General features: G+C 39.0%; 2 protein-coding genes across 3 annotated transcripts; both read left to right on the forward strand.

Annotated features, from left to right (window-relative positions):
• The first annotated feature begins 2,681 nt into the window (after positions 1–2,681).
• Positions 2,682–24,999, forward strand: LOC121517205 (zinc finger protein PLAGL2-like). 2 transcript variants are annotated; one of them, XM_041798789.1, is made up of 3 exons: positions 2,682–2,862; positions 11,526–12,184; positions 14,389–24,999. In XM_041798789.1, exons 2-3 carry the CDS (start codon positions 11,973–11,975, stop codon positions 15,470–15,472), a joined length of 1,296 nt encoding a protein of 431 aa, XP_041654723.1. In that variant the 5' UTR covers positions 2,682–2,862; positions 11,526–11,972; the 3' UTR covers positions 15,473–24,999. The 2 variants fall into 2 exon arrangements, with proteins under 2 accessions (XP_041654723.1, XP_041654722.1); XM_041798788.1 differs by having other exon boundaries at positions 2,682–2,858.
• A 3,432-nt stretch (positions 25,000–28,431) lies between these two features.
• mfn2 (mitofusin 2) lies at positions 28,432–58,354 on the forward strand. Its single transcript, XM_041799028.1, has 18 exons — positions 28,432–28,783; positions 31,631–31,812; positions 34,523–34,658; positions 34,877–35,039; positions 35,133–35,257; positions 38,050–38,158; positions 39,122–39,229; positions 40,072–40,225; positions 41,628–41,695; positions 42,309–42,430; positions 42,517–42,643; positions 42,784–42,888; positions 50,563–50,665; positions 52,391–52,611; positions 53,691–53,846; positions 54,463–54,659; positions 54,828–54,962; positions 55,985–58,354. The coding sequence occupies exons 2-18, from the start codon at positions 31,635–31,637 to the stop codon at positions 56,052–56,054; spliced, it is 2,277 nt and encodes a 758-aa protein (XP_041654962.1). The 5' UTR covers positions 28,432–28,783; positions 31,631–31,634; the 3' UTR covers positions 56,055–58,354.
• The last annotated feature ends 13,735 nt before the right edge of the window (positions 58,355–72,089 follow it).

Consider the following 72,089-nt stretch of genomic DNA (forward strand, 5'->3'; position numbering starts at 1 on the left):
TGCTCAGACTCAGTTCTGTGATTGCAGCCAAAGATGCATCTACTAAACACTGAGCTGAAGGGGTGGATATTTACGCTGTCACTTATTTTACATTACATTTATTTATTTATTTTTTGTGTCTCTAATGTTATACAATTATTTTCAGTTTTGCGGCCCACTGATTGAAAATAAAAATGCTTTACCTCAAATACACTTTTACATTACCTTATGTAAACTATCTTAAATGGTCTTTTCTATCTCGTGTAAATCTGCCCACATCCTTGAATATTTTATACTTCTGATCATGTCTAGTCAGCATTCTTACACCCTTTGCACATCTTGCAACCAAACTATCAATGCACACAGATTTATATACTAGAAAAATATCCAAGAAGAGCTTGAAAATGATTAAATCTTTTTTTTTTAAACACTTTTTTCAATTTTATTTATTTTCTTATTTTCAATTTTATTCCTGTACACTAGGAGCAAAGCTAACCAAAATTCCTTGTCCCTTGAGCATACTTTGCCTATAAAGCTGATTCAGATTTTTTTCATGCTTGTTTGAAAACAAAGTTGTATTTGAAATTGAAAGTTGATAACCCTCCTGCATGCACATATGAGGACATTATATCCTGGACAACATAGTTGTAAGTTCTACTATTAGAATTTTTGAAGAAAATATGTACTGTCTGTTAAAGTTGAAGTTATTCACTTGAAGTACTGGGAGAATTTGCTATCAAGTTTTAAGGAATTTGCGTTGATAATGTTGGGAATATATCTGGTAAAGTTTACAGAATATTCATTGAAAGTTTGGGAGACATTTGCATATTTTTTAGAGCTTCTTTGGAAGTGTTTTTGTGTTGAAATTGTTGAATATTTGCATGAAAAGTTTGGATTTTTTTCAGTGTTGGAGGATTGTTTTTGAATTCTCATTCATTTTGTGTTAATTTAGGAAATGTATTTGTATTTTTGGAAACATTTTTTGAACTTATTTGGGGAGACTTTCCTTCATAATATTAAGGCATGCTCATGGAAACTTGGGACATTTTTTTTTTATGTGATTTGGGAATTTTATGTGATTTGGGATGCAAGTTATCCTTTGAAATTTCAGGAAATTTGTTGGCATATTTGGGGGAATTTTCCACCATTTTTCATGGAATATTGGGGATTTTTTTTGTACATTTTGGGGAATTTGCTTTGACAATTTCTCAGGAATGTAAATAGAGGGGGGGGGGGGGTCATAGAGATCATTCAAGTTTATACAGAGTAAAACGTTGCGTACGTGGACCGTTCATAGTGGAAGTTTGTCTCACAGCAAGAAAGAAAATGACTTTTTTTCCCCCTCTTTTTAGTAAATGTCAAACTTTACCTATACAAAAAATGGATGATAGTTACATCCATTCGTACTTAGAACCTCATTTTGAGAGACAGGCATGTACGTATTTTTACTGTTGCATTGATTTTAGTGTTCCCTAATGCAAAACATAATTTTGTAGGATTGCGATACAGTGAAAGGCCTTTTAAATTTAGTTTCATTTTTTTTATAAGTAAAGCAAGTTAAGCTGACATGTTGTCATTAGATCTCCCACCCAATCCTGCATTAAACTTTATTAGAGACTTTACAGGTTAGTGCTAAAAACATATTAAAGTTAAAATGAGGAACACAGGCTGTCATCACATTCAAAGCCTTATTGCCTAAATCTTATTTTTTCTTAAAAGAAAAAAAAACTAAGTCCAATCACTTTATCCTGCTGTGTGAATGCAGAGAAAGTTATAATTTTAAATGTATAATATATAATTTATATAATTTATTATAATTTTCTTTTTAGGTCACTCTTATTGTAAACAAAAGAAGGGAAAAACACTTCATGAAACACAAAAATATTTTTTGCAAAATGCAAAACACATAATGCATAACATTAAACACTTTGTGAAACAGACAAAAAAAATTATTGGAACAAATTCCTGACATGATACATTTTGTGGAACACAAAAATATTTAACATGAAAAAAACTGTAAAACAGAAAACATTTAAAAATACAGACTTTTCATGAAAAACAACATTCCATATAACACAAGTTTTTTTTTTTGTCTAAAACAAACGAGATAAAAACATTTTCCGAAATGCAAAAAATATAATGAAAGAGAAATGCATTTTGCGTTACACAAAACAGTTCATGAAACACACACAAAAAATGTTAAACTAAAAAACACTTTTTGAGAGACATTTCATAAAATGCAAAGAAAAAAAATCAAACACAGAAACATTTTGTCAAATGCAAAGTATTCAATGAATGACAAAAACATTTTTAATCACAAAAATGTTTAATCAGGCAGAAAAAAATATTCATCAAGAAAAACAATTTGTAAAACAAATATATTTTTTTCTATTCTTTTTCTATATTCGTTGAAATTTCCTTTTGTTTAATGAAATATTTTTTTGCATTCCCTGAAATATTTTTGCAGTTGTCTCTCTGGGCCACCGTACATCTCCTCTGATGAAAGGCATGGCATGTTGTCTTATTGTGAAGCAGTGTTTCTGTACAAAAAGTGCTATGAAATACATTTTATTCGGTTTAATAAGATCAGTCAAATGAATCTCTTGATTGCAACAATAACAGGTGCAAATACCAGACTGGTATGATCGAAATAGATGAATAAACACAGAAATATGTGTCTGTTTGTTTGTGTCGCTCCGGTTCCTGCTGGAGTTCCTCTGAGCTCGAGCTGTGACGTCACTCTCCCAGAATGCATGGCTTCCAGCGCGGCGCCCAGCAGTCCAGGCCCGGACTGTGAGAAACATCTTTAAAACTAGTTTAAAATGTCGATGTGGAGGCGGAATGGAGGCCGGACGGAGAGAAGGACGGGGACACAGTCGGTAAGTGAGTTACCGTTGAGTTTGTGACCGTCGGTCCGAGCTGCCGCGGAACCCCGCTCGGTGAAAATATGGAGGAGTGAGTTAGTTAGCTCCCCGCAAGACAAACTCCGATACAACTTAGTGAAGCGCTCATCTTTTGTTATTTAACCAGCATGCTGGCGCGGCTAACTCACTAACTACATCAGCATCTGTGCTAACACGAGCTGCGGGTTTCACTCGATATCAAACCAGCTTTTTACAAACGCTAACATCCGAGAATTCAACTTTACGTCGCCTCCGCCGCCGATTTTTGTAACGCAGCCTGGCTAGCAGTCAAACTTAGCCCCGTGTGGTAATGACCCCGTCCGGCAGTCTGCACCACTTTACACATCGTTTCATCGCCGCATAGTCCCTCATTTCATTTGCACTTTCCCCCCATCGCTTTTGGATCTAATATGAGGAACATTTTCACTTTTAGCTGAAGTTTTTCGGCAGGCTTTCAGCAGGGAAAGTGTGGGGATGGAAGCTTCATGGCAGCTCCATGTTGAGGACCCACAAGATGGCACTACCAGCACCCATCACTTCTCCCCTCATGTAAACTCATCATTTAGTCCTTTATCTCCACTTCCACTGCTCTCTCTGCTTTTTTAATGAAACAGCGAACATATTGCTCTGGAAAATGTGAGTAATCTCCATGTTAACGTTAAAACACTGAAAATAAAACAGAAAAAACAGCATTTTAAGTAGGCTGCATGTGATTGTGACTGAACTGTGCGAAGATTTTAAAACATTTCAGTAAATTTTTATGTACGACAGTATTGTTTTCATTGATGTAGGTTTTTTTGCATTAAAATAATGCTTATTCTGACTTCACATGGTCGATCAATGTCTAATGAATTGATAAAAAAAAAATAGCAGGCCGGTTGAACAGTCAGAAATGTTTATTACAAGCCTTAATGACAGTAACATGCTTATTGATAAAAATCAATGCTTTTAACCTATTTGATTCCATAGTTACGAAAATACTGGTTCCAAACACCCAGTGTAGGGCAACTTTTTTGTTTTAAGTTGTCAAAAATAGCAGGAAAACTTAGGAAAAACGTCTAAATTGGATAAATACATTAACAATGTTTGCAAACGTGTTGTTCTGTCCTTTTTTTTTATACCTAACAGATGTATTTGGACATTTTAGACATTCTGGTTAAAAATATTATTCAAGATCATTACGTCTGTGTACTTCATGTTACCACTGATTATCGAAATAATGGAGATTTGATCATTTTGAGAGGCATTATATTCAGTAGGGTAGAATATTTTGACAGTATTAGTAAATGGAATTGTTTTTAATCTTTTTGTTTGTTTGTTTTTTTACAGTATACAGAGTGTTTAGGAATTTGCCTGCAACTTTAAAACTTTTACAAGCCTCAAATTGCTGGTAGTGGACATCTACCACTTATGTTTTTGTTACCATAGCATCAAACAGGGTTCAGGTGATTTTTAATGGTAATATCCGCCTTTATAGTTTGAAAGTATACCCAATATTGTGTATCATCATTTCGCAAAAAAACGAAACAGACCCGATTTTATTTATTTATTGTAGGGGACTGTGCACATTAATGAAAATAGACATGCAAATGTCCAGATTGTAGCCATGGGCTTATTTCCATCCGTTGTCCCTGGCAGGTAGATAGTATACGTATTAAAGTGTACATAAAGCATGTATATAAAGACAATAAAGATATACATAAAATTATGAAATGAGATTTGTGTCATAAAGATTAAAAAAAACTTTTTCAGTATCAAATGAAAATTAGCATTTGAGAACAAAAAAATGTGATCCAAGCAAAAAAATGTTCTACAAATCTGAAATAGCAACCAAACTATTAGTCTTTGAATTTTGAACATCTGTCTTTTTGTTTACAGTTCCTGTTTTTTTCTCTCTCAGTGATCAGACTTTTGCTCTCGCTTCTCGTTTTTTTGCGTTTGCTCTGTTTGTTTGTGTTTTTTGATTTTTTTATAGTGCCTAAGTGCTAGAGTTAAGCACATGTGAAAAGTGAAAATTGTCCTTTTCATGTTTTTTTAAATTACTGATGTGATTTTGGTCCATATTGCTCTGCCTTTATGCTAAAGATTCACAGGATGACACTACAAACTCCTAGGGCTGCACATTTTTTTGTCAGAATGATTATTAAACTCATTTTTTGAACATTGAAGGCATGAAAAAGTAAAGTATCAGTATTGACAGATATGACAGTTTCTGCTAACATTTATAACTAATATATAATGGCTATGAATGTAAGCCAACAGACCTACGCCAGCTGAAGTCTTATTCTTTGTTCCCTCTCATTACTTGAATTTAAAACTCTGTTTTCAGGACTGAAATTTTAGATCTAACTACATTGGTCAGCACAGTTGACTTGTGGAGGCCAATAGTAAGGATTTAACTGAGTTTAGGGACTTACACTTTCTGTACAGCATAAGTATTTTGTATTTGCATCAAATGTATCGGCCAAAAAAAATCAAATAGTGGCACAGTGAATATTGGCGAAATCCAATATTTAGCATAAGGGATGCACATTATTAGATTTTTGCCAATATGTGATTTACAGATATTTTCAAACTCATTTCTAGCTGACAAAGATACCGATAAATGCACACCTTTTTGAATTGGTAAAACACTGCAGGTGTCTGCAGTGCAATAAAGGAATGAGTTTAGTAGAGCTGAGAGAAATTAGCAGGGAAGTAAACAGCCTGGCCGCCGTTTTATGTCCCTGTTTAACATTTTAGGGGGGCATTGTTAAACATGTTAAGGCCTCACAGTGGGCCCTGTTGAGTAGAGCAGCGCAGTTAATAAAGTTTCTATTTAAGTTACATTTTTAGGTTCTCATCTTCACTAAAAGGGAAAACTGAGATTAAATGTTTACTGTGCCGCTCCACTAGGGATGCACGATATTATCGGTCTGGTATCGGCAGATATTAGCTTAAAAAGGCAAATATCGACATCGGCAGATATAATTTTTTGCCAATATTTACATCCGATATTTTGCCTGTGTATTTCAGCATAGATCGACTGTAAATTTTGTCCATATATACTAATAAATTAGTTGAGTTTTAGTCTGAACCAGTAGACCTATGTCAGGTGAGGTCTTTTTCTTTATTTATCCTCATTCTTTAAACTTGACAGTGTTTTTAAGGACTAAAAATTGTTTCTCTGTTCATCCTTGAACCTTAAAATGTCCAAAAGAACTGACATTTTTTGTCGGAAAATGGTATTTAAATATTGGCAGCGATATCAGCTAAAATGAATCTGTAAGTATGGGCATATCGGATATCGGCAGAAATCCAGTATTGTGCATCCCTAGTTCTAATCATGGGTTTTGCCATTCATGATAAGTTTGTTAGTCTTTGTTGTGACATTTTGGGCCCAAAAGTACAACCCTAACCCTTTCATATCTGCTGATACCAGTGTTTAACTTTTTAAGCTTTAAGCCAATATCTGCCAGTGCCAATATCATGCTGATAATTTTGTGCATCCTTGTTTTGCATCTCTAGCCTTACAGTCTTTTAGCTGTATGGCTATAAACGGTATATACAGGAATAGGACATTTTTTATATAAAGAAATAACGTATCATATTCACAATAGCAGAATTATACACTCTGGTATTATTTTACAAAAATGAAACCATATTGTAACTTGTTTTTGCAGTTTGGTGTGGGTGTTTTTTGATACTATGAATAAAAAAAAATCAGATATTCTACCTTTTAAAAACACATAGACTTAGTGTGTTAGAGATCAGAACATTTTAACAACTCTAACTATTGTACTGCAAAGTTTTGCTGCTTTATACTTTGCTGATTTTGCACAATTTAAAAAACTTTCAACAATTAAAATCAAACTGTGGCACCAAATGAATGTTCAAACAAATCCCAAGTAAAGTAAGGATTGAACTATAATCCAGTGAAATGATCCTAAATGATAATGATGAAGGTTTTATTGTTGTTGAGAGTGAAATTTGCAGTTCTGGAGGATGGTCCTGTTCACACTGTTAATTATTGATGCAAGTGCTGGTCTCACTCCTGGCAGGTTTAAATACTTGATGTTCACTCTTGAGTGGTTTAAAATAGAAAACATATTTAATTTATGGGCCTAGTTTATGTTTTTGTCTGTCAAATTTGTTTAGTTTCTGCACTCTGAAACCACAAGTGCTCCAAGATGTACTTAAAATATCAGATGAACTGGAGCAGCTTTAGGTAAGTTGGCTGTAGAAAGTCCATTCCCTAAATTAAAATTTATTGTTACTATAATTCTTAATACCTTGATTTGTAAACGCCTGTCTTGTGCAAAGCTAAAGTAGCTTTTGATGTAATAATGAAGTACCAGGTGTATATCACTTCCTCTGTGTTTTAAAGGTCTAAAATTATAGCACTGAGGGATATGATTCATTACTCTGAACACACTCAGTGCAGTTTATTTTGACTATCCTTCAGACACTCTTCTGCTTCTCAAAATACTCACTGGAGGGTCAAAAATAATAGTTAAAAATAGACCAAACAAAAACAGTATGTTGTTTCCTAAAGCCCTTTATTTAAAGAAAGGAATATTTTCATGCCCACAGGGGTAACTTATGTTTTGTAGATCCACCTGTTGTAGATTTCTGTGAATGTATTTTTTATGAGAAAGTAATTTAATGTTTATGTAGTGCAGTAGTGTAAAGTTTTTAATGTAGAAACAACTTTTAAAATGGTCTGGTGTAGGGATGCACATGATTAGGAAACCAATTAGTTAAATATAATCCCATTGTAGCTGGTACCGGCATAGCTAGTTGGTAAATTACTTCTTGATCATTTTACAAATCAGTTTATGCCCACAATATAGGCCAAATGCCCCATCTAGACTGTATCACAGAGGCCCCCACTAAATGCTCGGTCGTTTTTCTTTATGACTACTGCCATGCTGCATGAATGCTCTTAAATCCAATGTAAACAACAGTGAGGTGATAGCATTGATAGCATGTCATAAGGACAGCACAGTTTGGCACTGTCTGGTCCAGAAAATGGGGATAAAGTTATCCAGGGGCTGTGTCAGGTTTTATTCACATATAACTGAAGCACTGAGGGATGATTTTCAGCTAAACTACAGGTGTCAAACTCAAGGCCTGAGGGCCAAATTCGGCCCAGGGTGCAGCTTTACCCAGCTCACAAGATTATATCTGAACTAGTATTGGCTTGCTGCTATGAGGTCTGCAGATTTCCTCCAGTGTAAAAATGTAAATTTAACCTTAAAGATTAAAAAAAAAAATCCTTGTTATAAAAATCTGAAAAAGTAGAGAGTAGAAATAGTCAGGAATGAGGGAAAGAAATTAATTTGTGTTTTCATTTCATATTTTCATTTTGCATCCCAAGATTATGACTGAAACTTAGCATTTTGACTTTTTATTTCATATTTTGACCTTTTAGATTCACAATTTTTCATTTTAAATCAAATCTTGACCTTTTAAACTCCTAACTTTGACTTTTATTTCCATGTTTTCACTTTTTAAACTCTTGATCGAGGGTTTTATCCCATGTTTTGACCTTTTAGAGACACTGTTTTGAATTTTAGTTTCTAGTTTGACTTTTCAAACTCTTGATTTTGTGTTTAATCTCATATCTTGACCTTTAAACTCATGATTGCAACTCTCTAGTATATTTGCCTTTTAAAACCTTATTTTGACTTTTAGTTGACTTTAAACTCATTTATTTATTTAGCATTTATTTGACCTGGACACACAGTAACATTGATGCTGTGATATTGAATAATTTTGACTTTTTTTTTTTTTTTTTTTTTTAAGAAATCTTAAAATCATTTATCATCACTGTTTAATTTCCCCCCAGATTCCTTACCTGTGAAAACACGGCTGACAGCTTTCAGTGAAATCTTGACCCTGTTAGACCCTCAGGTTAATCCTGAATTCAGATTTCAGCCCTTGCTGTGATTGAGTTTGACACCCCTGGGCTAAACAGTGTGGACAGTAAGGTGCAAAAATGGTCAAAGGAGCTGCTAACACTAACTTTGCACCGTTACAGTGTAAAGTTGGCTTACATAGTGTGCATACTGGATTTTAGACCAGCCGCCTTGGTACAGTTATACCCTGCATTTGAAATGATCCCCATAGGAACATTCCTAGCCAAGGGTAGGGTTGACCAGAATTGAGTTTTAAGCACTGATACTGTTAACTAGTTTATGAGACTGATAACCAATATGGAAGTATCAAAATTTACTTTGTGATAGTTTAATTCTGCTTGTATGTGTTTAATACACCAAACACAAATCTTATAGAATGAATTTGATATGAACATGATCCAAATATAAACCAAAGGGTTTCTTATGAAACATTTCATCCAGTCGTTTATGTTTAACTACAGGCTGGAGCCAAAAGAAGGACAGATCTGCTCTGTGTCGCAGTGCATGGTTAATTTGGTAAACAAATCAAGTGCTGGGGTTTGACTGAGTAGATTTAAAACAACAAGGTTCAGAAGGGCCCTGTATGTTTTTCTTTTCTTTCACTCTCATTGGCAGAAAAGACCAACTGACTTTGTAATACAGGAAATACAGGTTTATCTTAAAGATCTAAGAGCAGCGTGATAAACAGAGATCTGAGTGTGGATGCAGCAGAATGTCTGTAGATGACAGGGCTGTACAATTAATCCATATTTAGATTCAATCACAATTTGTTGTGCTTCAGTTTTCAGAAGGAGCAGTATTTCTCTGACCTGAAATGTGTGTCAACATACCAGTTTAAAACTTTTGTTTGCAGGAGAGATGCAATACAAACACGTCATGCAATCATTGAAGAGTCTTTTTTTTTTTAAAGTTAACAAAAAAGGACTTTCCTTGTTTTTATTTTTATTTTTCCTAAGTTAAAACAAAAATGACAGAAAATGATCACTCCCTTTTAATACAGTTTATATCAAATTTGCAGTGCGAGTCAAAATAATCAGATATCAGATAATCAGATTTTCAAAAATTTTCAGCCCTAGTTTAATCTATCTTACATTATGAAGGTTATAGCATATAATTATTTATTGCTTTTGTATGTTGAAAAGTACAAAAAATGAGAAATTAAAAAAAATAATGGCATATTTAATCTCAATTAGATTAATTTCCTAAGAAGATGATATCAGAATAATCCAGCAATGACTGAAAAATAGCCTAAACTGATTTTTTTTCTGCAGTAAGGAGGAAAATTTAATGTATTTCTTTTCTATTGTAAAAAGGTAAATTTCATTTAAATGGTAATTGCTCAGCCTCTGTGTGCTGAGGATTCTTTGCAGTAGTTGCACACAGATTAGCACAAAATAATTCATGAAAAGATAAGATTTCTTTGATCACAAATAAAAGCCAGTGTTCATGAGATTGTCTACAGTTTTTGCAGTTTCAAACTCTGCTAAAGTTTGAAGCATGGAGACCCCATCTGCAGCTGTAGCACTCTGCTACTGACGCAGAGACCTCCATCCTGTCAGCTGCCAGCATGGTGGCTGACGCAATTTTACTAATCTACAATGTTTAAGTCAGTGATCAAGCCCTCACGTTATAAGAGGAATATTTGGGGATGGGCTTTTTATGCCTATTGACAGAGGAGGACAGTGGACAGAATTGGAAACAGGGATGAGAGAGCCGGGGAGAGACATGCAGGAAAGTGCCACAGGCTGGATTCAAACCTGGGCCAACTGCGTACATGGGGCGTGCCTTAAATCACTAGGCCACCTGCATTCCTAGTGGAATGATTTTAATACACTTGATAACCTTCTTAATGGGCCATGTGTGCAAAATAGAAAAAGTCTGTGCATCTGTCTGAGTGAGCTACACAGGGTCATCCTCCTTAAAGCTGTCCGTCAAAATGGACAGCTTTCAAATTTTCTGTCACCTTTTGAAAGATACCATCAGTGATGGAGAATTTTCAGTTAACGTGACCTTTGCATCAAGGGCTTTTATTTTGAAAGCAGAGGCAAGGAAGTGTGTTAATGACAAGCCATTGACGGCAGTGAGCGGAATACTTTTGCTGCCTGTTAACACAAGCTGTAGTGTTATGCTACATTTCAAAAACAGAAATGGATATTATCAGAACGCCACTATCTCTGCTTGTTAAACAAACGCTGTAGGTGACTAAATTGAGAAGAAAAGCCAAGAAAATAAAATATCCCTGTACGACATGATGCTCCCAGTGCCTTGCCGAGCTTCCGTGTTGATATCTTGAGAGGGACAGAATAAAAGAAAAAATGCAATGTGGTAAAAACGGCATGTTTCCTTGTATCGTTCATGGCCTGTAAGGCCTCTGCAATAGGAAATGAGTTTATTTCATTGATGATGTTTGCTGTTAGGACAGGCTTTAACAGCCTCAACAAAAATATGAAAACTTCTGAAGCCTGTTGAAGGTGGAGATGATTTATTGATAACAAATACAGACAAAAGACTTCTTATGACATCTGCACTGCAAAACATCAGATGTTTGTCATTTAAACTCATTGAAGTTGCTTCTAAAGCATATAAAGTTCAATGTTGTTGGTAGTAAAAACGTAAATGAATACTTGTTTTACTCTTTGTTGTCTTTGTTAGCTGAAGTCCATTAATGTGTCTCATTGTGCCGTCCCCCTTCAGTCAAAGTATCATTTTCAGATAGTGACACTGTTTTTCTTGTTGTTTGCAGGTCTGTGAAGATGTTGATCTGCCTCTGTGATTCAGCTGCTGTGTCTGTGGCGTTCAGGGCTGCTGAATACTAAAATAGACTGCGGGCCAACACAAGAGCTCTTCTCAGGGAACACACAGACCCAGTCACTGCTTCCAAAGCTCCTCATCACCGCAGCCCTTTTGGGGTTGCTATGGCAGCTGCTGTCACAGAGACCAAGTGCTGGACACAGGCTTGCCCCAGTAAGGCAGGACAGACCACTAGTCATTGCAGCAAGAGACCATCAAACAGTCAACAAACAGCACTTAGCATTAATTCTAGCACTCTAAGTTAACAAAACGAGCAGAGGTCTGCAGGCTGATGGTCGGCGCTCTGGAGAATCCTCATGAGTCTTGTCTGTGTCTGCTCCGGCTCTTGGCCAGAGTCCCCGTGCAGCAGCAGAGCCAGTACTGTTCCTTCTGTTAGACCATGTTCCACCAGCAGGACCATCTGAAGAGCCAGCTGCAGGAGAGCCACCCAGCCAGCAGGCAGCTCTTCCACTGCCAGGAGTGTGGGAAGCAGTACAACACCCAGCTGGGCTATAGACGCCACCTGGTGGCCGCCCACAGCGCCTCAGCAAACCTGCCCTGCCCAGAGGGGGCGCCCTCACTGCTGGAGCACCTTGGCAGCCATATTGACAGGTAGGGATGAAACAGTTCAGACTTGTTTATGGTTCCTAAAATACCATCGTCACTACCTCTAAAATCATGCACATCTGTTAATTTGGGTAACGGATGTTGGGGGAAAAAAAGTCATCCACCAGAGGGCGCTGTCTCTCACAGCGCCCTCTGGTGGATGACATCTGGAAGTAAAGGTAAACATTTTGGGAGCAGGAGGCATCACTGTTTCTCTTCTTTGCTCACCATCTGTCTGGAGCAGACTTTAACATTCACGTCTTTGGGACGCTTTAGGAAAATGAGCCTGATTAGGCTGCTGTGTTGTAGCTATGCTGTAGTCTGTAGTCTATTTATTGTGGTATCAAAAAAACAACAACAACAATTGAAGACTGGAAAAAAGGGACATCTGCATTTATTAAACAACAGTTCCACTTTAAATATAACAGTGTATGCAAAAAAGTGCCATAGACGTGCATTAGGCTTAAAATATGTTCTTATACTTTGGCTCCAGCTTGTTTACCTTTTAAAACCTTTGTTGTCCTCCACTAAACAGAGCGGTAGGTCTTTGCAGATATATTTATTGATACACTTAATGATCAGTTCAGCCCTCACGCTGTTGTGGGGTTGTGAACGCTTCCTAAGTTTCTTTTGGCCTCGACGGATTCTGCTCTTCACAACTTCACAAATCTTTTCGAGGTGACGATTAGCCAAGTGTCTACTCATGTTACTCATATTCTCCATCAAGTGTGTCACTACAGTCTGACAGTGCCTGCAGATTGTTTTTGTTTGTCCGTCACCTTTTCTCCTTTCTCATTTCTTGATACTGGGAAACCAAAATGCCTCCACACATCAGATTTAAAAGTTGCAACAATCCCTGAACGTTTGTAACTCTGTTCTCACTCGCCACGCGTAGCAACCTGCCATCTTCATGCTGTTAGATCAAGCAAGCGAGTGGAATTCAGAAGATGAAGTGGGAACTTTAACTCTGCTCCACTTAAAAAAAAAACAAAACAGAAACTTTGTGCCCTGAAGACCTATTGTTTGAAACCCTCACATGCCTATGGCAGTATTGAGACACTTCTCTCACCATGATACCTCTTAAAAAGTTAAATATCAGTTTTGGCAGATATTAAAATTTCTGCCTGAATCGATTCAATTCTGATTCTGAAGGCCCTGATTTGATTCAAGTCTGGATTTGATTTGATTGTATTTGTTATCTTAGTAACAAAACCTATGTTACTTCTACAGTTAAGAGATTCTCAGAGAACTTCAGTTGGAAATGTACAAAGAATGTTCCAACTTGGAACATTATTAAAAATATCAGGGTTTGCCTAAAAAAAATTGACCCTAAACTAGTAGTATTTACATGACTATTTTACCTTCATGTGGCTCATCCTGGATATGCTTTTTTTTGGTCCAGTTTACCTCTGTCTTTGTAGTGTTTAAAAAACATATATTAAAAGATCAATCTTTTGATTATATTACTCGATATCTTAAAGGAGTGTTGGTCTTGACCAGAAGAACTGCCTGAATTGACGTCTTTTTCTTTATTCATCATCACCCCTTACACAAAATTGTTCATTTGTTCCTCCTTAAACTGAAGATAGTGTGTTTTTGAAAAGTGCATGATCACCAAAAGACATTAATTTTTAATCCATTTACCCATGGTTGCATAGAAATCTCTGCAATTTCCAAATGAATTATCTAATTACTTGGAAAATCCAGCTTTGTTAGCCTATGGGGAGAAATAAGTTGAAAACTTGTGAAAATGACTGAATTTTACATTCCTTCACACATTTGTGACCCACTGGAAACAGCCCTGCACCCCTCTTCTGGGTCCTGACCCACCAGTTGGGAACTGCTGCTCTAGAGAGAGACTATTGGCTTTAAATGTTGATACATCTTGTCAGATCTACTTCCTGACATCCAAAAAGATCATTTGTCATTTCTTAGAGTGGCAATCTCCTCTTCAGCAGCAGTAAGATAAAAACCTACTTCTTCCTGTACGCTTTTGATAATGTGTTTCTAATGTTCTCTGAAACTCTTCTCTGTATCACGGTTTTTTTTGTATTTACTTTCTCTAGTAACCTTTCTCTTCCTGCTCACAGCAGCTTTTGTTTTAGAATATTTTAGCCCATTTCAACCATACTGCTATGACACTGATTGCTCTGATAAATTTGATCACATCATGATCTGAAGTTCTTGTATGTTTACGTCTCTGTTGACAGGCCTCCACCGTCAGAGGGAAATACTAATGCTGCTGTACCAGTGAGAGAGAGGAAGTATTCATGTGAGCGATGCGACCGCCGCTTTTATACCCGTAAGGATGTTCGGCGCCACGCTGTTGTGCACACAGGCCGCCGTGACTTCCTGTGCCCACGCTGCGCTCAACGCTTTGGCCGCAGAGACCACCTGACCCGCCACCTGAAGAAGAGCCATGCTCAGGAGGCCGGAGTGATGCCACCCTGTGCACCCAGCACTCCTGTGGCTACACCCACTCCCGCCGCGCAGTGCCCGGTGAAGGAGGAGCCCAGCCCCGTGACCTCTGACATGGGATCTGTCCCCAAGGAGCCCATGGAGAATTACTCCAGGGACATGTACAACTCCTACCCCATCACCAATCCTGTCCCCGGGTTGAGCCACCCTCATGGCCTCATGCAGGGCTCCTTGTCCTCCAGCATGGGCGTGAGTCGCCACATGTCCCCGCAACCATCTCACCCCCACCACCACCACCTGCAGCCCCCTGTGGCCCCGCAGCAGCAGCCCTACAGCAACATGACCAGGTACCAGCACGGATCTACCTCATATCCTCGCGCCGACGTGGACAGCTTCCTGCTGGACCTGCAGAGCGCCCCCCCGCCTCACCTGAGTGTGGCCAACTCCTCTACCTCTACGTCTGCCTCTCCTCAGAGAGAGGTGCTGGGTGAAGGGGTGGGTGCTGGCGGCGACCCCCACCTGCTGTCCAGGAGCCCAGCGATCTCCTCCACCGAGCTGTCCTGCACCACTAACATGGACCTCGGGCCTCTCCTGGGCTTTCTGCCTTTCAGCCTGCCGCCCTACAGCCCTCACATGGGGATGGGAGGGCTAGTGATGAGCTATCCCCCGGCCACCACCGCCGCTTCCTCCCCATCCCCCTCTTCTGGGCTGTCCTCTCAGGCTCCAGGGCCTTTTTCCTTCTTCCAGCCTCCCCAGGCTCATGTACCGCAGGGCCCCGGAGCCCACAACCATAGCCAGCTACCTCAGGCATACAGCAGTTCTGCTATGAGCACTTCCAGCTCCCTACCTCACTACTACCAGGCCTTTCAGCAGTAAGCAGCTCTGTCCCCATTAGGCCCGAGATATACTTGCTGTTTATGTGCCTGGCTGCGTCATGAGCATAACTGGGAATATATTTGAGCCTGTGCATCATATGTTACATGAAGAAACCTCTACAGGGCACATGAGAGTGCTCAGGCTGTATACAAGAACCTGGTGTGTTTGATGTAAACTATAGAGATGGTAACACCCCAGGAAGTTACTAACATTTTAATTTTAAGATCAGAATTACCTGAATAGAAACAGCATTAATCAACAGTAAGATCAGAGCAGCTCACACCATCACACCTCCTGTCTTTCTAATATTTTCATGTCTGCATAGACATTACAGATCATGTTTTATGGTTAATTGAATAACTGTGTTAACTGGTGACATTTAGCCAAATGCATCCATTGTGCAGCAGCTTTTGAAAGCAGAAGATATATTTTCAAATATTCATCAGATCTGTATTTAAAGAGTCACTAAACCCTATAGCAGTGACCATCAACTGGCAGTCCAGGAGCCATAACAAGCCCCCCAAAGCTCCTCATCTGACCCCTTTAAGATAATTAAATTCAACCAAATGGAAGGAGTAAAGAAAATTTGTTTTTTAGGGTATCTTTGGTCTCTAAATTCCCACTCCTCTTAAATAAAGCCCAAAACAATCAGGATTAAAACAGTTTTTTTTTTAATTAAAAATTCCTTTGTCAGCCATTATTGGTAAATAAGATGCATGATAAATACATACTAATCAGTCCAGTCCTGATTGAATCTGCAGTTTTCTTTGTCACCTTTCCACTTCAGGCTCTTGGAAAGTGCTATTTTTCCTGCCTGAGAATCAAAACAGAAGACCTGCTTCCTGCACGCGTTTTTCACCAGGATCAGGATGCATCATACTGGCATCAAACCCTCAGATGGGCAACATACCAGCCCAGAATTATTTTTCTAAAATATCTCAATTACACCTTTTTATATGGGCAATAAGGACTGATCTAATTGTGAATGCCTAAAGGGGAGTCCGGCCTCCAAAATGACAAAGAAAAAGCCGGTCCATTTACAGATGTAGCTGATTACCCCTGCCTTGGAGTTTAGTCTGAGGTGCATCTACCATGGACTTTCAAATAATGCCTTCAGAACATCATGGACAGGGCTCTCACTTCCTGCTGTCCATCGTCAGCCACATTATCATTCGGTCCATGCTGCTGTCTAAATTTATTAGCCATGTCATAACCATTCAAGGAAGGTTTTCGAAGAGCTACTTTAGTGTGAGATGATGATTTGTGCTCCTGTGGAAGACACAACTTGCATATTATCAGCCTTGTTTTAAGATGAACATGGTTTATTCATAATCTCATGTAAGAGCGCTACATTACCCACAATCCTAGGTAAACGCAGTGACGTCTTTGATTGGTCAAGCTGCCTTTGTCTGCAAAACGTCTGTGTTTTGCAGCTGCAAGTGTATTTGACTGTTGTTTTTCAACAAAAGACAGTTTAAACAGTCGTTTATGATGATGTAGAAGACATAACCAAGTATATTATAGACATAGTTTATTTGCAATCTCATGCAACAGCTTTACATTACACACAATCCTAGGGGAACACAGTGACGTCTCTGATTGGTGGAGCCTGCCTTGATATCTGAAGTTAGGCTGCTGGCTCCTTCCAGTGAGGTTAACAGTTGTTGGAAAGGGCTGGTAACTGTTGAGCTCGGTGTTGATGAAATTTGGCACCATGCACATCAAAAAGCACCAGAGCAGCTGGTTGAATATGTACTTAAAAATCTGTAGCAGTACACTTTTTCACCTCATACAGGGCAGTAGCTGCATATTTTCAACTCAAAATGTAGAATTGAAATACTCAGATGCCAAGACTTGGACTCGAACTGATATACTGTATACTCAATATTCATAAACATGAAAACGAGAAAAAGTAGTCTGACGGTGTAGTTAGTCATTAATGAAACTAAACAAACACAAATACAGCCATGGATGCATTTTGCTGAAAGTCACCAGTATACAGACGTCTAAAATGGGAATGATCTGCCCTGACAGACATGTTTGTGCCTTCGCAGTGGCAATCATTCATCATAAACATTTGGATTCAGACTATCAGGTCTTCATAACTTCCTGCTATGGCCCCTTTGTCTCTACCTTTCTCCTGCTTTTGTGCATACTGCATGGTGTGTCATTGAGGACATGCACCGTTGCTACACCAGACTGAAGCAGGGGGTGGTTTACAGCCATCATGCGTACGCGCACATGTACTTTACAGCAAGTATATCTTCGGCCTTTAAAATTGCCTTCAAGTAAGCTCACGAGTTTTTCAAGAAAAAGGGTAAAACATGAAAACGGCATTTTTATTTTTAAGTGTGTAACTTTAGCCTGTCAGTGCTAATGATGCTAATCTTAGTTTTTATTTTGTTGAACACAACAAATCACCTCATCAGTATTACCTCATTATTTAAAAAAGGAAGCTTGAACCTTTAAGGAATTGTAGATAGTCTCACTACAACCAAAATAGAGTAGTACCTCTTGTTGTTAGGTCTGTTACTTACAGTGAACGCACTTAAAAATATTTCAAGGGTGCTGCACAACACTGAGAGTCATCCACTTTTAGGACATCATTGAAATTCCACAGTGTTAGGGATTTTTATCCAGTTATGTATCATATTTTTTTTACAATTTCAACTTCTATTTTCTTATTTGTGATTTTTGGACCATAAACAGCCTTGCAGAGTGAAAATAAGGTGTCAGATGTACTCCGTTGCGAAAAAGACTGAAAGTGCAACCTCAATATGAGGTGTGATTTTAAATATGCAGTAACCCGGCAGAGCACCAGCTGATGTGTGGACATGCATCAGAAGATGAAAATATAAAACTTTCTCATCAGTTTTCCTCCACAGTTGTGTAAATTTAACTCTCTTCTGAAGAATTCAGAACAGGCCCTGTAAGAATCTGGACTTTTTTGAGTCTTTAATGCGGTCTATGAGTCATAGCGAGAAAAAAAATCATCAAATCTTAAAGATACTGTAAAGGATACTGTAACCCCTCATGCTTATTGTCATGAACTGCTAAAGCATTTAAGATAGATCAGAATCTGAAATTCTGATTTCCCTCTCTGGAAAAAGCAGCTCTGGTAGCCAGAAATCCATAAATCCCCAAGGATTTTTAGTTGGTGACAAACTGTAATGCAACTTTTATCCCTTTTTGCTGTATTAGGTAGCATTACTAGATTAAAAGGCACTTATGTTTCATTTTTAACATGGCAGGGAATGCCAAATCACACAAAGCTTTCACAGCATAGTTGCTGCTCCACTGCTCTCTGTTTACAGGCCACAACATTTGAACAAGTCACATAAATTAGTCATTATAGTTCTGTTTTTGAGACAGAACCATGCAGCGATGGGAGAACCAAACTGGAAATCCTGAGTAGGTTTTGAATAGGAACTCCTATTGAATTGACTACAGCAATGCCTCTCACATCCTCTGTTGGTCTTGTGCTTTTAAGTTTGACCAGAGAGTAGTACAGCAGCTGTTTTTATCATGATCCTTTATGGTAAAAGGTAAAATCAAAACCTGTAAAATCTACAGATTCTGGCACGCTGTGCTAACCAGTTCACTGGTCTCTGGGTTGCCACCTGTCCCTCTAAAATCACACGCTCAGAAGGAGTACTATAAAAATTATGAACTCAACTCTCTAGGGATTTAAGGGGTGGAAAAAAGTTTGTATTTTAGGTTTGGAAGTAAAAATCTAAATGAAAGACGAGCAATTTTTTTGACTACCTAAGTGGCTGAATGTTCCAGCAATGACTAACGCTTTGGCTCCAATCTCAGCTCCCCTCTTTTGTCCCTAAACTTCAATTTTGTGCACGGATGCACAGAGTTCTGGGTTTGAGGACAAGTAGACATCCAGTCCTTCAAATGGCCCTTCTAAACAGAGCATTTTCAGATGCAGACTCCTGACACGGTGTGGGAAAATAATGTCCTGATTGCTTGTTGACCTGAAGCATTGCTGGTGCAATGAAAAAAAAAAAAGTCAAAATCTTTGTAAATAACCATGCAGATTGCAGAAGCTGTGAATAAATTAAAAACCTACTAAAATGATTTCTGCAGATGCAATTTGGATTGCTCCTCAAGCATCTTAGAAAGAGTGTACAGTTTTAATGAAATTTATTATGAAATCTAAAAAATGGATTGTAACCAGTGATGCTGCACATGAACGGCTCTGATTTAAACAGGATCAGGATAAGATATGGTTAAAATGTTTGCTGCTCAGATTTTGAATATTTTTCAACACATGTATTTTTTATAGGCTTTTTAAAAACTAGATAGTATTGCTGCACGAATTGTGTGTGCATTTATACTGAACAATATTGCAGTACATAAATGATGCAATACATAAATGGTATCATGAATCTCCATGCTTGATTTTCAAGTAAGATGCATAGAATTATGATAGTTTAGAAGTGTGTTTTTCTCAACTAAAAATATAAAACTATTTAGTAGCATTAAAAAATATGAAAGTTTGTACAGTACTTCTTTCAAAATAACTTTAAATCTTCCAAAATATCATTTTTTAATTTAAAATAAAGGTTCTTCAAAGTGAAATGGTTGAACTCTTGTAAACTTAAAGGCCTTTCTGCAGGGATTTTGTAAACCTTTCAATAACTACAGAAAATAACTTCAGCCTTTTATGCAGTTGCGCAGATTACCTTTAGATTAATTGTGCAGCACTAATCATAGCACCATTGCATGAAGTAACTTCAAATGTTCAGCCATAGGATTAACCAAAGCTGCCACAAGCAAAAGACAGAGAGCACTGCTTTAATTGCACAGATATGTTGGCAACATTATGGTACTGAAACATTGCCAGTGTATCAGAGTAGTTTGCAGGAGTTTGTCTGCACCTTTTGGCATAAAAAAAGCATAAATTTCAGAGTGCCTTGGACTTCTGTTTTATTTTGCTGTGGCGTCAAACATATTGATATGACATGACTTTAACTAGTATCATGATAAATTTTTAAACCAGGTATTGCCAATGGGTGAAAATGGTTTGCACATGCATTTCTTAAGACTAATGCATTGGAGGATAAGATGTTCAGCAAAGAATTCAAAGAAAACTCCTGCACATGCTCCAACTTGCAAGAAAAAAAAAGTGCAACATTTTGGTACTAGGCTGCACCACGGTTAGCTCTGTTTCCTCAAAAAAATCTTGGTGAAGGCTTTTCTTTGCAGGTTCTGTTCTCCCCATGCATGCGTGGGTTTTCTCTGGCTTCCTCCCACAGCTCGTTAGGTTAATTGGTCATAGGTGTGAGTGTGAGCGTGCCTGGTTGTTTGTCTCTGTCAGCCTTGTGATTGACTGGCAACCAATCCAGGGTGTACCCCGCCTCTCGTCGAATGACAGCTGGGATAGGCTTCAGCCCGCCGCAACCCCAGATGGGATAAGCGGTGTAGAAAACAGATGGATGATTGGATTTTGGTACTTGTACCGTAAAGGTCCAGTCACGTTGCAAATAAATGACTTTTGCTGCAAGCTGGACGGCGTGCAGGAGTTTCCTCTGGATTATTTGTTGAAAATCTGGTATTGTGACAACAACCCTGAAGTTAACCATCCAGCCCAATGCCATCCAAGACTAGGGCTACCGTAATGATGGGTTGAGGATTTTTTTAGTTTTGTATGAAAAAAATAATATAGTTTAGGCCTGTGGCTATTTTATTATTGGTTGCTCAAATTCCCTGCATCTTGTGCAGTAATCTGTAGACCTCTTTCATAGTAACTTGAACTACCCAGACTACCTTCAGACAGCTTCTGCATCTGTTAAGACTTCTTCTGCATGAAAGTAGATGGAAAAATCCCCAAAACTCCTCTCTCGTCTCTCTATATTTTTTTTTTCAACAGAAGGTGGCAACCCTAGATGCATGATGTGACCAGAATTTAAACTTTGGTAAAATCAAGTCTAAATTACTCCCTTACCTGTTCAAACTGGACCACTGGATCTAGCTGTGACCTACTTGCTGTGATTTTCTGACTTTTTTACTAAATAGAAAGCAGTGTAAATTCTCCTTCGGCCTTCCAGAGCACTTCTACCCTTTTTCTTTTCTTTTAACTAAATGCCGCTGTTGGTATTGACACCCATTCCTTTAAGGCTCTGGTGTTGTTGGATCCCAAGAGTTTCTGATGTAATTAGGACTTTAAAAAAAAGTGTCCCCCCCTACCCAGCCCCCCAGCCTTCCCTCTCATCCTGGCCTCCTCTGTACAAAGCCAGAGACGGGAAGAAATCGAGGAACTGTTGATCAATGTTCCTTCAACAGAGTCACTCTGCAGCACGCCACGAGAATTGGATCTTTCTCAGCTGCCTTCCCATAACGGACGCTCCACTTGAGAAATTTGTCAAAAGTTGTGGAGAACGAGGACGCCTCCAGCTGGATGATGCGAGTGATTGATTCGATATTGGAAAGAAGATATTTGGAAAAAGAGCGGGATCAGCGCTCTGTCTTCTGCCTTAATTCCATGAACTGTTTGTTGAAGGACGTCTCTCACTAGCATAGGAACCAGCCTCCAAGTGTTGCACCAATGTCTTAAAATGCTACTGTTGTGCCTCTCTAAGAGTGTCTAACTCTCGACTGGGTTTAAGCACTTATAACATTTTCTAAAAAAGGATGAATTTGATCTGTACCTCAAACACGCAGAACTGTGGGTTTCTGTTTTTTTGTTTTTGCTTTTAGTTATTTTGGCTCTTAACTTGTGCCATTAGATTGAAACTATAAAAGGTAGATTTTATGAATCTAAACTCTTTATCTAGCGGCAGACATTGACATTATAATTCAGTCAAACTTTCTACCTCTACCTTGTCATATATCTTTCTGCAAAAAAAATCATTAAAAGATAGTTTTAACCTGTAACAATATGGCAGTTTCACCACTTTTGAACATGGGGATGTGTTCAAAATTTGACCTTTGAAGGGCCGGGTACACACGAGTCCTTGTGGTGTATTCCAGAGTCAAACATTGTTCTCTATACTTGCCTTTAATGATATTTCTACTTATTTACTACCTCAGAGAAGAGACAGGTGACTGTCCATCTAACTGCAGAGAAAAAAATGTCTGTGTAGAGTTTTATTTTTGTCAGAGGAAGCACATGTACTTTGTAGCTCCATAGTTTTTTTTACTGAGATTAGCTCACAGCAGAATGATGTGTCTAGCGCAACAAGTACCAGTTCATACTGCATTTGTTCTGTTATAATACCGTGTCTCTGCCTCTTCAGTCTGGAATGCTAACTGTTTATGAATATGGGCCTCACTGAGGAGGAATTCCCCAGCTGCATGCTGGAATGTGAAGACAACACTTTACTATCAGGGATATTCACCTGGAAGCAGCGTCTTTGAGCTTGCATTTCTGGAATAATGCTTCTAATCTGACTGACGGTGTCTGTCAACATCAATGCCAATATCTGACCATGTCAGCCACTCCACTGGGAGAGGATTGGCTGCTTTTCTTTTAGTGTTCGGTTGATGAAGAGCAGGTGGATATCAGCTCTAGAAATTCTGAGAGATGTGTGATTATTTCTTTACATTTTTAAAAAGTTTTTTGGGATTTTTATGCTTCCTATTGTTGAACAGTGGTACTCAGCATGAGTCAGAAGTGAGTCACAGAGCTGATTCTCATCAAAAGCCTATGATGCACAGAACCCCTAAGTAGACATGCCTTTCATTTGACTCATTTTTTCTGTTATCCCAAGTGAATTTTGGTTGTTTTCTCAAGATCTTGCCTTGTTTCTCTCTGATTATTGGCATTACAAAGCTGTTTTTCTTGCCATAGCAAATTAATTCCTTAAGATCTCTTGAACACGACCAAAATTTACAAGGGGAGCACGATATTACCCTCAAATATGAAAATTTCTGCCCATATTTACAGCTCATATTTCCATCATACATAACAGCAGTATAAATTGGGGCTGAAAGAATTTGGGAAAATCTAAACGCGATATATCGGTTAGCACCAAACATAGAACAACCACCTGCTGTCTACTTCTCTCAATTTGGCTTGACTCAGCCTCTCTATGCAGAAGAGACACTTCTTTTTTTCACCAAAATAATGTGTGTGTATATCGGAATCTGCAAAATTAAGTTTGGAAATATTGGCATATCGGATATCTGCAAAAATCCATTATCATGGATCCCATAATTTACGGTTCATGGGAAAATTGGGTCAAAGTGTGCATGAAGATCTTATTGGCAGGCTTACTGCCAGGATCGGCTTGAACCTGTGAACAGTGAGGATTGTAGCCTCAATATCTTGGTGCCTACGCTACCAACTTAGCCAAACCGATGCTTTTTACACCCCTGTTTTGACCCTTTCTTTCAGTCAGTGATATTTTATTCCATCAAAAGTCCAACCTGCAACATTTTGTGTCCAAATAATCAAAATGGTTGACTTTTTTCAGAAATTTGGGTTTCTATTTCTCATTAAAGAGGTGACGGTGGGTCCTGAGGCTAGACCTGCTAGTGGATGGAGTGGGAATCTGGGGCTAGAGTGGGAATTGGGATGCAGAAAATTGCAGAGCTGCTGGCTGTGCAGACTAACAGCGCTGCACAGTTTCTCGCAATTTTTTAAACTGTTGTAGCTTTTAAGAAAATCCTCATCTCCCCACTTCTGCAGACATAATTAGCCCATTTCACAGTGCATTTTTGCAGCTGCATCATGACGAAGCTCTGGCGTTAGTACAGCTTAAGACATATTTATTGAATGATTAAAAAGGGTGTCCCAGACCGTTAATTGTGTGCTCCCCTGTTGGCTCTGCTGATTCCCGCTTGTCCCCTGATTACACCTCTTTGACACAGACATTAAAGGTGAGACGCCACAGTGGTGTAAATATCACATCTTGAAGTGGCACTGTGAATAATCCTTGTATGATAACCAGCTGCAAGAGTTCAGTCGCAGTATATCTATGTACATATCTATCTAGAAAATCAGTGCAAGGATAAGATTGTTGGATTTCAAACCATCTGCCTTCCATTTAAGTGAAAAGTGATCTATGAAGTGTTGATCAGTCGTGACTGGGTGAGCTTTGGTTTTATGTATTTGGGTTGTGAGATTTGGTTCAGGAAACTTTGATATTTTTTCTGTTAACGTTTCAGGAAAAGCTCCATCTCTGCCCTGTAGAGCAAGAACCGAGGTCACTGTATGGATTTAGATAGCATCTAAAGAGGAAAATTATCAATCAAAATTTAGGGAGTATGCACCACTACACCAGCATATCAACTGTGAAGGGTGTTGAGCTGCTGTCCTTGGTAAAGTGACATTAACACACCAGTAGAAGCTTTCCAGACTGAACGTAGAGGCACAGAAGATATCAGGATTCATTTGACTAAATGATCTTTCAGTACTGTGTTGCCTGCATTTAGGTCGGCTAAGAGAACCACTACAATGCAGGTTTCGCCACCTTTTAATTTAGATAAGTTTTGCATTAGGTGTTTGTATTATCACTTAATAGATTAGAAGACAGTTGAAAGAAAAGGAGTTGTCATTTTCTGATTGTCTGAACATAAAGTAATACAAAATAAAGAAATCTTTAGATTTACGCCGTGTTTGTGTCTTACTTGAATGACAATCCTTCGTTTGTCAGTGTTAACTGGGTCAGACCTATAAAGAAAGTGAAAAGTTCAATTCAAACTTAAGAGATGTTTAGTATGTTCCTTAACTGATTTTGGGGCTCCAGGCAAAGACTAACACGGGACCCTTCCCCATTTAGCTAAAAGCATTCATAGAATGTGAACAAATTTTTTCAAAGCATCTCTTTTAAGGCAGTAAAGATAGAAAATTACAGCACATGACACAATCTGAAATATTCATACTCAATGGTATTTTGTCAGCTCTCAGAAGAGTATCATAACTCCTTATGTTTGACGTGTTTTAATGCTAGGTGTCGATGCAATAGCCGTTCATCTGCCACAAGTCATAAATTATTTATTGCATGGCATGTTACCTGGCAGTAATCTACAAATTCATTGTGTCAGTACGCCTATTAGGACATCCCCTTTTATAATTTTAGACTCTTGAGGGGCTTTGACCTTGTTGTTGGGGGTCAATGGTCCTTCCTAGGGACCTTTATGGGATGATCAAAATCTTTTTAGATGCTTTTATAATTCAGTCCTTCCTCTTGATCAATTTCAGACTTACACTCATGGATGATACTATTGGCACCCCTGTAATTTTTCCAGAAAATACCCCATTTCTCCCAGAAATTGTTGTAATTACAAATGTTTTTGGTATACGTGTGTTCATTTCCTTTAAGTGCATTGGAACAACACAAAAAATCTGAAGAAAAAAGGCAAAATTGACACAATTTTACACAAAACAAAAAATGGGCTGGACAAAATTTTTGGCACCCTCAACTTAATATTTGGTTGCATGCCCTTGGAAAAAAATAACTGAAACCAATCACTTCCTATAACCATCAACAAGCTTCTTACACCTCTCAACTGGAATTTTGGACCACTCTTCTTTTGCAAACTGCTCCAGGTCTCTCAGATTTGAAGGGTTCCTTCTTGCAACAGCAGTTTTGAGATCTCTCCATAGGTGTTCAATGGGATTTAGAACTGGACTCATTGCTGGCCTCTTCAGAACTCTCCAGCTTTGTCTTCAACCATTTCTTGGTGTTTTTTGAGGTATGTTTGGGGTCGTTGTCCTGCTGGAACACCCATGACCTCTGACACAGACCCAGCTTTCTGACACTAGGCCCTACATTGTGGCCTAAAATTTTTTGATAGTCTCCAGATTTCATGATTCCTTGCACACAGTCAAGGCACCCAGTGCCAGAGGCAGCAAAACAACCCCAAAACATCCTTGAAGCTCCACCATGTTTGACTGTAGGTACTGTGTTCTTTTCTTTGTAGGCCTCATTCTGTTTTCTGTAAACAGTAGAATGACGTGCTTTTCCAAAAAGCTCTACCTTAGTCTCATCTGTCCACAAAATGTTCTCCCAGAAGGATTGAGGCTTACTCAGGTACATTTTTGCAAATGCCAGTCTGGCTTTTTTATGTCTCTTTGTCAGCAGTGGGGTTCTCCTCAGTCTCCTGCCATAGCGCTTCATCTCATTCAGATGACCACGTATGGTCCGAGCTGACACTTTTGCACCCTGAGTCTGCAGGACAGCCTGAATTTGTGTGGAAGTTCACTGAGGATATTTATCCACCATTCCAACTATCCTGTGTTGCATTTTTCTGTCAGTTTTTCTCTTCCATCCACATCCAGGGAGAGTAGCCACAGCTCCATGGGTTATAAACTTCTTGATTATATTACACACAGTGGACAAAGGAATTTCAAGATCTCTGGAGATGGTCTTGAAACCTTGAGATTGTTCATATTTTTTCACAATTTTGCTTCTGAAGTTCTCAGACAATTCTGGGCTCCTCTTTCTCTTCTCCATGCTTGGTATGACACACACAGGCACACAACACAAAGGTTTAGTCAACTTTTAGACATTCTAACTGGCTTCAGGTGTGATTTCTAGATAGCCAGCACCGGTTACTGCCACAGGTGAGTTTAAATGGACATCACATGCTTGAAATAAAATGATTTACCCACAGTTTTAAAAGGGTGACAATCATTTTTGTCCAACCCATTTTTTGAGTTTTGTGTAAAATTATGTCAATTTTGTTTTTTCTTTGGATTTGTTGTTGTTCCAATGCACATAAAAGAAATAAACATGTATACCAAAAGCATTTGTAATTGCAACAATTTCTGGGAGAAATGGTGTATTTTCTGGAAAAATTCCACAGGTGCCAATACTTTTGTCCAAAACGGTATATTTCATATTTGATTAACCGGCACCTATAGTGACCATAACTTGAGGCCCCTTTGAGCATGACACCCCCAGCAAGCCCAATTTGGACCTGACTTTTTTGATAACTAGACTTAAATTTTAATTTTTTAAATAAATTAATGATCAATAGAAATATTTTCTTCCTTTAACTCTAACAGTGCCTAGTTTTACTGAAGGCTCACTCTTCCTCCCTTGTCACAAACTGCACAATATCCCTATGTGCTAGCAAAGAATGGTACTTTTTGGCAGGTTTTCTCCCTGTTTATATAAAAACATGTATTTCAAGATAATATTTATATAGTGATTAGCAAATAAACTGCTTGCTGCGCTGGGCAATGCATCTCGTAGCTTTTGCAGTGAGAGAAGTTGTTCTGAAGTAGACAGAAAAAGAGGAAAAATTAAGAAAAAAAATTAGAAAAAAATATAAAAAATATATAAATATATATATACAAATTTAGGGTAAAACATTGTTATGCTGCCATGTCTGATAGGATGTCTTTGAAACTAAGTGAGCCAGTTTATACAAAATACATTTTCAAACATTAAACATAGCAAGATTTAGATGCATGGCCTATTTTTGGAGACATTAAGGACAAAAAAATAGTTTACATTTGATATTTGAGTGCATTTATGCCATGACTCTAGTCGAGGAGGCACTGCGCATGACTGGACCACAGGGTTGGACGTTTGTTTGTGACTTTCAAAGTTATACATATCAGCGCCAGTAGGTGGCGGCATCGACTTCTTTATTTTAAAGCAAAAAATACAACATTGAAGCAGATGTGCTGGTAAACAGGCACACTTAAAAATCATTAAACAGTAAATAAATAGTAAACCATGGCTGCAGTATATTTTCATGAGTGGAAATGATGCAACAATAGTTTATGGATCCAACATAGTTATTACACAGTCTGAACGAAATAGTGGTAAGTTTTAACCAAATCCTAGACGTCGCCTTTAACTGACTTTATAAAACATTTATTAAAATTCATACTATGACAACTAAATAGTTTCTTTCAATAATAGTAAAGCAGAAATTGCGTTTTGCCGCTAAATACGACCGCATCTTAAGAACTCCAACTCCCTATCTCCAGCCTAAATATGACGTAACGAGCCTGTCACGTAATTTCGGCGTGAGTGAAGCAGCGTTGCCAGACTTTTACTTTGAAAGGTCGTCACTGTTGCGCGCGGCGTCCCTTGGAATCACAGCGTTAGCGATTATTTCACAGAAACGACAGCTAGGACTACTTATACCTATCGCTGTTTTGGGTTACATAGGAGATACTTAATCTATTGGGAGCTGAACAGGAACACCAAGCTTCATGTAACGCCTGCTATCGCTTGAAACATCCAGAGACGCCCCCCTTCACTTAGCATAGAGAGCTAACGCTAATTACTAACATCCAGTCGCGTAGTAACATTAGCTTGTTAGCTTGAAGACATTTCCAAAGCCGAGGGGCCAGGATGCGAGAGGATTATTTTTGAGGAACGACCCCCATCCACGGTAAGGCACGAAACCGAAACAATCTGTCACACAGGTCATACTAGTTTACCGTTGAGCTAACAGTGGTGTTACGGTTAAAATAGTGACCGTGCTGACTGGAGTCTTTCAGTTATTTTCGTCTACTGGGCTTTCTTTGGACGTTACTAATGACTATCATCGACACTTATATTGGAAAAACTGATCAAATCTGTATTTACAATGAAACCTTCTGTCTTTAACATCTGTTAAAACTACGACAGCCACAGCAGCGTTCGGCTGAAAGTCACCAGTTAACACGGTAACTGTTTTAACCGCTACACTGCATGCTAACCAAACGGCCAATTTGCTGGGTGGCAAGTTAGCACCTAAATTAGCACGTTTTTTCCCGACTGCAATAACAAACTAGTACTATTACGTTTACTGCCAGTAAATATTTATGACACCAGGTAACCATCGGTAGGAAAGATGTAAGCGTGAGTTTAACATCTAAGCAATTACTGTCACGTTAGGGAGCTCCATGACATGTATCCTAACAAAGGCTAGCCTGTGTTGTCATGTTAGCCGGAATAAATTCACAATTTTTAAGCTGGAGGTGTCTTTAAACTTTTTAACTCAGATCTGTGTTGAACTAACCAGTTCTGTGTTTTATCAAAGAGTAAGGGAAGATATTGAAACTATGCCTAGACTGTTACCTTCAAACTGTGTGAAAGGTCACAGCTGGGTAATAGACCATCCCTAACCAAACAGGCTGACCCATATTCAGGCAACCTTAAATATATAGCCAGACAACGATAGTGTACAGACACCAGCCGTTAATTTAAGGCATTAATGCTAACAGTGACTTTGCACAAAGATAAGCCACACCATCTTGGCCTCTAGGCAAATAAAACGTAACTCAGTACAATAGCTCTGGCATCATTTTTTGCACTTTTATGAAGCCTTTGCATTGTCTGTGTTTTGTTTACACGATTAGAAAGATGATATTTGTACCTCAGAGTTGCTTGTGGAGTTGGGCAATATGAACCAGAAAACATATCAATATTTTTAGCACAATAGTGATACATGCTATATACATTGATATTGTGTTCATTAGAAATATAACAAAACAAAGTTTGACATCACATCAACATAGGCCAAATACCCCCTAAGCACTTTTAATAACTGCAAGCTGCATAATTTTGATGTGTGCATGAAAAAATGTAACACAAAATAGCTATATTAGATACAGATTTTGCTGAAACAAAATAACTGGCAATTTAGATGAACACTTAAGATAGATTATCTTGCGGTCAGTGAGCATATGGATGCAAACACTGTTGTCTTACGTTCCTTGGAAATATATGACTCACACAGCTCTTTTGTTCGTTCAGTAAATGTCTAAATATACATGAATTATTAAAGAACATGCAGAAAAATAATTCACACAAGCTGTGGAAAGGCTGAGCAAGAATACCTTTAGGAAGTGTGGCAGGGAAGCCTTTGTCAGGCCAGTGGTTTAAAGCAATTATCCCTCAAATATCCTACTTAGTTACAAGTTTATAAGCTGTTTTGCTTGATTACTTAGTGTGTAAATCTCAAATTAACATCTTGACCCCAGCAGAGCACACCAGTTTTATCTGTGCCCACCTTTTCTTGCTTCATTTAAAATGATATGTCAAGCATGACAAACTTTTGCTGGGGGTCAACTGTAGAGAAAAGTTCATGCCTGCAGTCATGAGGCATTCAGTTAGAGAGACTGTCTAGGAATTTGTTAAGCCTTTGGCTTGTGTTGTACTCATGAATCCGTAGTAAGACAAGTCTTACCACTGATTAATTCACTTAGGCGGAAATTTCCCCTCAGATGGGATTACACCAGCAAGGTTTCTGACTGAAGAGTAACTATCATGTCAGATATGAGTTGTAGGAATTACATCCCAGACCTGCTTGTAAGTAATTTTGGACGATGCAGAGGAAAATGTGTCTTTGCTTATATATGTAAGGCTTAAAATCTGGGAAATGTTTTAACGCTTGGTTGTAGAAATAAGTTTTCCAAAGCCCTTTATCACTGCATAACTTATTATACAATTCCCACTGCTGGTTTGCTATTTAAGATTGCATCATCACAATGATCTCCCAACTGTAAGGTTTCAAGAAAAGGTCAACTTCCATCCAAAATGCAGGAATGTCTTAAAAGTTTCCGTCTTTATCAGTGATGTGTGCACAGTCATGTTTCACCATATTAACTAAGGTGTTTGCACAACCAGAGAGTTTGTGCACGTGCAGCTCTGATGTCCCAGAAGTATAAGTTGAATCTTTTTAGATTTTCCAGTTCAGCTTACAGGGCAAATTCTGCCTGGGTCTCAGTCTAAAAAACAGCTGTAAATTTCTCTCAGTAGAGCTGCTACAACACTGCCCAGCAGTTTGGCAAGCACACGTCTGAGTGGTGGGATTGATTTTCTATCAATTTCTAACAGGGAAGTCAAACTGACAGCAGATTTAAAGGCAGATTAATAATTTCCAAGTCTTTGTACAAACAAAAAGACATTTGAGTAAACATTTGAACAGGTTTTGGCTGCTGTAGTCTTTCTGTTTGGTCTGATTCAAACTTAGTCAAACATGCAGCTTAACTAAATGTATTTAGGTCAATGAGCTGAGTCTTAATTTAATTTTTAAACCACTCACTGGATTTGCAAATTAAGTAGTTTGGCTGCAGTCAACAGGGTGTAGTTTGGACATCCTTACTATCCAGAGTGACAACATTAGGTATTTCTGATAAATATAACTTCTGCATCCAAACTATGATAATATTATTTTGTTTTACTTAAAGTGGATTTAAGTGATGCCTGTGCTCATGAAAGGTTTGTTTTTGATGTCTTGTCCTCCGTCCAGTGCCATGTCTCTGGTTTTCACACGTCCCAATACCAACGCAGTCCACGGCAAGAAGGATAAGAGACTGATGGCGGAAGTGAACGCATCGCCGCTCAAGCACTTTGTCACAGCAAAGAAGAAGATCAATGGGATCTTTGAACAGTTGGGGGCCTACATCAAGGAGAGCGCCTTATTTCTGGAAGGTACAGACAGTGCAGCCTGCTGTTAGCCTCTTTGAATCACACTCACAGTTTTAATGAACTGATGACCTTTCAGTGTGTCGGTGTCTGAAGAGGCACATGAGGCAAGGTAACTTCATACGAGTCACGTTGACGGCCTAAGTCGGTCAGACGGGTATCATTTCAGTTTCACTTTCAAAGTGGCACAAGTTCAGACAGAGGGCACAGACCCACGCCTTATTCCACCTTCACTGTTATGAGTTTATGATCTTCTTGAACTTTAAACTTCATCATCTTCTTGAACTTTATCAGTTTAATAAATAATTAAACATTGTGCCACAGTGGTTTTACTTTGTGAATAGATTTCCTCAAATCAAATCAGAGTTGAATAAAAAAAAGGTGGATATTGAAATGGTGCATACTGGTGATGACACATTTTAAGCTCTGTTTATTTGTTTAGTATATTTAAACTTACGTATTAAAATTGTTTTAAAGGGGTTAGAGATTTTTAGGGCACCTCTTCACTGTCATGGCTGTACACAGCCCTTTTTTCAGTGTAACATATAAAAAGATGAATAGAGCTGAAAAATGTTGAACAATGAAAAGCCATAAAAACTTGTATAACCAGAGTAATAATTAGAGCAGTTACTCTCTTAATAGTTTGAGATTTCACACACTACAATTCAGTGTTAATTTTGATGGCTATTATTAATTTTTAGCCTTAGTCTTTAAATGAAATGCCTCGTCATTTTAGTCACATTTAAATCAATTCTACCCTTTATAATTTAAGTTAACAAAAACCCCAAAACATTTTAGTCCTATTTTAGTCCATAAAAAGTCCTCACATTTTAGTGTTTGCATTTAGTCCAAGCAGTTATTCTCTTGCCTGAATCTGGTCCCAAATCATGCTAGTGTGTTCGGCACTCTGCCAGTCCTGGAATCCCCACTCTCTACAGCTGAGAGGCAGAATAGCTACAGAGTCATCATATTTGAAAATACTCACACACAGTGGAGAAATGTCATGGATTTAGATTGGCTGACAGAAACTAAATTACATTTTGGTCTAGTTTCAGTCGTCTTGACAAAAACTTAACTTTTTATTAGTTTCATTTATCAAAGATTTATCTTTGGCTGGTCTTAGTCTCGTCTTTCCCATGTGTCACGGCCGGCTCGAAACCAATGACAGCTAACAAGAGGTAGCACGGAGTTGCTTGAAACAAACATACATTTATTTCCAAAAAAAAAATTAAATGTGACAATAAAGGAAGTCCAGTGTTGCCAAAGACAAAAAGTAAAACTAAGATGGGGAGCGGGGGTCAAACGAGGAGCAGGGTCTCTCAGCCTCCACTTCCCACCGAAGGCACTGACGAGTCTGTTCTTATAAGGATGAGTACACTGGACCCATGTGATCTCAATCCACATCCTGATCCTGATCGCCCACAGGCCACACCCACTGGTTCCTCAAAACCAAAAAAAACAAAACAAAACAAAACACACCACAACCAGCAAACAGGCAACCAGTGGGATCATCACTCATGGGAAGAAGGCAGTTGACAAACATATTTACTCAAAGTTTTAGTTGACGAAATTAACGCTGCTATGATTAATAAATAGTAATCAAACACATTTTAACTACTCAAATGAGAATTAAATGTGTCTCAAACCTAAGGTTATGCTGCTCAGTGATTGTTCATGTCGTATATTACAGAAAGGCAGAGGAACTGGTTGCAAATAACTGAAATACCGAAAACAAAATGGATTAAAATCCGTCAGAGACATTTAACAAACCTTTTTTAGTTATGAGAATTATATCACACCTTAGAATCACATGCCAAAAAGTGTCGTTCTGCATTTCCAGGCTTATTTGGAACAGCGTTTACCAACTTTTCCTTTAGAGCCTGTCCTTCTTGCTGAGGACCCAAAAGTGATGCATAAAAGTCAGAAATTAACATATATATCACAACCGCTTTATTATAACCTAAATTTGGTTAATAGCTCAATAAACAGGGTGATATTTTTAAATGAAGGAATGCATTTTTACACAGTTTTATCTAAGATTTTTGGATAAATGCTCCAGTAAGGCTGGCTACACAGATTTTCACATTTCAGCTGATTTCAGACATGCACACAGTTCCAACCGAGTTTCAGCATTATGACCCTATGGAGGCATGACAAGACTACACACATGGCATTTGTGTTAATGTTTGTTATTAGAGTGGAGATTCAAAAGGATAGAGATCTCACAGAAACTTTAATGATTAAACATGACAGAAGAAAAAAACACGGAGGACAACTGCCATCAGACAGCCGATAACTTTGGCTGTATGTCTTCCATGAGACTTCAAAAATGAAGTTATGATGTTAGCAATATGCCACAATTCCTGGTCGCTTTTTCCACTTGGCTCTGTGCATAGTTGTATTTATGTTTGCTGCCATGCTTGTGAGCTGTAAAGCTACACAACATTTGGTTGGTAATCTGGTTGATCACTCTAATTGGCTCTTGCAGTTATTTTGTCAGAAGAAAACCTGTTAACTTTTTCAGGCCAGGGAGTCTCCAATGCGGTAGGGAGTAGTGGAATAACACTGCTCGCTCGAGGATCATTTTAAAAAATTGTTTGCAACAAACCATAAATGGGGCAAGAAATCAGGCTCAAAAAAGACTTATTTATTTTTATGACTTCTTTAGGAATTACAGGAGAATTAACATAATTTTGAATGCTGTACTTTATGTTAGATACCCACAAAAATGATGAGTTGGACCCGGTCACCACAGAAGAGCAGGTCCAGGACGTCAGAGGTTACCTCAACAAGGTAGCAGGGATCGGAGAAGTGCTTGCCCGCAGACACATGAAGGTGGTCTTCTTCGGAAGGTATGTACATTTTTCCACAACTATTATTAAATGCCACCTTTATTTGTAGGATTTCTTTGTCTTCATGCACCTATTTTTAATCTAATAATCTTTGTAACTGTTAATAACAAACAAATTCCATATTTGACTTAAAGCAGAATGGTTAAATGTTTCCTTACAGTAAAGCTATGGTGGTATTTAAGGGATGAATCTGCTGCTCATGTCTGTTTGTTCTGTAGGACAAGTAACGGTAAGAGCTCAGTGATCAATGCCATGCTGTGTGACAAAGTGCTACCCTCGGGTATTGGACACACGACCAACTGCTTCCTGAGGGTGGAGGGCACCGATGGTAACGAGGCCTTCCTGCTCACTGAAGGATCTGAGGAGAGGAAGAGCATTAAGGTCAGCACAACATGTCTTTAAAGGTGATAACTGTAGCATGGCACCTAAGTGTGGATGTGAACCAGCTTATTATGATGTTACATGTGTTTACAGACAGTGAACCAGCTGGCCCACGCTCTCCACCAGGATGAAGACCTGGACGCTGGTAGTTTGGTGTGTGTTATGTGGCCTAAAGCCAAGTGTGCTCTTCTCAGGGATGATCTGGTTTTGGTGGACAGGTGAGAGAAAATTTTAACATTATTGAGCCAACAAAATTTACTTCCATCTCCTGTTTTTCACCCAAAGGCAAATAGCAAAATAGTGGGTGTGGGTTTTTTTAAGGGCAATTTTACATCTTGAGTTTGTTTACTTTGGTCAGAGTCATCGTCCAATTTGCCTTTGCCTTTTCATTGCTTCTTTTGCTGTAAGACTCCAACATTGCCAACATTTTCTCTCATGTTTGACCATAAAAACAGATAAGTTTGTCCAACAGGTTCTACCCAATAACAAGTCTCTCTTTAAAGCAGCAGTTAGATGTGCTTAATGCCTGCATTAAATTATAGGACACTAAAGATAAGCAGATGATGCCCATGTATTTGCAGACGGCTGAGGTTTATCAGCAGGGACAATATCGGCCGATGCTACACTGATGTATCTGTAAATCTCTATGAACCATGCCAGAATCTGAAAAAGCAGACAGAGACCCACCTTTTCTTGATTGGCAGCTTTCACACCAGCACAAATGAACTGCACAAGCTTGACAAATAGACCTCTTGAACCAAACAGGTTAGGTGTGAAAATGCCCTGAATAAGCTTGTTTGCTATTCTTACACCCTTAAGCTAATTTTAACGTGAACTCCAGACAATTGAGGAGGATCAGACTTATCCCGACTTGCCTTTCACGCATGATCCACACAGTGGGACGTTGTCTGAGTGAGACGCCCTCTCAGTTAGTCCTCTGTCTGGTCCAGCCCCAGGGTGGTGCCTTGGCAGAGTGTGCAGAAGGAGGATTGTTGCATAATGTTGACTGCTGTTGTGTTGATATGACTTTAACAGAAATGAGGATGTATCTGCAATGTCAATGCAAGAGCTCAAAACATTACACAGAAAATGGAGGGGGCAGAATATAGAATGAGTCAGCAGAACTCTGCAGCATCAACGGCATGATCAACATACAGTCGCTAGAAAAAGTTTGTGAACCCTTTGAGATTTCTTGGATTTCTGCATAAATTGGTCATCAAATGTGTTCCGATCTTCATCTAAGTCACAACAATAGACAAACACAGTCTGCTTAAACTAATACTGTGCAAAAAATGGTATGTTTTCATGTTTTTATTGATCAAACCATATAAACACTCACAGTGCAGGGTGGAAAAAGTATGTGAACCCATAGGCTAATGACTTCTCCAAGAGCTAATTGGAGCCAGGAGTCAGCCAACCTGGCGTCCAATCAATGTGATGAGATTGGATGTGTTGGTTAAAGCTGCCCTTTCCTATAAAAAACACCCACCAGTGTTGAATTTGCTGTTCTCAAGAAGCATTGTCTGATGTGAACCATGCCTGGCACAAAAGAGCTCTCAGAAGACCTACGATCAAAAATTGTTGACTTGCATGAAGTTGGCCAATGAGGTGAAGAAGAATCCTAGAGTGTCAGCTAAAGACTTACAGAGATCTCTGGCACATGCTCACATTTGTATTGACAAATCTACAATAAGTAAAACATTAGACAAGAATGCAGTTCATGGGAGGACACTACGGAGGAAGCCACTGCTGTCCAAAAAACACATTGCTGCAAGTTCGATGTTTACAAAAGAGCACCTGGATGTTCCACAGCACTACTGGCAAAATATTCTGTCCATAGATGAAACCAAGATTCAGTTGTTTGGAAGGAACACACAACGCTATGTGTGGAGAAAAAAAGGCACAGCACACCAACATCTAAACCTCATCCCAACTGTGAAATATGGTGGAGGGGCCATCATGGTTTGGGGCTGCTTTGCTGCCTCAGGGCCTGGACGGATTGCTGTCATTGACGGAAAAATGAATTCCCAATTTTATCAAGACATTTTGCAGGAAAACTTAAGACCATATGTCCACCAACTGAAGCTCAACAGAGGATGGGTGATGCAACAGGACAACAACCCAAAGCATAGAAGTAAATCAACAACAGAATGGCTTCAACGGAAGAAAATACACCTTCTGGAGCGGCCCAGTCAGAGTCCAGACCTCAACTCGATTGAGATGCTGTGGCATGACCTTAAGAGAGCGATGCACACCAGATATCCCAAGAATATTGCTGAACTGAAACAGTTTTGCAAAGAGGAATGGTCCAAAATTCCTCCTGACCATTGTGCAGGTCTGATCTACAACTACAGGAAACGTTTGGTTGAGGCTATTGCTGCCAGAGGAGGGTCAACCAGTCATTAGCCTAGGGGTTCACATAATTTTTCCACCCTGCACTGTGAATGTTTTCATGTTTTGTTCAATAAAAACATGAAAACATATCATTTTTTGTGCAGTATTACTTTTTATTTAACCTTTATTTTACCAGGCTAGCCCCATTGAGATCAAATATCTCTTTTTCAAGGGAGACCTGGCCAAAAATGGCAGCAATGCAGTTTCAAGTATTAGTTTAAGCAGACTGTGTTTGTCTGTTGTTGTGAGTTAGATGAAGATCGGAACACATTTGATGACCAATTTATGCAGAAATCCAAGAAATCTCAAAGGGTTCACATACTTTTTCTAGCGACTGTATGTACTGGCATGTTGTTGACCCTGCACATGCTGTGTTCAGAGCTATGGTTCTCAACTGGTCTAGCCTCAGGGTCCACCACCATCTCCTCATGAGATTATGTGACCTTTATTTCCAATATTTCTATCCTGTAAGATTTATTAAATGAGAAATAGTGCAGTTTTGACCATACATGGTACATATTATGTGACAGGACTAAGGTTAAGAGCAAATCAAACTAGTTTAAAAAGTGCCTCGTAGATATATACATTGGTTAATGCTGTTCTGATTCCCCTGCAGCCCGGGTATTGATGTCACCACAGAGCTGGACAGCTGGATCGACAAGTTTTGTCTGGATGCTGATGTGTTTGTTCTGGTGGCGAACTCTGAGTCCACACTGATGCAGACGGTAAGATATGAAAGCTGACTATTGTTTTCATTGCTCAATAGTCTGTCCACTTTTGTCTTGGTTAATATATTAGTGGTTTAGTCTATGCATTGTTATAAACTAGTAAAAAAGGTTTTGATAATGTTTGACAATGTCTGAGTACCCCTTTGATTTAGTGGTGCACAATAAATCTAATCATGGTTGTAATCCTGATGTCAGGCGTTGCAGTTGCATAACTGCAAACATGGCTGCAAAGATTTTGTATTAAAAATAATTGAAAGGTTTACAAAAACCCAGCAGAAAGGCCTTTGATTTTACAACAGAGTCAATGCATTTGCAGTTTTTAGAAGTAGCATTATTTTCAAAACAGGAGAAACTTAGTAGCACTGTAAAAACTTCAGTTTTAAATTTTTTATTCCATTTAACATTTGCATATTTTAAATCAGGAAAGACAAACATAAAACTATCATAATTCTTCTTATCTTTCTTGATAACCAAGCAAGTAGACTTATGGTACTACCAATGCATTATATCGTAATTGCAAATAGTAAGATTATCCAGTATAATTGCAATTGCACATTACTACCAAATTGTGCAGCACTACTTTTTTATTCCAAGTTTCCACTTCAATTTTAAGGTAAAAAAAAAATCATAGGATTTTATTTAAGGTTAAAGTAAGGTGTGCTCTAAACAGTTAATCATCTAGAGTTTTATTAACTAATGTCACAGTTTAGGATTAAGTCCTACATGTTGAAGCTCTGGTTTTAGCTTTTAATCTCAATGGAGCATTTTGTTTTTAAAAAGTCGATGTCCTGTGAAAAATCTTTCATAAATGTGAGACAGAAACTGTTAAAATGCTGTTGTTTTGTATTTTTAGATAAATGCGGTAATACCTGCAGGCCTTTTGTAGTAAATGTCAGTGCAGTCCTTTTTATGTGTTCCTGTTGCTTTTTAAAATTGGTTTCTAATGATTTCTTTTTGCAGGAAAAATCCTTCTTCCACAAAGTCAATGAGCGTCTCTCCAGCCCCAACATCTTCATCCTAAACAACCGCTGGGACGCCTCAGCGTCAGAGCCTGAATACATGGAGGAGGTCAGTTAAGTTCACTGTTGCCTTCACTTTCATCAGCTGCAAATATCTGGATTTAGATTTTGTTTTATCCGAGCTTGACTCATTGTTACCAAAGTCTTCTAGGAAATAATTTGACCAAAGCCTGTGCTTATATTCAGAGTAGTTGGCGTCTGAATTCCTGGTTGAGGGAAGTTCTTGGCACAGTGACATCTAAGGAGTGTGTGACCCTTGGTGTAGAACACATTTAACCTGCTGCTGACTCAGCAGTAGCCTTAGCTTAGGCTGGTGAACAGCTTAGCCTGTATTACCATCACCTTCCCTCAATCCGGTCTGCTGGGTGTGACCTAAGAATCACCTCCTGCTGCACAGGCGTCTCCACTCACTGAATGATATAACTCGTATCAGAGTTTAAAGTCTTTACCCTCATTTACCCTCTGTTTTATCGAGCTGTAATCACTCTATCCTCAGGTTTTATTTGCTCTGGTTTTGAAACGTCTTAAGCAGATATGAAGCCACACCTAGCATGGCTGCATTTTGTTTGTGGTTCATTCACAGGACATTTAGCAACACAAAAACTACAATAATTTATCACCATAATTTGAAGTTTTTCTTCTTTTTGTGTTCTTTTCACACCGTGGCATAAAAATCCTTGGTATAGTTTCAGTTTTGAATTTTTATGAACTCCCGCTGTGAAAATGTTGGTTTCATGTGCATGAGAACAAACATCATTGGAAGCATTAGAATGCATTTTGTTCAAAGGTCTTTATAGAAACTATCAAGCAGTATTTCAAATAGAGAAGCTAGGTTGCCTCTGTGTAACTTGTTAAATTTCTGCTTGATTAAATGTGTTTTTTCTGTGACAGGTTCGCAGGCAGCATATGGACCGCTGCACCAACTTCCTGGTGGATGAGCTGGGCGTGGTTGACCGGAGTCAGGCCAGTGATCGCATCTTCTTCGTCTCCGCTAAGGAAGTGCTCCAGGCTCGTGTGCAGAAGGCACAGGGGATGCCTGAAGCAGGTGAGGAACCTGAGCAGTTTCAGATTGTCCATTTAAAAATGATAATTTTGAGAACTATAACTTTCAGTCATGGAAAATGTTTGTGATTTGCAAAATAATGGAATGCAGGGAATTTTTTCAAACATAAATAAGGCAATGCTAGAGCAGTTAAAAACCCAGAGTTTCTAATAATCAAAGGTGTAGCATGACATTGAAGTATATCCTCCAGTCAGAGACTTTCAGTTTACATTTTAGAATAGAGATTAAAAATAAGTCGACCTGTTTCAGTTCAGTTTTTGTTGTGACCAATAGTACCAATAGTAACCAATTTTAAGTTAACCAAAGGTTTTAACTTCATTTATGAATTTAGCTTTATTTAGCAGAAATGATTACTGTACCACATGCAGTGTTGCTGAGAGAGCTGAAGAAGACAGTAAAGGTCTTTGCACACTGGGTCCGTTATTTTCAGATGCACTTTTTTTCTGATCTCCTCCATCCATCCATTTTCTATACCACTTATCCCGTTGGGGGTCACAGGGAGGCTGGAGCCTATCCCAGCGGTCATTGGGCGAGAGGTGGGGTACACCCTGGACTGTATCGCAGGTTTAACATATAGAGACAGACAACCAGACATGCTCACACCTAAGGCCAATTTAGAGTCTGCTGTCCTCTGTACCAGTGGTACCCACTGGGGGGGGGGGTTGCAAATATTAAGTAAAATCATGATTAAGCCCTTAAACAGTTTAGGCTCCAAGGAAAAATGGTTGGCAACCACTGCTCTGTAGCATTCCTAACATAGTCTTCAAATAACTCTGTGTGCTTAATATTCCTTTTGCCTTTTCATGGAAATATAACCAAGAAAACATGAAACTAATGTAAAGGAATCCTGTCTCAGCATTAGCAGCAGCAGAGTGGCTCCTCCTCTGCTGTTGCTGTTGACAAAGCTGGTGTTATTTTCAAGCTCCTTCTTGATTTTTATTGGTCGGTGAGGGAGAACTGAGCTGTTTTCACCTGAGAGAGCTGTGACAGAAACAGCTGTTGCTGGGTATTTTTCAGCACAGAATACCCCTCACTGAAGATGCTGAACTACATTGGCTTTGTATTGAAAATGAGCACTGCAGTCACACACAAAAAAACCCCATCTGTGAACACAAGCCATAAAGAAGCCCTTGAACCATAATTGTGGCTATAATCAAGTCACACCTGAGCTGCACCATTATCTGTATTACACCTTTGTTTATTTACTCATAAGAGGTTAAAATTTGGCATCTTAAAGAAAAATATGTTTTGAAGAAGCATGTTTATGCATCTTTCTAAAACTGTCTTTTCAGTATCAGTAACATAATCTGCTGGTATCCCATCAGGTTGGATGACTCACACAGAGAACAGGTTTTAACAGTCTAACTTTGTTGTTCTGTTCTAGGTGGAGCTCTTGCAGAGGGTTTCCAAGCTAGAATGTTTGAGTTCCAAAACTTTGAGAGGAGATTTGAGGTAAGATCTACATACATGCCACAACAAGTGACGAGGTTTCAGTGGGTTGCATGTTTAAATAGGGTGATAAAATTGATATGTGAGGACATAACTTTCCTGGTTTTGTTTTGTTTGGACTTATAACCTCAGAATCAAGGACAGGAAACAAACATGTTTTGTCAAATGTTATTTTTGATTTAAGATTTGCTTTACATATGTGATGGACGTTTGATGGCAGTTTTACAACAGAGAAGTCACCAAGACTAAAACAGAAGTTACAGAAAAGAATAAATTAGCAGCCTTGAGCAGTAAAACATGCATATACACTGGCCAAATTGAGTAAAGTAACTAAAAAACGTCCTGATATTTCTTAGATATGCACAGATAGTGACAGTTAGGGCAAACTGCGTTACTTCTTTTGTTGTAACTATCCCACTATGCCAACATTTTCTTCTGTGTTTGACCATGAAAGGAGATTAAGAGTTTGTCCACCAAGTTAGGATATTAGCTGATACTGAAGTTAAAGTGATGCACTGGGAACATTCCTACTGTGTACGATCAGTGCCAGTTGTATTCTGCATTGCAAGCTATCCCATGATGCCTGCTTGTCTGATCTTTGTGCTGCTGTTTGTAGGAGTGTATCTCACAGTCGGCCGTGAAGACCAAGTTTGAGCAGCACACAGTGAGGGCCAAACAGATCTCTGAAGCTCTGCGGCGCATCATGGATTCGGTACACATTGCTGCACAGGAGCAGAGGTGAATCTGGTGTTCAGAGGAGGAATGTGGAGGTGGGAAGAAGGAGAACATAGTAAGTAATGCTTCTGTGTGTTTGTGATGTGTAGGGTCTACTGCCTTGAGACCAAAGAAGACCGCCAGGACAGACTGGAGTTCATAGACAAGCAGTTAGACCTGCTGACCATGGACTGTAAGGCCAAGATTAAAAAGATTACTGAGGAGGTGGAGAGACAGGTGAGGCCCACGCCACATCAAAACATACATGTCTGAAAAACTGCTGTGATGGAGCAGTGTAAATCCTTAATATCTGCAATATTTGCACATTGACAAGTGTGATTGATTTGCATCTCTACCACTGTTTTGCTTTTGTGCAGGTGTCTAATGCCATGGCAGAGGAGATCAGGAAGCTCCATGTGCTGGTGGATGACTTCCACATGGACTTCCACCCATCACCAGTGGTGCTCAAAGTCTACAAGAATGTGAGTACTGGGTGGAGGCTCAGCCTCCTGTCTGTTCATACATGTTTTGTTTTCTTAGGTGTGTCCACAGCCTCCATCACTGCATGTACTCTTCTTTTTATTCCAGCTTAAACCATTTAGCACCTTTCAGCAGATGTTGCATGTCATTGGTCCATCTTGTTAAAGTGTTATTGTGCAGTCTGTTTGAAAAAAAATGTTGAGACTTATGTGAAGCAACCTGTTAACGGTAAGATTGTCCAACTTTATAATACCTCAGTACCATGCGTTATAAAATGATGCAACCTGTTATTCAGTTAATTAGCAGATTTTCAGAAGCTTAATCTGTTTCATAAGACAGGTGTGCATGAATCCATCAAAGACTTTCAACAAAACCTGGACAAAATCATTTTAGACATTTTGGTAGTGTAACGTTGCCATTGTTGGTGCTATTTAGACAGTTTGAAGGGGTTTGCTGGCTCCTTTTTATTCATTTATTAAACATAAAACATTGACATGGACACACAGCAACACTGATCCAGTGACAGCAACCGTGCACAGGTCCCAGATGCACTGCGGTAAGTGTTTGATATTTGGAAACTTTACCCAGTATTGGTTGCACAGGACCTTTACGTTGCAGTGGTGTTTAAACTGGTTTTGATATCATTTGATATTTACTAGTATCTTATCCAAGATTTATTTTTCTTCTTTAGATCTATTTTTGGGCCTTTTTTATTGCTTTGATTCGAGGGGCAGGATGGGGGGAATAGAGTCAGAAAATCTGGAATAGAAAAAGTGGGGAATGACGTAAAGGAAAGGAGCCACAGGTTAGATTTTAATCCTCATGGCGTGGTTAGAAGACTACAACCAAATTGCATGGGAAGAAGGGTGACCAGTGATCCCATGCATTTGTAAGATCAATGCTCTTGTATTGCGACATCCCTAATCTGCACAAAAACTTCCTGGAAGAAATTTTTGATAAAAATAATGCTGAGAAACTCAACAGTGCCCTTTATATAGAAATTGATTTCAACTGGAAATTTGCAATCCATTTAAAAGACACTGAATGAACATAGTACAGTGATGATCATCTGGCGGCCAGGGGGCCAAATCAGGCCCTCCAAAGCTCCCAATCTGGTCCCCAAAAGAGGACTAAATTCAGAAAATGTGAAGATGTTTTTGAATTTTAGCGGTTTTTCGTTAAATTAACCCCAAAATTATCATCATTGCCATGGTTTTATCAGGAATGACTTAATACTTGAACCATTGTTTTTGTCTTTTAATACATTTTAAATTTTAGTTTATTTACTTTTTAAATTGAACTCTACCTGTTAACCATTATTAGTAAATATGATGCATGATAAATAAATACTTATCAGTCCAGGCTCTGGGGGAGTGCAGTTTTCCTGCCTGAGAATCAAAATATCATACCTGTTTCCTGCATGTTTCTCACCTATCAGGAAGCGGCATATTAATGTCAGCATGGCAGCCTCAGAAATATGGTGTTAAAATATGTCTAACGTCCCCCTATAGCTGGCTGCAGTCTAGTCAGTATGGACTGAAGTCATTGCTAATGAGATCTGCCTAAAAATAACTTTTCAATGTTTATTTGAAAGTCTGGCCACCAAATGGTCTGCTTAGTTAAAAATCTGGTTGTTGTACAAATGTAGTCGATAATCCCCCGAAGTAGTATATCAGTGACAGGCTTCATCAGACAGTGGGTGGTTTTGTGAGAAGTCTTTTACTATTTACAGCAGAAAGTATAATCCTTAAATGCATCATAAGCCAGCTAAAGCTCCTTCAAGCTGGGGACTCTTTCTTGGCCCTTGCATGATTGGAAGAGATAGGCTTCAGCATGCACAAACATGGGTGTGTAACATCAGTGTGACATAATAATACATGACTGTTCCTCTTCGCGATCGTTTTACATGATGGCAGAGAGTCAGAGGGCCACGTCGGACCAAAACAGCTCAAAGCAAGCCATAAAGTCAGTATAGTTACATCATGTTGATGTTCCCAGGTCTGGTTAGGCCTACAGGCCAGCTGGGAACTAAGGAGAGGGGAGCTGAGGGCTTTAGAGGAGGGGAAATCGTGCTTCAATATCAGGATTGGAAAAAGTACACACCTACGATTCTCAAGTAAAAGCCCAGTTACTCTGGTCACTGAGTGAGTAGTTTCAGAGGAGCTGTACAGTAAAATCTGATCTTTCTTTATTGGCCTGAATGACAAGAGAATAGATCCCCAACCAGGTTTTTCAGGTAATGTCACACATCTGTAATAAAACTAAATAACAGCAAAACTGACAGTGTTAATTTAACTCTTACAGAGTTCCATTAAACACTTTAAAAAAGCCTGCGTTGACCCAAGTACTTCAAATTAAACTACACTTCTGAAGCTGCAGTAACTTTGAAATCTGCTCCAAGATGGGTCTCCTCTGACAAGTACAAAGCAGAAATTCAGTGCTAACTCTAACTCAGTTGACCTTGCTCAGAGGTTTTAGTAAATGTAATTAGTTACTTTCTACCCCTGTTCAATATGGCATGGGGCAACTGGGCCTAGGGTTACTGTGCCCAGCCTTCATGAAGAGCTATAACTATTGAAATCTTTCTGTTTTGGAGGGATGGTTTACACCAGTAAAGCTTACAATCTGCTGGTTTACAAAAGATTAAAATCACTGATATGTTTAGGCGTCAGTTTGACCAATGTTAAGCAGGGTCATCCTGCCCTTTGAATGCTGTAATTTAGGTAAATTTAGATCAGCAGAAGTCGCGTCAGCAGACGTGCTTTCATGGATTACATGCTCTGCGTTTGTATCAGAAGTAGATGATGTAGGGTATGCATGAAATATACAGAGCTGTGAAGTTTTCCCTGTTTTCACCATTAAACATACAACCAGTTTGTCGCTTGTTAATTTGATAGCAAGGTCAACATGAAAAAGGTCCAACAGTTTCTAGCTGAAAGGTAACACATCCCCACCTAGGTGGACGTGTCTCTGTGAATAATTATTTTTTTGCCGATGCTTGTAAACAGGGACATGGACAGTAGTTCAGATAAACTGCCTAACATAGCCATAACTGCGGCTCAAGTCAAAAGTGCATGTGAGTGTTTCTGTGAGGTTGCTCATTTGTTAGAGGAGAGGGTCATACTGCATGACACAGGGTCTCTGTTCCACTAAAAACTCTCCTCTCATACATGTGCAGAATGTTTCTGCATGTCAGCAGTTAGCTGTTGGTCAAACTGTTGTGTTTGTGCGATCAGCTGGTCTTGGTCAGCACCAGTGGTGGGCCTTTGGAGAAGCAAATGCTTTAACACTGTCTAATTTCTCTGCTCTATTTTAAATTTCCATACTGATACATGTGGAGATCTGACACTACATTTTGAAGACGGCCTTTTATAAAGTAGCTCCATGTAGCTGATGAGTGAGATTGCCCCAGGAGTGACTTTTTGTCTTGTGATTGCATCCTGCATTGGTCTGGATTTATATCAGGGCATTTTATGGCTATATCTGAGATAAAGCAGGACTTAATTTAATCCTAAACATGACTGTGTGAAGCTGTGTTTGCATCCTGAAATATTCCTGCTCCCAACAGAAGCATTTTTCAGCCTCCTACATCTCATGCAGTCAGTTTTTACATACAGCACATTCTAGAGCTCATCCTCGGCCTCCTGCTGCCTCACTGAACCTGCATAAAGCCTCCTTAATCTGTGTTATGTAAGAGCACTCCAGTCTGAGTAATGGTGTACTCATTCAGCCTCAACCTCATTGGACGGGTGCAGAGGCCAAAAATGCTACTTCCCTTAATCCTTTCTATTCACATCTGTCACGAGTCTAAGTACAGGCCAGGACACATTTCTCCTCTCACTTTCCTAAAGCCCAAAGTCCAAAAGCTGTTACCTCAGAGCACCACATCGGCATGGCTGCATGCCGAGTGGTTAAGATGGACTAATGCTCGGGTCAGATGGAAGCGTGAGCGCTACGATGTGTCAATCCCTGGATTGCGGTAGCCACGCTTCACAAACATGTTTCCTCAGATCAGACAGCACGCTTCTTTCTTCTCGTCTACTATTTTACTATCATGTCAAGTTGATTTTATCATCGTCTATGTCTCTGATTGGCTACCTGTTTGGAAGATTGTGCTTGTGCTCATTTATCCTTCTTTTTAAATGAGTAAAGCTTGTACAAGGTGAGCTGTAAGACTTGAAAGGCACAATCACAAACAGAAAAAATATATGTACCTAAATTTAACGTATAGAGCTTGAGATTTTGTCATAGGAAGGGAGAAATCAGGAGAATTGAAACTTAAGTGAAAAAAAAAAACAAAGTTAAATTTTCCTATCAGCATTTTTTTTGTCAGTATAAACAGCCAAGATATTGGCCATTTGTATTGGCAGTATAACCTTTTAATATTGGCAAAATATGCAGCTGTACCCATGTTTTAATAGAGCCCCATATGTAAAACAACTACCAGACTGTTTACTTCCCTTGACTTAGCCTCTCTTTGCACCAGTGTTAATTTAGTTGTCTGAAAATGTGATTTTACTTTTATTCCCATGAGAAAAACTAGGCCAAGCCTAGCTAATGATCTATCTTTAATTCCAAAAACTCAGACACATTTAAGTTTGGTTTTTGTCAAGAAGACAAAATGAGACTAAAATGCAATTTAGATTTTGTTTCTCATTTAAAAACCATGATACAAGAGAGCACGAGCTGTTAGGCAGCATCAATCTGTAGCTCTTGTGCTTTTCAGCTGTAGAACGCAGGGATCCAGGGTGCATGGAACTCACAAGATTTGCACCAGATTAAGGCAAAGAAAATAAATGTTTTGACTGAAAATTTAAGGACTTTTTTATGGACTAAAACTAGGGATTAGTACGAAATCTAGTACCAACATGGTACCGATACCAACACATCTGATACCTACCGGACTGAATTACAACACAGATATTGTTACTTTATTTCAATACCCCATCACCCAGTGAAAAGCAAAGAAACCGTTACGGACTTTGTGTGATTTATGTGTTATGTTACACCAGTTTTTTTGTTATCCCATGTTCAGCCGGCATCTTATAAAGAGATTTCTGTTAATCATTTTCAATACCCAGACAGCTTTGACTCTCCTGCGGTCTTTCTCCGCTGTTTTTCTCTTCTCAAAAGTGTCGATGTAGCACCAGCACCCAGAAAAACCAAAACGATACTCATCGCTAACTAAAACTGGACTTTTTAAAGTTTTTGTTGATCAAAACTAGAATAAAACTATAAAAATGTGACTAAAACTTGCAAGCATTTCAATCTTAAGACTAAGACTAAATTTAAATTACTGCAAAAATTAACTAGCTCAAGGGACACTTGGTGTTTTTTTACAATAAAAAATTTGTTCATATATTGTATCAGAATCAGGCAAAATGAGTTGTGAAATATCTGCATATTGTATGTCTGCAAAAGTCCAATAAAGGACATCCCTAACAAGGAGAAGTATGCAGTATTGGCCTTTTTTTCTCCCATGCTTTTACCTCTTTTCTTAAAGGGGACATGTTATGCAAAAATCACCTTTTCAGGCTTTTCTAACAAAAAATATGTGTCCTTGGCCTGTCCACAATCCCCTCAAATACCAGAAAAATCCATTCCCTTCCACCCTCTCTTTCTCCACCTTTCAGAAAATGTGTGCTGAAACAAGCCGTTCTCAGATTTTTCCCCTCGTGATCTCATGTGGGGACTTAGCACCACCCCCAGGTTTGGTTGGCCCTCCCATCCTGGAGGAAAGTTCCGCCCTCCTCTCCCGATCTTTCTCTCAGCTGCCAGCTGAGATGCTGGATAGCTCAGTGGGTTACCTTGCTGACTTTGGTCTTGGAGATGGATGGTTCCAGGGGGGTTTTAGACATGCAAAATCCACTACTGGAGTGTTTTTTCAGCAACAGACTTCACAGGCATGTTTTGGGGACCTCTGAGACCGATATAAACCTGTCTTAAAAGGGCCAATATGTCCCCTTTGAACCAGAGTGGAAAACATTGGAAAAGATGCCAGACACTGTTCAATCATTAAAATCTGGCTAACCTTCAAGATTACTACAAAATTCAGCATATAAAACACAATAATGTAACTATTTTTCATTTAAAAATTCTAAATTGTTAGTGACAAATAAAAGTATAGGATGCAAGATATTAGATTTTTGCACGTCCACTATATAGATATTAACATTTTCATTCTAGCTGTTACCATCATTGATACTGATAAAAGACACTTCGAAGTTTAAAAAAAGAAGAAGACTTCACTGACGAGGGTCTGTTGATTCTGCCTAAAACAATGCAACCTTATTTGTACATTCAGCTGTTATTTTCAGTCATTTTTGGCTGGTATCAGATGATTTATACCGTCAAAATAATCCTTTCTGCAGACACTGATATCATGGCAATAACATGGTGCACCCCTAGCCAGTATACTTGGATAAATTGCTGAGACACGCTGTCATGACTGCAGCTGCCACCATCACACACTCCACACTGGGTCACGGTGTGCTGGGATTCATGGGGGTGCTGACCAAGCTGGCGGGGCTTTTACCACCTTTTAAACTCTTTTCATCCTCATTTGGCCATAATCCTGCATTTAGAGAAAGCAGTAGTGTGTGCTGGATTAAAAAACTCCTATTAGATACAAAAATGAGGCAGGCATTGTGACTGTCATTGCAGGCTGAGAGCTTAACTACAGTGTTATAGTTAGCAGAAGTCCACATGGTGAAAACAGATGGTACTTAAAGAGTGACACAGCTGCACAGAAGCTGAAAACAGACTGAGTCTTTTATGTTGGCGTCCCTTATTTTCTGGTACTTATTTCTATATTGCATAGTTATGTAGCAAATGGCTGGGGGTAGAAAAGGCAGAATGAAAAGTCACAGTGATCTAGATTAAAAAGGACATCATGAAAACAGCAACAGGTCTATCAGTATTATTTAAACAAATCCCAAGCTGCAACACTGCCTCTATTTCTCTGTTAAATGATTACATTAAAAACTAAACCACAGCCAGACTCTTTATTTAACATTTATACTATACTTATAATCCTGTATGGTGACACTTTCTTTTCACAGACCTTAAACTCTTGGCTCTCAACCTTTTCATGAACGCCGACCTCAGTTGACAGCCCCTGAGGAAAACTATGGTAGAGTTCAGCTGCACATGAAATATGGGCACAAAACTAAATTCAAGTCACAGCAACTGTTAGAAACATCTAGCTGTTTGGAAAAAATCCTTAATATAATCTACAGAGTCATTTACTGAGTGGACAAACCTGGAGTGAAAACCCTGGTGATGTTGTGTGGAAGATTATGTAACTGATCAGTAGCTCACAGAGGAATAGTTGAGATTAAGGGTCTCTTCACTCGGGGCTTATCCTTTCACTAAGGCACAAGTATCTTATGTTGTTTTTATTAATTAAAAAGGCAAGTACATAATGTCAGACTAGCAATGTCAACTGAGTGACCATGCATTGTTAGCGCACCATATTCTCCTCATGGATTCTCCTTGACCCCCACAATAATGGCTGTAGCTTCATAAATGTATGTTTACATGATGGTAGAAGTCTGTGAAACTAAAATGCAGATTTATCTGATCTTTGATGGCCATCTTCTATGAGTTTTAGCCCTTCTTTCTGTGTTCATTTCAGTTGTTTTTTTGACTGTTTCTCTGCTGTGTTTTTGTTCTAGGAGCTCCATCGACACATAGAGGACGGCCTGGGCAAGAACATGTCCGAGAGGTGCTCCACCTCCATCACAAGTGCTCTGCAGGGAACACAGACCGACATGATAGGTAACCTCAGAGTTTACGCTTGACTTTGATTTTTTAATGGCCAGTTTGGCTGGTGACACTCCAGAACTCTAGCCATAAAAACATATATTTTGGATGGCTAATACCCTGCATTTAAGAGCAATGAAAAGAAACACGAACTTTTACAACTTACAGACTTTACAAACTGGGCATGTGCACTGCAACAAGAACTAAACAGCTTTGCACCTTGCATTAGTTAAGAGATTAATTCAACATGTTTTAGATCTATACAAACCATCCTAATACGGGGTTCTGCATTATTTAAGAGTAAATAAAGCAACTTTAAAATTAGGCACACCAGCGAGCCAACATAGGTCCACAAACATAGAAAAGTAGGCAAGTCTGTACGGGACAGAGGAAGCTAATGGTGCTGCAGCACCCCTCAAAATCAGGCACTATTTGAAGATATTTTTTTGGGGCATTTTGCCTTTTTTTTTTTTTTTTAAAATTTAACCTTTATTTAACCAGGTTAGTCCCATTGAGATCAAAGATCTCTTTTTCAAGGAGATCTGGCCAAGAATGGCAGCAATACAGTTTCAAAATTAAACACACTCAAACTCACACAGTTCATAATAAACAACAGGTTCAGTAATAATTAAACATCCGCTAAAACAGGGGTATACAGACAGATTGATTCCAAGAGTTTTCACTGAAGATTAAAAACATTCAGAGACGGGAGGTTCTGCAGTTTAAATTCAGTCTGCAGATTGTTCCACGCAAAAGGAGCCTTCTTTCCTGGCTGAGTTCGGACTTTGGGAACAAACAACTGCACAAAGTCAAACAAACTTTAAAAAAAAAACCATCTGATCATAAAACAGCTAGGGTAGGTGTAATACATAACTTTATATAATTACATTTACTTTATTTATAAAAGCATGTAACTTTTTCTATGACATCCTGCAAACTTTAGCTCATGGCAGGTTTGAGCTTTTCTATCATTGTGCGCATATTGAGGTGTTTGGGAGATGATTTTATTGTCAACAAAGAAATTAAACACGTTTGATTGTCCTATTAAACATAGCAAGTAATAAATGTTACCCTAGATTTTGGAGTCGTAATTGACTATTCTATTAATAATTTTAGGCCTATTGATGCTGAGGACCTGCAGCTCAAACCCAGCTTGCTTAGTGATGCACCACCCAACTTCATTTGTTGTCTTTATTTGAGGATTTTTTAAACTAAAACTCTACTTTTAAAAGTCTGTCTGTCAAACAGTATACAGCTGTTTGCACGCAGTGTGGATCAGGCTGGCGGCTGCACTCTTTAACAGCTTTTGTAATTTTTTTAACAATAGAGGCTTAACCCAGCCGTTGTGTGAGTTTATATAAAGCTGTCTTGTCAATGCAACTTTTAGGTAACACAATATGTAGTTATAACATTTATTTATTTGGCATTTGGCGTGTTTTCCCATCAGACATCTGTGAGATGTCTACTCGTGATGGTGACCAAAAGCTGGCTCACATAAACCCTGGGAAGCACTCCTTCTTTTAACACCCATCTAATGTAATCACTGCACAAACTGCTACTTAATGAGCTTAGATGAACAAACATAACACCACCACTGCTAAAGCACTGTTAAACTGTTTACTATGACCCTGGTATCCTTGGTAAAAAGTAAACAGACTTTACTTTACCACACTAACAAACAAAGACCTAATATGCATGTTGTCTTGATCCAAACAACCTGGTTTCTCTGTGTTTGATCAGAGGGTCTGAAGCCGCTGCTGCCCAGCCCGGTCAGAGAGCAGGTGGACAAACTGGTCCCTCGCCAGTGCTTCAGTCTCAGTTATGACCTGGCCTGTGACAAACTCTGCATGGATTTCCAGGAGGATATCAGCTTCCACTTCTCTCTGGGCTGGACCATGCTGGTCAACCGCTTCCTGGGGCCAAAGAGCAGCCGGCGGGCCCTCATGGGCTACAACGATCAGGTACCACCATGAGAACATAATTACCCCTCCTTACAGAGTTGTTGAGCAGAGTTGGGATGTCCTGTAAGGGTTACTGTTTTTACCCCTTTGGAGCATATTTAGCAGATGATAACCTTTTAAAGATTAGAAATACAATGGACTTTTTGCAAGAACTCTTTCCAAACTTGCCTCTTTCCCTTTACTTTGTAGGCAGGTCCCATTATTTAAGAAATGCACTCAAATATCATGTTAGTTTTAGAAACTGGCAGGCAAAACAGCACAACAGCATTGTCTGTAGACCAGAAAAGCCTATAGACTAAATATTTTACACTTTCCTCAGTAGATTACATTGCATTAAAAAAACAGTCTCTTTGAGGACCAATAGGTAAGACAAGCCTTTTCTTTTCTACCTTTTCTTGCACATTACTGCCACCTGTAGGTCACAAACAAGCACAGCAGAGTATGCATAAAGCAGTACTAGAGGTTATAAACAATAATAAAGTAAAAGGGAAAGCAAAGTAAAGCAGCACTTTCCTACTGTGACAAAAAGATAGAAGACGAGTTCTACTTCTTAACTTTGTTGAGTTTTACAGGATAAAGTTTTACAACTCTGGTAAATGAGATCTCCATCAATTAGTAGCCAATATGGCTGACATGTAACGTTCTTAATGCTTAAACATTTGTGTGTCTATCTTTGTTCTTTTAACTCCAGTGGTGCTTTAATTTGACTCACACAACACTCCTGAAAAGTTCCTGAAATTTTCCACTCTGTACTACATGTGTGAATATAATCTGCAAGATTTTTACTCTTGCTTCACTTAGGGTTTCCTTACTAGCTCAGAGTAAATTTACCAGGTTAGCTGATAAGAGAATGCAGCAGGAAATACTCAGCAAAATTCATAATTGATGACGATTTTATCCTGCAACTAGCATACGACCACAGAGGATGCCATGTCTATGCTTGTAAGGAAATTCATCAGACAACTTCTTTTCTGTCATAGCGTTTCAGTTTTGAACCTCTTGGACTTTCTATCAGCATCATCACGTCTGTTAGCGGTCCTCCACGCCGGTCTCTGTAATCATCTTTGTTCTCCCTGCAGGTTCCTCGGCCCATGGCTCTGACTCCGGTCAGCACCAGCATGCCTCCTTTTCCACAGAGCTCCATGACCCAGGAGGAGCTGATGGTCTCCATGGTGACTGGACTAGCCTCTCTCACCTCGCGTACCTCCATGGGCGTCCTCGTCGTTGGTGGCGTGGTAAGGTCACAAACACTTAAAACAACACTAATGAATAAGTGTTAGAAATATAAACAAAAATGACTGCAAACATTTTGATAATTCATTGATTGTTTGTGATATTTTTTAAGGGAGAGTCATCACATTTAATGGTCCCCCCCCCGATATACAATAACTAGCTCTTTAATTTCTTAGAATTTAAAAGTGAACATCTACAAAAGTTCTCTCTATTTTATGCATTTGAGAGTTAAAGAATTAATTGGTAAATTTAAAAATAACACTGCAAATTTATCAATAAAAATAATCAAAGTAGTTGTTAGTAACCGCCCTCATTGAAATTTTTCACTCAAGCTATTAGGGGAATGAAAAGTAAAGCCTTTTTTGCATTTATTTGTATATCTTATGTCTTGATGATCACAAAATTTAGCAAAAAAACACCCTGTATAAATAAGATTTGAAGGACTCCTGATTTTAAAACGTCTACTGTTTTCATGCTTGTTTTTTATGGTTTATTATCATCTTCACCCTCTTGTAATCTTTTAAAAGCTGCATCCTTTTTACTACAGCTCATATCCATGCATTAAATACAGATTCTGAGTGTGGTCGAGAGAGTTAAACTTGATCAATGTTTGAGCAGATCTGGAAGGCGGTGGGCTGGCGTCTGATCGCCCTCTCCGTGGGTCTGTACGGGCTCCTCTACATCTACGAGAGGCTCACCTGGACCACCAAGGCCAAAGAGAGAGCCTTCAAGAGGCAGTTTGTGGACTACGCCAGCGAAAAGCTGCAGCTCATCGTCAGCTACACCGGCTCCAACTGCAGCCACCAAGTCCAGCAGTGAGCATAACAACTACAGTTACACAGTAGCTACTCTTAACCTCAGAGCAGTTCTGATGACGCACGCAGCCTGAGTTTGTGTCTAAACATTAAAGCTGCTCATAGGAGTGTGGTTGTTATTGCACTGTGTCCTAACCCGGCATGTGTCCTGCTGTCTGTGTTTATCAGGGAGTTGGCCGGTGTGTTTGCTCAGCTCTGTCAGCAGGTAGACGTCACCCGCCAGAACCTGGAGGATGAGATCACTGACATGAACAGCAAGATTGAACTGCTGGACAGCCTGCAGAGCAAAGCTAAGCTGCTGCGGTAAGAGCCTCACATCACTCACAGATCTCTGCAAGTTATAGATCCCTCAGAACAGCAGTTATAAAACTTCAGGCAGTGCTGGAATGACGGAGAAGGACGGGGTAACCTGAACATGAGGTTCCTGAACAAGGACAACTCTGTTGCCTGCATGTCTAACCTATTAACTCACATAGCAAATATAGAGGAGCTCCACTGGTGTAAATAACAATCTTGAGTACAAACAATAACAAAGATGTTCAGAACACTGACCAGACTTTGAGTAAAAATTACCAGAGAAAACTGCAGATCTGAAGGCTTTTATTCAAAGATTAAAGCTCAAACATCAGAGAGTTAAGTAGGGCTGGGAAATTAGATTCAATCACAATATGGCCTGCTGCAATTTACAAAACATAAAAGTTGCAACATTTCTTTAAATGTGTCATAATACGGCCTTAATACTTCTTTGCAGCAACGGTTTTATGCACATTCTGCAAAAATTCATTCATTCATTTTTTTCGGAGTAAAAATTCCTGCTTTGATAATGTAAATGTTTTTCTTCTTTTAACCCTTAAAGCCTGTTAACTCAGATAATAGCCGGAAAATTCTCATTTTTTGTTCATATGAAATTCATGTCTCCCTAGACAGTGAATAGTTGACGATCACACGAGTCATTAGCTGCATCCCTACTTCTCATCTGAGCACCAAAGTTTCATTTCCAAAACTCTCTTGTGTTTTTCTAATGTTTTTTTCTTGCAGCCTTCTCTCAAACAAAGCTTGTCTTCTTGTGATTAACAGCCACATCCTAAGAGGGGAAAAAAAAACCCTCAAAATGCCGGATCTCCCCCATTGTCAGCCTTTGTTTACTGTGTCAGGCTCTTCATTATTGTTTTTATTGACAAGCTGCACTGCGTAGAGTATAGAGCAACTTAAACCCCCTTCCACCAAGTAGAGTTACAGGAGTCAGAGCTTTAGATATCACTCAGTCATGTTTGTTGTAAAATAAAGGGGCTTCATTCTAATCAGTGTTTATGTTTGTGGTTTAGGAACAAGGCAGGCTGGCTGGACAGCGAGCTGAACATGTTCACTCAGCAGTATCTCCACCACAGCAAGTAAGCCTGGCAGAGAACATCCGCCTGAAAGACCGAAACCTCCAGAGGAACATGTGGTACTCAATACTGTCAGCAGACGAGGGGTAATAGGATTAGTTAGGATATTTAATTGACTAGTTGGTTTTGATTTGACTTAATGGACACGAGTCAGGAACAGAGTCCTGGTATCAGCTCACGACTTGCCACTCATAAAGAAACCTTAAAAACAATCAGCTGGTAAATAGAAGCCAAATTGAGACAAAGAGAAACCTTAAAGCTGTTGTCCTGATAATTATTTCTCTATTTAGCACTTCTATGTTCAGTTTTGACGAAACAAAGTGAAGATGAACGTGAGATCTCACTCTAACCCGAACAGTCGGAACTCTCCTTGAATCCTTAAAAACCCTGAGTGGCTTCTTTAAATTAGATCGAGTCCACTCTGCCTCTGTAGATTAGATTTTGTACATACACTTTGAACACTGGACACGTGCCATGCTTTAGGAAAAGGCAGTCCACAGGAGGGAACTGAAGAAAGTGACTTATTATAAAGTGGGATTATATAGAAGCTAATTTATTCTTGATGGTGCAGAATATTTGAAAGATGAAGCGTGTTGTCTGAGAAGGAAGCTGAGATAAAAAGGACGCTGATGAGACTTCACATAGTGATGTGCTGTTTTCTAACAGTCCAGTCTGAAGCATCTAAACTGAATATTATCTGTTCACCTACATGTACATAAGCCTGGTGTCTTAACACCTACTGAGTGATTTTCCTTTGTACTTCTGAGAGTAAACATGCAGCTTTGTTTTCTAAGGAGAGACTGTGCAGCAGTGAAGTAACCGAATCGATTAATGCACTAAATGTTACTAAAGATGATTTAATCCCAGTTAATCCATGTGAGGAGTAAGGCTTGTGTTATTCCACATTCTTGTTGTTGAACAAAGTCCATGCAGCAAAACCAAACCAATAATGTGTCAGTGCATCTTAAACTGCTGCAGACTTCACGTCTGCAGCTCTGGAACAAATCAAACAAACGTACAAATATTTTCTTTGTTCTTTAAAACGTTTATTATATTTTTAAAGAACTAAACCTTTGTGGTTTACATTGGGGGATATTTGTGGAAAACACTTTAACCTTTTAAAGTGGTTTAAAAACTCTCTCCAGTCATAGTTTTCAGTCATGTGACCAGCCTGGAGGGCCATCAAAGCTTAGGATAGTAGCAGCTTCCACTGACTCATGCACTGTTAGTTTGGATCTGCACATGAGATTCGTTGATAAGGACAATGACATGGAATATCACAAGGGTGACTTTAACTTCTCATAAATAATGATAAAAATTTACAACAGAAAATTAGGACTGTATACATTTGGTTAAAAGATTAATTGCAGAATAGATGCTGTAATTAGGACATTATCAAGATTAATAAATACTTGAAAACGTCTCTGAAGTCCGGCTCAGACTACACGGCCAGATCAGCCAGATTTTGGCCTTACTGGACCGTCGCAGCTCATTGTCAAAACTGAGAGGGACCTGGATGCAGACAAAGACCTCCACTTCATACCGGAAGTCGGATGAGCACGGCCATATCTCGTCTTCTAATACCGGAAGTCACTTGAACTGAACGTCTTCTTTGTTGCAGCAGTTATATAACATTAATTTTAATGAATTGATTTATGATCGAAATTCACGTATCACTGAGCACAGACATAATGTGTGACGGGAGATTGGCTGGCTGGTCAGACGCCGATGTCGCTGCCAAGTTGCCTGAGGCAAGTCAGCTACATCCTCAATACAGTCGACAAGGATTGTGCAAGTTTCCTGAATTCTCTCTCCTGTCTACTAACATGTACATTTTATTTTATTTCAGTTATCACATGCATACTTTAAGTTCTATCTGAAGGACAGCCGGTCGATATTATCCTCCTCTTCCCCGGTGACCTATGAACTCTCAAACATTCGAGGAGACAGTCAGCATATGATGAGCAGTCGGGATCACTCTTGTAGTTTGGCCAGTCTTTCGGGACGGGACCAGATTCTTGTTGCATTGTCTGACATGGTGCAGCCATGAATGACAAAAATACACGTGTAGTCTGAGCCGGCCTTCAATCTCCTAAGCCTTCAAATCAGCCCCTGGTCTCTGACCCTCAGTGTAACAGCAAAACTGTCTGCTGTTACATAAAAAAGTGAGTCAAATGCCAAAGAGATGTTTTTTGATCAGTTGTCACTGCAGAGTTTGTCCACTAGAGGGCACTGAAGTTTATGTTTACACTGTTATATTTTCTATTTATTTACCTGGGCACTACTCCTTGTACTAAAAATGATAAATAAGAAGAGATGAGGGATTTTATTCACTGTTCTTAATGTTCTGTATTTATGTTGCACATAAAGTGACTCAGCTGACTTTTTTAACTCTTCTGTTGAACTCAGCACCTAAAGACATTCAGGCTGTATGACTTTGCTTCATTTCTTAAATTCAGCTCAGAATTTTCTCACTGTTTTCACATTCTCAGAGCTTCTTTCAGCTTCTTTCAGCTCTCTTCTAAACATATCTAACAATCCCAGATTTTAGAGGACAATGTTTTTAATATGAGACATCAGCGCTGCTGATGGCGACCACAGTCAGTACGTTTACATGCAGTTAGAAAGAGCTGATTATGATGTTAGTCCGAAATCAGCTGGACCTTTGAAATACATGTGAAGATGTTAGGCTAAAAGGATACTAAATTTAGTTTGTCTAAGTTTGACAACACCTAGATAAAAGCACCTCTGTCGGACCCAAACTGGTCTAGCTGTTCTGAGCATGCTCCTGCAGGCTGAACAGAATAAATACGAAGCATAGCAGAGGTCATGTTGCCGTCTGCCTTTGAATGTCAACAAAGGCGAGAGGCAAAGCGTGCATCCTATTTGTACTAAAAGTAAAAAATGTACAGGCCTGGGAAGTTTGCGTGTTTTTTGACATAATTGGTTAGCTGCTTGCTCACATGTTTGCAAGATTAATCAGTCCTCGGTCAAGTAGTAAGATGCTGAAAGGGAGCATGCTGCCATCTAGGTTAGCAGATTCAAACCCTCGAATGTCCCAGTGCTTGTATTCTTGTAGGCAAGTGTAGAAGTGGAGATAAATAAGCCTGTCAAGCTTTAACCATAGATCCACTGCACCGTGCATGTAAACGTACTGACTTTCCTGTGTATCTTTCTCATTTTCACACTATTGTCTTGCACTGAAAGCGTATGGTAAATAGGCCGACTGTGTTACTGCAGAGCTGTGTTTCTGCTCTCTCAAACTCTGATTTCAAAGTAGGATCCTGGACTAAATTCAGTATAAAGGGCCAAACAAGGGAGGCGGAATGCTAAAACAGGCCCCCCATCATTGACACAAAATTGTGCTGTTTGTTTAAAATGTGTGAATAATGTGTCTGAATAATTTGCCTTTAAATTTGAAACTGTGGGGAAAAAGCCCAAAGAGAGAAACGAGACCCGAGCGGACGTGCCTGGATGAAAACGCCATGGTCGATTTGGGCCGTGTTGTAAAAAAGAGCCACACACTGAGTGATGCCAAGTGAGCGGGACGGCTGCCGTATTACTCTTCCTTCAGAGTGAAGACTTGCACTTTATCAATTTGCTGCTTTATTTTGATTATCGTTATTTTTTCTTGATTAAGGGTGTTTCTTTTCTTCCTTCCAACACGTGTAAACCACAGAGTAGCTGTGTTTGGCTTCAGGAAGGTGAAAGTACCTGCATGCAGTGGCTGTTGTAGTTTATTGTCCTGTTGAAATGTTCAAACATGTATGTATGTAAAAATATAAAATAAAGGTGACACAATGAAAGAAAAAGCTGACCTAATCTTGTTTTTTCCTTTAGATCAGAGGCCTGCAACATGAAGAGAGTGCAGCACATCCAGGTTGTCTTCTGTTGCTTTGCTAACACAGAAAAAGAGATCACACTCAGCTGTCACATAACGTCAGTTATCATCTTCTCTAGTAAACCCAGAGTTTCAGTGAACATGATCACGTTTTAGGGGTGGTGTTGGCACTTTGGCTGAACAATGAATAGAAGATTTATCTGAATTGCAGCATGGCCTTCTGCAGTTTTCAAATCGCAGGAGTTGCAATGTCTCCTTATGGCGACATGTGCCAAAAATCCATTTCAAATACCATTTTAATTTGACATGTCTTGCTGCAGAAATGTTCTGGTGAACATTTCATGCACAGATGTAAGAATAGATTAAATTTTTTGTGCAGAAATTGCAAAAAAAAATTCATACACATTAATTGTGTTTATATGCTTTCAATGAACATTTTAAAGGAGGGCAATAGTGCAAATTTTATCATTCTTTGACACAACAAATCATGTCAAAATTGCAGCTTAAGTCAAAATAATCACATATATATATATATTTAATAGCATAAACTAAGGTTTTAGTCACTTAATTATCCTTACTGTTAATTGATATTAAAAACCCCTCTTTATCTATTACTGTAATGAATAACAAGCGCCTTATACAATCATTTATGATGCTTTTGACAGTTTTAGGTAAATTATTTCAGCTGCTCACAGTGGTTTATAAAAATATGCAATCAGCTGATTTTAGCACACTTAGGTATGGCAATTTAAAAACCAGACTAATACTGTAATTAAGGATGCGCGACTTTATTGCCCTGGTATCGGGTGGAAACGTCAGGAAGTATCGAAATTTCTGCTGTTATTCCCATCCCATATCAGCATCAACTGCAAATTTTGGCCATATATACTAACAAATCAGAGTTTTAGGCTGGACCAACAGACCTGTGTCAGTTCAGGTCTTTTTCTTTATCTAATTTATCTATACCAGTGAACTATTTTAGTTTAAAAAGCAAAAACAGAGTGCACTGACTTTGAAGTACCCCTGACTGATTTGAGTTTCTGAGAAAAACCAAACCAGTGAACAGGACGTCTTTCTCCAGAGCTGTGTGTTCTTAGAATAATGGATTCTGAGTGAATGTGTGAAAAAGCTGTTAACAGGCAGACTAAGGCTCCTACTTTCTCAGAGTGATCGGAAGCTTCATTAAGAACAGCACCGTTCCATCATTAGCCTGCTTTAGTCCTTGCTAGTTTTAGACAAAAGACACAGAACTCTTCTATGACTCTTTCATTTTAGAATAACACAACATGCCTTAAACTGTGACTTTTTAATTGTTTAGGGCAAAAAAACACAACTAAATGGCTTTTAATCCCATTCTTATCGCTGTTTTCTAACCCATTGCCATTCAATCCAGGGGCTTGTTTTCCTTTATTCCTTTATTCATCCTGATTCTTTAAACTTTAATGTACTAAATTCTGTTTCTCTGTTCATCCTCGAGCCTTACTGGTGTTCAAAGGACTACATTTTAGGTCTGAAAACATATTTAAACATCATTATCGGCTAAAAGGAATCTGTAAATTTCACCTTATTGGATATCAGCAAAAATCCAGGATTGTGCATTCCTAGCTGTAATACATTTTGTTCAACATAAACCTTGTTCCGTGTCTTTCTCCTTCAGTCTCCTTTCTTCTGCGTTCAGGTCTTCCACTGATCCCAGCAGTGAAGTAGTTCTGTAGGTTTGCTCTTGTAAGATATGATAAAGTGCTGTTGAGTATTTATATTCAACATCTGGGTTTGTCCTTTAGTTCTTTGGCTTTTTACCTGAAAAGAGATGCTTGTAAATATTTTATTTACTTGCAATAACTGACTTAAATTAACTCTGGGAGGGCCTCATATTGGTCTTTACATAGGGCCCCTAAATTTCTAAAACCGGCCCTGGTTTCACTTCCTCTGCCATTTCTGCTTCTTCCTTTAGAAAGGAGAGTCAGGGAATTTTTATGGGAGTCTGTCCTGAAGTTTTCTTGAAGTTTTCCATGTGTGGACAATGCTCGTGCAGATTTTCCACTGCATTTATTATTTTAGGATGTGTCCAGCAGATGGCAGTATATGACATGAGCACAGGCTCTTCTTTATTTATTAGGTTATGTAGTTCATCTCCAACACCCAAAAGCTTTCACAGATTTACTTTCTTTCCTCAGATGGCTTTAAACTGAAATTCCCAAATAAGATTCATGGAACTAAAACATATACCAGTGAACTATTTTATTTTTAAAAACAGAGTGCACTGACTTTGAAGTACCCCTGACTGATTTGAGTTTCTGAGAAAAACCAAACCAGTAAATGTCTTCCTCCAGAGCTGTTTGTTCTTAGAATAATGGAGTCACACAAAAACACATGATCATTTAATAACCTGGATAAATTTTATATACAAAGAAACTGTAACTGTCACGTCTTTAAAGTTTAGTCTATAACGACACAAGCATGGTCAACTAATACATAACACCATACTTGATGGATTGTTTACATTCGACCTTAAACACAAAACCTTCTTTGACCTTTATTTTTAACATAAAAACAATCCAAACACATCAAATTTATTTGGATGTTTTTCACACTTGAAGACAGACCATCCATCCAGATATAAAGAAGTCAAATTTAGCAAACTCATCAGTAATAATTTTCTATGATTACAAGAAGATAAAAAGGCTGTTAAAGTACTTTTTGTGCTTATAGCTTTAATCAGTATTGCTGAAACTGCTTCTGTGCTCATACTAAAATATCAACTTTAATGGAGTATTTTTACATTCTTGTTTTTTGTACTTTTTCTTGAGTTTAGGATCTTGAGAGAGATGCTGACTGAGATGAAAGCCTCATAAAGACCAACAGAAGAGGATATCAGCTGTTAACACTGGAAAATAAAGTAAGTGGAGCTTGGACTTAGGGATGTATTGAGTTTTAAGATATGTTGATATGTTTTTAGAAGAGATATTCACCTTATAGTCCATGAAAACACAGGGCTTGTACTTGTAGACTTCAGGTGGCTGCCATGGAAATGGTCTGAGTCTCCAGGTAAGTTAGAAGTTTTTAGACATGACTTTATGCAAAAAAACATATTAGATTGTGCTAATTTTAAATAAAGTTTTCTGTTAGTTTTTATTTATTTTGTTAACATGTGAGAAGATGTCACAATAACTGAAGGAAAAGATGCCAGAGTGAAAGCCAAAATAATTTTTTAGTGGGTTGATTGAGCGAGGAACTGGGTAAGACAGTATCATATCAACATTATTTCTATTAATGTGGATTTAAAAGAAAATAGATAACAGGCCTAATGTTGGCTACAAACCAGACAACTTTAAAGGGCTTTGCACAAATAGTTTATTTTTGGTTGCATTTTTCGGGTCTGTGATCTGATAAAAACCATCACACACTCAAACCATAAAAGTTTAGTTTTGTATTCCCTGCAAACATTCGTAGAACCTAAGCACTGATTATAAATGATTTTTCAATAAAAAAAAATAAGATAAGTTTAGAGGCTCAAAATCTGAGAAAAGTGCATTTCATAGTCCAAAAAGGTCAAAACATAAAATTGAAATTGAAAAATAATGTTTTTGAAAGGCAAATATATTAGAAAGACAAAGTCATGAAACTAAAAGTCAAAATATGATTCAAATTTTTAAATTGTGTGTCTAAAAGGTCAAACTATGGGATTATGAAGTCAAAGTTAGGATATGAAAATATGAGATAAAATACAACATAATTCGTTAAAAAGGTCCAAATATGATTTAAAAATTTAAATTATGAACCTAAAAGTCAAAATATTATACAAGAAGTCAAAATTATGTGTTGAAATGCTCAAAGTATGAAAGAAAAAGTCAGAATCCTAAATCTGAGCCCTAATTGTGAGATGCAAAATTAAACATTTGAAATTAAAACACAAATAAATGTATTTTCCCACATTCCTGACTCCTTATCTAAATATTTTTACTCTTTACTTTTTCAGCTTGTATGACTTAACAAGGATATCTTAAATCATCAAGGATAAGTCTGCATTTTGACACTTCTGCAGACCTCATACTGATGTCCAGTTATAACAGAAATATGATATTATCTTGTGGGCTGGATTTAAAGAATGTTACACTGTTATATAAATAAAGCTTAGCAGACAGACTCATGGGCTGCATGTCTTTGACTTTGCTGAAGTCAAAGTGGACGTTTGTGAAAAGTTTGAGGAAATCACTCAAAGCCATCATTAGACACGTTTACAAGTGAGGGATGAACATGAAGCTCAATGACCTTGACCTTTGAACTGCAAAATCTGATCAGGGCATCCTTTAATAAGAGTGGAAACTTGTGCAACGTCTGAGGAAAATCCCTTGGAGTGTTATTACGATATCATGTTTACAAGACTGGGATGTGAGATGGATGGACATCCCCACAGCACAGAGCCTCGGGCTCCTAGTTATCCCCTCATAATAGTCATTCTATGGAGCCATTCTGCCTTCATTCAGCCAGTGAGAAAAACTTTATGTTGTTAAAACATCTAAGGAATCCTGCTTTTGTGACCGTTCAAGCTTAAATTTTGACTTTTTTGCAGTTAGATGTTATATCAAAGTTGCAGCAAGTCGCCACAGTAAGACTTAGGGAGACGGTCTGTGTTTCAGTGACATGTCAGACTGAGTGGACTCTCCTCCATGGGCCCTTGTTCCATTTATATCTACACAAAGAGCCCCATTGAGTCCACACAGACAGAGATGTGTGGATGAGTCCACTGTGATGTCTGGGATCAGTTACATTACAAGCTTTTCAACGGCACTTATTCACTTTAGGCTCCTCTGTCAGTTTTCTTTAGGGGCTGACGCTTGTCGATGAAACAGAATTTAACATAATTTTGATGGATGGACAAATTATTCGCTCAATTTTAGACCATTAATTTGTCTTGCTGGCTTTTGACCACATGAGGCTGTTAGTTTCTATTATAAAGGCATGACTGTTATGACATGAAAACACAAAGTTATACATGGATTAGATGTTATATGGCTCCATTTATGTAACAATTTCACCCAAATCACTTCTGCTGTTTTCAGTTTTATTCAGTGCACAGTCACAGAATGAGTTGAAAAGCTTCTGTGTGCAGCATGAGGAGTTACTCCTCCATGTAAAACCCCCAAACTGGACCAGGAGTTCTGCACATGCTCCAGTTTTCATGCCTGGAAGTCGATGAGCATAAATGCTTTGCATATTCTCACCATCTGTTGCAGAGGTGGACATGCATCTGAAAGTAAACTGCATCTCCTGCTGTAGCCACGGCTTGGTTTTATCATGCATGCAAACTCCAAATCACAGTGCTGCTTGAAGCTGTGATACTCGTGTCTTTGTGACCTTTCTCCTTCACTATGAACACTGCAGATGCATGAAAAGGAAGTGCAGTGATCCCCTATCTATGGAGGCCTATAGAGGCAAAATCAGGATCAGCAGAGCCAGCAGGGATCTGGTTGTGTAGGTGGAGCTCGACTTTGCCATGCCCTCTCGCTGTCTAATGCTTAAACCCACTGTGAGTTGACTGACAGGGACATCACATCATGACAGTGTGAGTATGAATCTCTTTAAAGAGGCTAGCACACTACAGCTAGCCACATTTAGCTCAAAATGTACCTGCGCTGTCCGACGGGCGTCCAAACATTCACCCCCATTATTTTTGATGAACAAATCTACGATAGTGGCACTTAGAGGTGTGTGGCACTAAGCCGCTGCTCTATTACCGGCACGGTAAGAGAACAGCTGTTTTGTCCGTCTCGGCTGCTGTAGTAGCAGCTCTGATTGAGAGCACAGAAAAGAAATGTAGCACCATTTGAGGCATTGAATAAATGGGAGGCTTGTGAAATACTGCTGTTCTTATAATTTTTTCACTTACCTGGTGAGGCGGGGAGACCATCAAGCACCTGGCCATGCAGTGGCTGATGGGAGTTTGACCGCTGTCGAGCTGTGCAGTCTAAGTCAGCTACAGCACTAAGTAAACTAAATTTGGTTAAAGTATTTCAAACCTTTTAGTTTGATGTAAATCTTGTGTCTTATATGAATAGTCTTTGAAACTATGTGAAAGATTTTATAAAGATTATTCTTTGGGCTTTTTTGTCTTTATTTTGATAGGACAGCTGAAGAGAGATAGGAATTATGTAAAAAGCGTCTGCACCAAACAGCACCAGGACTGGAATTTAATTCAGCTGCCAGTGAGTTAAGGACTGCCGTTTATACATGGATGCCTGTAACTGAGCTAAACCAGCGCCCCCTAATGAGAAGTTTTTAATAACACTTTATCTTTAGTCATTTAATTCTAAATAAATGCGTTTAAAGTAGAAGTTCCTCACTGTGGTTCAAGAGTCATCCAACAGTAGACATTTCTTCTTCTTATCATCAATTTTATATTACTTAGTTTGGTTTTAAACCCGAATCAGCCACAGTTTTGATATTCTCACTAAAAAAAAGCTAAAAACAGAGAGACTTTTCTGAATACTGCCATGTTTTAGCTTTATCGTCATTAGCCACATCGGAGCTCAGAGCTCAACTAAAAAAAACAGTCCATTGTGAACCATTTTTAAGCCTTTTAATTTTTCAAACCTCACATTATTATTTATTTGAAGTCATATTTTAAATAGAGAGATTCTAATAACATCTAATCTTTATTACTACTGTTCCAAATAAATAAGGGAAGTAGGAAAAAAAGCCAAACTCCATCTAGAAAGACACTACCTCCTCTAATTTTATTCATCCTGGTTTTAAACTTGAATCAGACGTGGTTTTGATTCTCTCACTATAAAATAGTTGACCGCATGAAGACTCTCCTCTTGATCCTGAAGATGCCATGTTTTTACTCTTCTTTGAGGCCCTAATGTGTTAAATTTAGTCTAAAATGAAGCTAACACAGTCGGCCACATCAGAGGAGGAAGGCCCAAGGCCTTCAGTCAGCTCAGAGCTCAGCTTATCACTAAAAAACTACAAATTTAAACCACTTTACAACATTTTAGTTTGTTGTAACCTTTCAGTTAGGCAGATTGATTCAACCTTGGTTATCTAGTAATGATGTTATTCTAAATTCACAGAGTAAAGAGAAAAGCCAGACCCCTCCTGAAGGTGACGTTTCTTCCTCTCATCACAAGTTTTAATTTGACTTATCTTGGTTTTGAATATGAATCAGACATGGTTTTGATGTTTGCACTATAAAATAGCTAACCACAAAAAGCCTTTCCTGAAGAGTTCCATGTTTCTGAGGCTCTAATGTGTTAAATGAAGTCTGAAATAAAGCTAACACGGTCGGCCACATCAGAGAGGAAGGCCCAAGGCCTTCAGTCAGCTCTCAGCTCAGCTCTCTATGTAAAAATTTCCATTTGAAACCATTTTACAGCTTTTAGTTTGTCATATCCTATTCATTGTAATTCCTCACACTTTATTTTAAAAGATTTTAAATGATGTAATCTTAGTTATTTTTATTCTAAATATACAGTTAGATTTAATGTCAAGACAAACTGCTTCCGAAGGTGACATTTCTCCTTCTTCTGACATGAATTTCACTCAGGTCACGTCGGCTATGGGAGCATATTGATGAGAGCAACCCATCCAGGTACTTTGCCCTACAATGTTGGCTCCGCCCCTTTCTTGGGGATCGGCCGGGAATGGGAAAGATTGGGTCATTAGGGATGTAAAAACTTAAAATATGAAAATCGTACTGTTAAACGGTTATTGGAAGCCAAAATTCTAATGGCCAGTGAGATGAACGTATAATATAGGACATTTATGAAAAAATAGTTTCATCTTAACAATATGAAATAAACAGAATTATAGATGTACATGAGGGTGTGTTCAGGCTCTCTCTGTCAAACTGGACAAACAGTCCCATCTTATGACTGGAGATGTCATAAACTAACATCATATACGTTACTGTGTGTTGGATCTAACTTTACTGTGGTTGCTAAGTGAGTGAATGTGGGAAAAAGCTGTCAACAGGCAGACTAATGCTCTTGCTGTCACAGAGTGATCGCTAACTTAATTAGGAACAGCACCGGTCCAACATTTACCCGCTTTAGTCCTCGCTAGTTTCAGCCAAAAGACAAAACTCTTCTATGACTCTCTTTTATTTGAGAATAACAAATCATGCCTTAAATAATGGCTTTTTAATTGTTTAAGGCAAAAAAAACAACAAAATGGCTTTTAATCTTGTTCTTACTGCTGTTTTCTAACCTACCGTCAGTCAATCTGGGGGCTTGTTTTCCCCCAAAGCAGGGCATGGTCATGTTGGAACGTGCGAAATCAATCAGACTTTATTTATGTAGCACTTTTCATACAGGACAATGTAGCAGCAACAGATAAATTAAAGGGGATAAATAGGACCCTAACCCACTCCACCTAACCCTCTAGCCCCCAACCCCCACCCTGCAAGGGAAGTGATGTTGCACTGCTCTAATCCATGCCGGTTCCCACTTTACCGCGTCAACCTTGGTCCTGTACTGCTCTGGCTTCCAGATGACCATCGTCCAGGCCCACGCCCTGTTTGTCCCAGCTAACCCCTTCATGACACACATGGTCACTTCCGGTGTCTGGATCAGCTGATTGGGTCCTGAGTAGGAATTTTTGTGGTAGCTGGGTCAGGCTGGAGAAAGCACACTTGGTGCCCGTAAATACGTAACACAAAAACAGTCGGCACACACGGTCTTGTCAACAAAACCCAGAGGAGTCTAGCTGGAGTCTCTGACCATCAGTCAACATCCAGGCCTCCAAAGACTCTGACTTCCGTCTGCATTTCACTCAGTTTGTTTTAATTTTGTTTGGTCTTGAGATTCTCACTATGAAATAGCTGACCATATAAAGACTTTCCTGTAGATTGCCATGTTTTTACTCTTCTTTAAGGCTCTACTGTGTTAAATTAAGTCTAAAATGAAGCTAACACAGTTGGCCACATCAGAGGAGGAAGGCCCAGGCCTTCAGTCAGCTCAGAGCTCAGCTTAGAATGTAAAAAATGCCATTTTTACCATTTTAAAACCTCCTTGTTTTTTTTATTTCTTTCATTGTTATGTCTTTTTTAGAATTATTCAGACTTGATTAAGAAGGATCTTAGAAAGTGCTTAATTTTAATCATATTTATCCCTAATACACAGTTAGAGTAAAAGAAAAGCCCTGATGAAGACATTTCCTCGTATCAGTGTTGTAAATTTACTCATCCTGGGCTCAAACGGTAATCAGCCATGGTTTTGATATTCTCACTATAAAATAGCTAACCACATAAAGAGTTTCCACTCTTTCCTGAAGAGTTCCATGTTTCTGCTCCTATTTGAGGTTCTAATGTGTTAAATTAAGTCTAAAATGAAGCTAACACAGTTGGCCACATCAGAGAAGGAAGGCCCAAGGCCTTCAGTCAGCTCTCGGCTCAGAACCTAAAAACGGCCTTCTCTAAACCATTCTGAAGCTGCTAGCTTGTTTTAGCCTTTCATTATTGTGTCTTTGAGGTAAAGCTCTTCAAACCACATTAAACATGCTCCATAAGAATGCCCTGATGTTTAATGTGGATCTACATGTGCAGTTTTAGTACAGTGAAGTCAAACTGCAGTCCTAATTTCAACTTTAGTCACAAGCAAGAGGAGAAACCTCCGAGTTCATCCTTGAATTTAGATAATACTAACATTGTACCAAATGTACCAAAAAGGATCTCGTGCAGACTAGAGATGTTATTCAACCGCTCAGCATCATCATCATCATCACGCTGTCCACTTTTACTCCTGTGAAAAATTGCCTGATGAATGGGCGCCTTAGAAGTCCATTAAGCAAACGAAATGCATCTTGCATGGTGGATCTGCGATGCTTGATCAACAAAATGGCAACATTGATCCCGGAGGTGGCTCTCAGCCTCATGAAGGTCCCATGCTCTGCCGCTCTGTGAGCCCGTCTTGTTCTTGCCATAAACACTGTGAAAAAACAAGTTAGCGATGCTTTCGACAGAGCCGTGACACGCCCGCAAACAGCAGAAAATACCCAACCATAAGAAATTAGCTATGTTTCCAGCTAATTTTAACCTCAACATTTGGAACTTTTTGACTTGTTTTTGTGTTTTTCAGCAGGCACAGTCTGACTGATGGGCTTCTTCTCCCTCTTTAGTGATGCTTAATACAGTTACCTCACAGAAGTGGCGATGAAATGAGGTGTACCCGCAGCTCTGAATACATTTTCTCGCCACCTTCGCTCCCCTCTGATGCCTCGGAAGCTCCACGTTTGCCTGCAGGATGATCCAGTGTTGTCGTCAGAGCGTTTCATGCTGCTGGAGGCCTTCAGGGCCTGATGAGATGTTATCAGAGAGGGGCCACAGTGTGTGATGTTTGACCCTCGTAGACCCCCAACATATAAACGCTAAAAGTAGCAGATCATTCAAAGCTTGGACCTCGATGTCAGCCACACATCAGGCTTTGTTTGGTCTCTAAATCCCTGTAGTCCCTGTAAAACCGACGCCTTAAACAGCATGTCTGTGTGGCAAATGCTCGCTCATAATCTTGATTTCTGAGGTTTGGCTATGGTGTCCTAAACAGTTAGTGCCCCAGACCACCACAGCTCGAAAATGGATGTTAGAATTGTATGGAAATAATTTCCTTCCATTTGAAATTGGATTAGTGTTTGAGCTAACGTTTGTGTTTCACTTGTTTAGTGAGACCTCCATGCTTTCTGAAGCAGAGGCAAAAAGACAGCGGCTAATTTAGCAGCAAGTTTGATGGGGCGTCCTGCAGAAAAACATCAGGGGTGATTCAATACAAGAGCACAGAGGAGAAAAGGGCCCTCAGAGGGGCTGAGGGCGTAGCTCCATATTGGTTTTAATCCCTGTGCTAATTAGAATTTCTTCCTAAGACCTGAAGTTTTCTGCATGTTTGAAAGAAGTCGATGTTTCTGACTTTATCAACCCAGAAACCCCCTTAAAAGTACAGCCAAGGGAATCAGATCCCGAGACACCGCCTCGTGGAGGCTGTTATCAAGTATGGCAGTAGTCCTAGTGTCAATGTCAAATCTGTGTCGTCCTTTTCATGCCTTTGTTTCACAGTTTTTGTTGGATTCTTGGAGTTTTTTGGGCATTATCAGGGGCAGTTTTGATAATTTGGAGGCCCTCTTTCCATTTAGCTAAAGGCAACCATAGCATGTAAACAACACTGTCAAAGCCAGAGAACTACAGGACATGAATTTGAAATACAAATACCTAAATAGTAGGGGTGTAATGGTTCTCAGAGGTCACGGTCTCTTTGGTACCTCAGTTTTTGGGGTTCTGGTTCAGTGCTGGTTTGATTCATTAGTGAAAAAGCATCAAAGTCCTAGACTTCTGATTCTAGGTTTACCTAATTTCTTCTTTTTAATGGTCTGTAGAGTAGCTTACAGTTTTCTCCATTGTGTATTATTTAGAGCTTGCTGAGTGAGGAGGCTGGATCGTTGGGAATGCACGTCTCCTGGGCTAAAACAAAGATCCAGGCACTCTGGGATGCCTTGGATTGGAAGTTGTAGAGCAGTCAGTGAGACTGACATCAACCACAGACTTGGACTCGCATATGGGACGATGGGACTGCTGAGCAAGACAGTGTGGCATTCCCAGTATCTCTAAAGTCTGAGTCTTTTGGTCCTTGGTCCTCCCGGACTCTACATATAGACTCTATATACATAGAGTAAGACTGGGAAGGCGTTGACCTGGGCGTTGATGGCCAGAGGCGCCAGGTGGACTCAGTTGTGGTGGCTTCTCTTCAGTGCATTTTTGGGTATCATTGACAAGACCGTGTGTCTAATGCTGACATGCTCAGGAGAGCGAGGATGGGCCAGCTGCTTGGGTCAGCACCTTAATGTCTCATGGATAACTTCCGGTGGCACTGCCCTTCTTGCGACCCGGACTCCTACTGCTGCTGCTTTAGCATTTTTGGCAGCTTCATCTGTGCAGATCTTGGAGTCCAAGACAAATTTCCCTAAGGGAACAACAAAGTGTATTGTATCGTATAGTGTTGTGTTGTGCCATATGGTATTGTATGGTGCCGTGTTGTATCGTATCGCATCATATCGTATGGTATCGTAATGTATCATCGTGTTGTGTTGTGTCGTGCCGTACCATATCGCATGGTGTCGTATTGTATCGTATCGTATGGTGCCGTGTTGTGTCGTATTGTATCGTCGTGTTGTGTTGTGTTGTGTCATGTCGTGTCGTGCCGTATCATGTCATAT

This window comes from Cheilinus undulatus, linkage group 11 (assembly GCF_018320785.1).
Source record: "Cheilinus undulatus linkage group 11, ASM1832078v1, whole genome shotgun sequence".
NCBI classification, from domain to species: domain Eukaryota; kingdom Metazoa; phylum Chordata; class Actinopteri; order Labriformes; family Labridae; genus Cheilinus; species Cheilinus undulatus.

Bases quoted from the DNA above. Each gene is read 5' to 3' on its own strand.
- LOC121517205 (XM_041798789.1), top strand. From the start codon at position 11,973: ATGTTCCACCAGCAGGACCATCTGAAGAGCCAGCTGCAGGAGAGCCAC. The intron at 12,185-14,388 runs GTAGGGATGAAA...CTCTGTTGACAG, and splicing joins CTTGGCAGCCATATTGACAG to GCCTCCACCGTCAGAGGGAA.
- mfn2 (XM_041799028.1), top strand. From the start codon at position 31,635: ATGTCTCTGGTTTTCACACGTCCCAATACCAACGCAGTCCACGGCAAG. The intron at 35,258-38,049 runs GTGAGAGAAAAT...ATTCCCCTGCAG, and splicing joins GATCTGGTTTTGGTGGACAG to CCCGGGTATTGATGTCACCA. The intron at 54,963-55,984 runs GTAAGAGCCTCA...TTTGTGGTTTAG, and splicing joins AGCAAAGCTAAGCTGCTGCG to GAACAAGGCAGGCTGGCTGG.